Below are 65,075 nucleotides of genomic sequence, written 5' to 3' on the forward strand. Positions count from 1 at the left end.
TACGATTCTTGCGAGGAATTGTTTGGTCCTCTGCCATTAAGTATTTAATTAATGGCACTTGTCTCGCTCAAGATGAACAAATTTTTAGACACTCGTTGTTGATCGAAATCGATCGGCATGAAAAGCTCACGGGCAGCGGCGAAGCTTCCTAAGCGTGTTATCTCACAAGAATGATATAAAGCTTAAGTGTGGCGAGATGAGTTTAAACACAATTCACTCGCTTTAAACTCGAGGTTCGAATCATGAGATGCAGATACAGTTATTTTATTATAAAAATAATATATATCACGTAATTCGAATTACATTATTTTCGTAATTTAAATCACAGCTGTATAAGTTCAAATCATAGCTATATACTTTGCGCTGTTTGGCTTTTTTTATAAAAATTTTCAGTTCGTTTCCATAGTATTATATGTGTGCCGAAAAAAAACAGTCACGCAATCATTTGCCAGCGGAGGATCAAGAAAATATTTTCACTCGTTTCTCAATCGTTCAATTTAATTTATACAGAAGGAAGTCCAAGTTATCGCATGTAAATCATCAGAATCGTCGAGAATCGCTTCTACGAAAGAGGTGGGGTTCGAGGCATTGAGCATCGAGAGGTGGCAATGTATTGTAACTGGGAATGACTCGAATATGAGTTGGCTAGCTCGAGCAAAATGTTTATCCGACTTACGTAAATAAATGCCCGTCGAGTTATCGTCTCGACGAGCTGTGTTCATCCAGTGGCCGATCCTGTGTGTCGTGGCTCGACGAGTCCCTTGCTCGTCGAGTGGCTGAAATTGTTAATGCGAGGGGTCGTTGCGTAGCAAATAAATGATGACTCGCGTTGATTAATAAAAATTAGAAAAAAGAATAGATATTTAATGATAGTATGTTTTACACCTGTTGTGTATACGATTTTTCTTCATACATAGGCATAAAAGTCGACATTTTCGATCACGTAGCTGGAGGGAAATTTTAATTTTGGTCAAGGTATTAAGAAAAAAAATTTAATATTCACTTCAAAATTGGCAACTTCCATAAAATAGATTAGTTACTATCACATGAAAAAAGAGATGAGTTCAGCTGGCACACAAAGCTGAAAGTTTGAATTTGCCATGAATGATATCTTTTTGCACGTCCGAATACAATAGTTGGGAAATTCGTTGACGTGAACTGTATTGATTTTGCTGAAATTTTTTTATATCGTTGTACAAATTGACAGGAAGTTATATATAAAATTTAAATCCTCTATGTATTTTGAAAACAAAATTATAGCTAGTGACGGATTGGAAAAAGTGCCGCTTCCCAGTAAACTTTCGCATTTTTCGTTCACGCAATTTGAAGAGTTTCAATTTGACATTATGGATTAATGAAGGAACTGTGAAAAAAATAAAACAATTATGAGAGCTTTTACTACCTTTGAATAAATGTGGGAAACCATTATTTGGTTCAAGTTAAATTATTAAATGATTTTCACTTTGGTGTTTTCGATAAAAACTTTTTTTATTATTGATCACGTCTCTCCTAACATGAACAATCACTTCAATTTCAAATAGCGTGTTAGGTTTATTAAAAGTCAAGCATGCAAACCATTTACTCATAATTTTGTTGAGTTTGGCAATGAAGCACCGTCACGATCAAAGGCGTAATGATAGTTAATACCATGGGCTTGAAGTATCCTAATTATTTCAGCACAATTTTTATTGACATTTTAGAAAACATATGTATGAGTTCTTATAGCCTAAATGTATTTACAATTGTCAATCATTATCACTTATCGCCTTTGTCAAAAACATAGTCTTTGCGAATATCGTGTACTGTTGTTTGGTGTTTGAGTAGATTCGATTTATATCCGAATTTTTTCTCGCATTTGTCGCATGGGTAATCTTTGCGCCCCTCGTGTATTGTCCTATGATGTACGAGCAAATTATATTTCAGCGTAAATTTCTTCTTGCAATTGCCGCACTCATAATCTTTACGACCTTCGTGAACAGTGCTTTGGTGTATGAGCAGATTCGATTTCTGTACGAATTTTTTCTCGCATTTCTCGCATGCGTAATCTTTGCGACCCTCATGGACAGCCTTTTGGTGCTTCAACAAATCTGATTTACTCGCACATTTTCTCTCACAATTTTCGCATGCGTAATCCTTACGACAATCGTGAACTCTCTTTTGATGTAGCAACGATTCTGATTTAGTTCCAAATTTCTTTTCACACCTATCACATGCGAAATCTTTGCGACCTTCGTGAATGACCTTAATGTGTTTAAGCAAATTCCATTTTTCTGTAAATTTCATCTCGCACCTGTCACATGCAAACTTTTTAAGACCTTCATGAATTGCCCGTTGGTGGTAGAGCAAATGTGCTTTCTGTCCAAATATTTTTTCACATTTGTCACATGCGAAATCTTTTCGAACTTCGTGTATTGCCCTTTGGTGTTGGAGCAAATGTGGTTTCTGTCCAAATACTTTCTCGCACTTATCACATGCGTAGTCTTTGCGACCTTCATGTTTTGTTTTTTGATGCTTCAACAAATCTGATTTAGTTCCAAATTTTTTCTCGCATCTATCACACGTGAAATCTCTGCGACCTTCATGAATGACCTTTTTGGCTCTCTTAAGGGCTTTGCCCAAGTGCTAAACCAGCCGGGTCCGAGTTTTTCATAACCACCCGAGAGTCGGTAACTTGTCGACTTTTGTCGACAAGGCTAAGTAGCTGGTTACTGCTAATTGTCGGCTCTTGGGTTGCCAGCCCAAGAGTCCGCATTGTCGTTGGCCCAATGAATAGTAACAGAAACTTCTGTGGATCAAGTGATCCACCGCTGGCGGACCCTCGGGTCAATCGGATCGCCAGCCCAGCGGCAGCAAATACGCGAGATGATGCCGAAGCACCAGAGGCAGAAAGGGCAGCAGTAAATTTCACCTGTACTGTCTGCAGCAGAGTTTTTACCACGCAGCGTGGACTTAGTGTACATTTCCGACAACACCCGAATGAAGCCAATGCGCGGATTGAGATATCGAGTAGAGGAAAACATTGGAAAGAAGATGAGATGCAATTACTTGCGAAGGAGGAGGCGCGGGCGGCGATTGATGGAGTTCACTTCATCAATAAGCACCTCTGCCGACGCTTTAATGTTGATCTTGTGAGGGTCCAAGGCCTTCGAAGGAAAGACACCTATAAGCAGATGGTACGTGACTACAAAGCCGTGCTGCAGGCCTCAAGTGACGCAAATGACAATACCTTAGCGTCCTCCTCATCTTCTAGCGTAGAGGTCATCGTTACGCCACGGAACATCGATTCCAATAATAATGAAGTGGACGGCAGTTCGTCCGGCTGCGATTCTTTCAGGCAACGCTCGATCTTCGAAGCGATTGGTGCCTTGATTCGCAGATCGGCGAACATTACCACGCACAAGGCTGATGTAATTAGGGGCATCGCCGAAGCCGTCCTAAGGGAAGACCAAATTTCATCTGTCGATGTCTGTGTATGGCTCGACCAGGTCTTCCCTTCNTTTTCTTCATACCTTAGCATGGAAAATTCTCGATCGCGCAGAGGGAGGAAAATTTTACTTTCAGTCAAGGTATATAAAAATTTAATATTTATTTCATAATTGTTAAGTTCCATTCATTAGAATAGTTACTATCACGAGAAAAATAGATGATTTAAGTTGACGCGCTAAAAGTTTGAATTTACCAAGAATAATATCCTTAAACATCCGAATAAAATACTGAGGATATTTTTCTCTTTACTGATTTGTCTTAAATTTATTTATATCGTTACACAGTTGACAAAAAATTATCATGCATATGAAATTTCAATCCTCTATATGTGTTAGAATCAAAATTATAGCTAGTGACGGATTAGAAAAAGTACCACCTCCCACGCAAACTTTCGCCTTTTCAATTTGACATTATAGATTAATGAAGGAACTGTGAAGAAAATAAAACAATTATGAGAGCTTTTACTACCTTTGAAGAAATGTGGGAAACCATTATTTGGTTCAAATTAAATTATTAAATGATTTTCACTTTGGTGTTTTCGATAAAAACTTTTTTTATTATTGATCACGTCTCTCTTAACATAAACAATAACTTCAATTTCAGGTAACGTGTTAGGTTCATCAACAACCAGTTTGCAAACAATTTATGCATAATTTTGTTGAGTTTAGCAATGAAGCACCGTCACGAGAGTGAACGAAGATGTAATGATAATTAATTGAATCAGCTTTGGGTAATTCATATCATTTCAGCACAATTTTTATTGCAATTTGAGAAAAACTTATGTATGAGTGTCTTGAAAGTATTTAGAATGGTCAATCATCATCACTTTTCGCATTTGTCTCAAGCAAAATCTTTGCGAATATCGTGTACTGTCCTTTGGTGTCTGAGCAAATTTGATATCTGTCCGAATTTTTTCTCGCATTCCTCGCATGCGTAATCTTTGCGACCCTCATGAACTGTGTTTTGGTTGACTTCAACTCCAACCTCCTTACGGTGCGTAACGCATTTCTCTATCTATAAAAAAAAAAAAAATGCTTCGACAAATCTGATTTATTCCCATATTTCCTTCCACAATTGTGGCATGCAAAATCTTTTCTACCTTCGTGAACTTTTTCATGATGTAAGATCAAGTCCGATTTTTGTCCAAATGTCTTCCCGCATTTTTCGCATCTATAATCTCTGCGACCCTCATGGACTGTCATTAGGTGCTTCAATAAATCTGATTTACTCCCACATTTCCTCTCACAATTTTCGCATGAGTAATCCTTGCGACGATCGTGAACTCTCTTTTGGTGCAGCAACAATTCTGATTTAGTTCCAAATTTCTTTTCACACTTATCGCATGCGTAGTCTTTGCGACCCTCGTGGACTGTATTTTGGTGTCTAATCAAAGACGATTTCGTACCGAATTTTTGCTCGCCATTGTCGCAAGCGTAATTTTTGCTACCACCGTGTACTGTCCGTTGATGGCGTAGTAAAGTATGCGTGTATCCAAATACTTTCTCACACTTGTCGCATGCGTAGTCTTTGCGACCTTCATGTACTGTTTTCTGATGCTTCAACAAATCTGATTTAGCCCAAATTTCTTCTCGCACTTTTCGCATGCGAAATCTTTACGGCCATCGTGTACTGTCTGTTGGTGTTTGGACAAGGCTGATTTTTGTCCAAATGTCTTCTTGCATTTCTCGCATACGTAATCTTTCTGACCGTCGTGTACTAAATTTTGATGTTTTCTTAAATTGCTTCGAATGCCAAATTTCTTTTGGCACGTGTCACATGCGAAATCTTTGCGACCTTCGTGAACTGAGCTATGATGGTAAAGCAAATGTTGTTTTTGTCCAAATACTTTTCGCACTTATCGCATGCGTAGTCTTTGCAACCCTCGTGTACAATCTTTTGGTGCCTGATCGAATCGAATTTTCTTCCGAATTTCTTCTCACACTTATCACATTCGTAATATTTTCGACCCCCTTTGAAGAAGAAAAAAAATTTAATATTCACTTCAAAATTGGCAACTTCCATAAAATAGATTAGTTACTATCACATGAAAAAAGAGATGAGTTCAGCTGGCACACAAAGCTGAAAGTTTGAATTTGCCATGAATGATATCTTTTTGCACGTCCGAATACAATAGTTGGGAAATTCGTTGACGTGAACTGTATTGATTTTGCTGAAATTTTTTTATATCGCTATACAAATTGACAGGAAGTTATATATGAAATTTAAGTCCTCTATGTATTTTGGAAACAAAATTATAGCTAGTGACAGATTAGAAAGTGCCGCTTTCCTGGTAAACTTTCGCATTTTTCGTTCACGCAATTTAAAGAGTTTCAATTCGAAATTATAAATTGATGAAGGAAATCTGAAAAAGATAAAATTATGAGAGCTTTTACTACCTTTGAAGAAATGTGAGAAACCATTATTTGGTTCAAATTAAATTATTAAATGACTTTCACTTTGGTGTTTTCGATAAAAACTTTTTTTATTATTGATCACGTCTCTCCTTACGTGAACAATCACTTCAATTTCAGATAACGTGTTAGGTTTATCAAAAATCCAGTATGCAAACAATTTACGTATAATTTTGTTGAGTCTAGCAATGAAGCACCGTCATGGAAGTGAACAAAGATTCGATATATCTCTAATGATAGTTAATACCATGGGCTTGGGGTATCCTAATCATCTCAGCACAATTTTTATTGACATTTTAGATAAAATATGTGTGAGTGTTTGTAGTCTAAACGTATTTACAATTGTCAATCATCATCACTTTTCGCATTTGTCTCAAGCAAAATCTTTGCGAATATCGTGTACTGTCCTTTGATGTTGGAGCAAATTTGATTTCTGTCCGAATTTTTTCTCGCATTTCTTGCAACCGTAATCTTTGCGACCCTCGTGTACTGTCCTATGATGTACGAGTAAATAAGATTTGAGTGCAAATTTCTTCTTGCAATTGCTGCATTCATAATCTTTACGACCTTCGTGAACATTGCTTTGGTGTTTGAGCAAATTCGGTTTCTCTCCGAATATCTTTTCGCATTTGTCGCATCTGTAATCTTTGCGACCCTCATGGACTGTCTTTTGATGCTTCAACAAATCCGATTTATATCCAAATTTTCTCTCGCACTTGTCGCATCCATAATCTTTCCGACCTTCGTGTACCATCTGTAGGTGGCAGAGCAAATAGTGTTTTTGTCCAAATTTTTTCTCACACTTATCGCATGCGTAGTCTTTGCGACCCTCGTGGACTGTATTTTGGTGTCTAATCAATGACGATTTTATACCGAATTTCTGCTCGCAATTGTCGCAAGCGTAATCTTTGCTACCATCGTGAACTATCCGTTTATGGCGTAGTAAAGTATGTGTGTGTCCAAATTTCTTCTCACACTTGTTGCATGCAAAATTTTTAAGACCTTCATGTATTATTTTCTGATGCTTCAACAAATCTGATTTAGTTCCAAATTTCTTCGCGCATATATCGCACGTGAAATCCTTGCGGCGCTCGTGAACTGTCTTTATGTGTACGGTCAAACTTTTTTTTTCTGTAAATTTCTTCTCGCACCTGTTACAACCAAAATCTTTGCGACCTTCATGAACTGTCCTTTGGTGTGAAAGCAAATGTGAATTTAGCCCAAATTTCTTCTCGCACTTGTTGCAGGCGTAGTCTTTGCGACCCCCTATGACTGTTTTTTTATCAAAGAGCAAATGTGATCTTTTTCTACATTTCTGCTTACTGTTGTCGCATGCGAAATCTTTGCGACCTTCGTGTACTGTCTTTATGTGCCCGAGCAAACTGTGTTTGCTTCCAAATTTCTTTGCGCACTTTTCACATAAATAATCCCTGAAAACTTCATGGAATATTTTTTTGTGCTTAAGCAAAGTCAATTTGTTTTCAAATTTCTTCTCGCACTTGTTGCACGTGAAATTTTTGTGATCCTTATGTAATAATTTTTGGTGCGTTACCAGACTCGATTTCTTTACAAATTTCTTCTCGCAATGATCGCATTCATAATCTTTGCGGCTTTTGTGTTGTGATATTTGGTGTCTAGTCAAATGACTTCGGAACTCATATGTCTTTTCACACTTATCACAAGCGAAATTTTTTTGTTCATTGTGAATTGTGTCTCGGTGTCTTATCATGCTCGATTCCAGTGTAAATTCGATCTGACAAATGTCACAGATGTGTTGTTTGACGTTTGAATCAACATCATCGCCTTCACTTAAATTAATTTCCGAGATAACTTCTTTTGATTTTATATCACTTTTATCCATTGTAGTGTCCTAATAAAATGATAAATCCTTATATTGAATACTACCAAAATTGAATGAGTAAAATCTATCTCTGGTATTATGGCTTGCTTCGTTGTGAAAGACAATATTCAAACCAATTCATTTTCAGTGTTAACAAGATCCGTGTTAGATTCCAAAATCGTTAATGATTGTATTGTTTACAATTAAACTACCGATGTAACTGTTTATACATTGTTCTTAAATCATTTGAGGGAATTTAACACGTCAACTTGATTACGATTCCTGCGAGAAATTTCTTGGTTATCTACAATTGAGTACTTCCCAAAAACTTTCCGACAGACAACACCGAGTAAATGTATCTTTATACTCATGTATAAAGATATAGTATATTTTTCACTGGTTTTTCAAGTCAAGGTACGAAGATAAAAAAATTTAATATTCATTCTAAAATTGGCAACCTTCACAAAATAGATTAGTTACTATCACTTAAAAAAATAGATGAGTTCAGTTGGCACACAAAGCTGAAAGTTTGAATCTGCCAAGAATGATATCCTTACACGTCCGAATGAAATAGTTAGGATATTTTTCGACGTTCGCTCTACCGATTGGGCTAAAATTTTTTGATCTCGTTACACAAGTTCACAGGAGATTATCATGTATATGAAATTTCAATCCTCTATGTATGATAGAATCAAAATTATAGCTAGTGATCGATTAGAAAAAGTGCCACCTTCCACGCAAACTTTCCCATTTTCAATTTGACATTATGGATTAATGAAGGAAATCTGAAAAATATAAAATTATGAGAACTTTTACTACCTTTGAAGAAATGTGGGAAAGCATTATTTGGTTCAAATTAACTTATTAAAGATCTTCACTTTGGGGTTTTCGATAAAAACTTTTTTTATTATTGATCACGTCTCTCCTAACATAAACAATCACTTTAGAAGAAGATGTAATGATAGTTTATACCATGAGCTTCAAGTATCCTAATTATTTTAGCACAATTTTTATTGACATTTTAGAAAACATATGTATGAGTTCTTATAGCTTAAACGTATTTACAATTGTCAATCATTATCACTTATCGCATTTGTCTCAAGTAAAATCTTTGCGAATATCATGTACTGTCCTTTGATGTTTGAGCAAATTTGATTTCTGTCCGAATTTTTTCTCGCATTTATTGCATGCGTAATCTTTGCGACCCTCATGGACTGCCTTTTGGTGCTTCAATAAATCTGATTTACTCGCACATTTCCTCTCACAATTTTCGCATGGGTAATCCTTGCGACGATCGTGAACTCTCTTTTGGTGCATCAACGATTCTGATCTAGTTCCAAATTTCTTTTTACACCTGTCACATGCGAAATCTTTGCGACTTTCATGAGTGACCTTTGTGTGTACAAGCCAACTTCTCTTGTCTGTAAATTTCTGCTCGCATTTATCGCATGCAAACTTTTTAAGACCTTCATGAAGTGCCCTTTGGTGGTAAAGCAAATGTGATTTTTGTCCAAATACTTTTTCGCACTTGTCGCATGCATAATCCTTCCGACCTTCGTGTATTGTCCTTTGGTGTTGGAGCAAACGATGTTTTCGTCCAAATACTTTTTCGCACTTGTCGCATGCATAGTCTTTGCGACCTTCATGTACTGATTTTTGATGCTTCAACAAATCTGATTTGGTTCCAAATTTCTTCTCGCATATATAGCACGTGAAATCCTTGCGGCGCTCGTGAACTGTCTTTATGTGTACGGTCAAACTTTTTTTTTCTGTAAATTTTTTTTCACACCTGTCACATACAAAATCTTTGCGACCTTCGTGAACTGCCCTTTGGTGTTGGAACAAATGTTGTTTTCGTCCATATACTTTTTCGCACTTGTCGCATATGTAGTCTTTGCGACCCTCGTGTACAGTCTTTTGGTGCACGATCAAATTAAATTTTTTACCGAATTCCTTCTCACACTTATCACATGCGTAATCTTTCCGGCCCTCTTGGACTGTTTTTGGATGAAAGAGCAAACGCGATTTGTTTCTAAATTTCTCCTTACTGTTGTCGCTTGCGAAATCTTTGCGACCATCGTGTACTGTCTTTATGTGGCTGCGCAAACTCTGTTTATTTCCAAATCTCTTCGCACATTGTTCACATAAATAATCCCTGAAAACTTCATGGAATATTTTGTTGTGCTTTAGTAATATCGATTTATTTTCAAATTTCTTCTCGCACTTGTTGCAGATGAAATTTTTGCGATCTTTGTGCACGAGTATTTGATGTCGACTTAAATGACTTCGAAACTCAAATGTCTTCTCGCACTTGTCACAAGCGAAACTTTTTTGTTTATTGTGCATTGTGTTTGATTGTGTCATTATGCTTGGTTCTAGTGTAAATGGCTTCTGGCAAGTATCAGAAATGTCCTCTTTGTCGTATGAAAAAACAATGTCGTATTCATTTCAATTAACTTGAGAAACAAGTTCTTCGATTTTCTTTTCACTCTTTTTCATTTTGGTGCTCAAATTAAACGTTTGATCTTTCTATTTAGTGCTACCGAAATCGAATGAGTAAAATTTATTTTCTAGTATTATGGTTTACTTTGTCGGGAAAGACAACGTCCAAACTAATTTATTTTCATGGTAAACATGTTTCGTGTTCAATGTCAAAATCGTTAATAATTGTATTGTTTGCAGTTAATTCATCGATTTCACAGTTTATACCTTGTTCTTACATTTGAGACGATTTAAATTTTCAACTTGGCTACGATTCCTGTGAGGAATTGTTTGGCCATCTACAACTAAGTATTTCTCAAAAACTTTCCGACAGACAACATCGAAAAAATATGACATTTTACATCAACTCTCCCAGTGCTGCGCGGCGCGGCAGAATTAAGTCAAATCACTAAATTTGTAAGTAGCTGTAAAAGTACTAAAATGCACCTAGAGAAAAAAACGAACCCATGATTTCGATGGTAAATTGCCTCAGCTTTCTGATGGCTAGGTCAGATTTTCCGAAATTTTCCATTTTTCCGAGAAAAATCGCTGGGAAAACTTTAACGTCGATTATCTCAAAAATTTCACTTTTAAGATTATTATAAATAGTCTAGATCGAAAGATCAGGAAATGTTCCATCGATTTAGCGGGATATAGCGAGAGAAAGACGAAAACACGTGGTTTTTTTGCGTACACGCGCCCATGCTCATGTCTCTCCTAACAGAGATGATTAGATCGTCCGCACAGGTATCAAAATCTTTCTTTAACGTGTGTTCTGTCGATGAAACATCACCACGATAATGAACGAAGGTGTAATGATCGTTGATAGCACGAAATTGAGATAATTTACAATTATTACGGCATAATGTTTATTAAAATTATAGAAAAATATACGTATGAGTATCTACTCATATTTTCAATTGTCAATCACTATTACTTCTCGCATTTGTCTCAAGAAAAATCTTTGCGAATATCGTGTAATGTTGTTTGGTGTCTGAGTAGATTCCATTTATGTCCGAATTTTTTCTTGCATTTATCGCATGCAAAATCTTTTCGATCTTCGTGAACTGTCCTTTGGTGGTAAAGCAAATTTGATTTTTTTCCGAACTTTTTCTCGCATTTCTCGCATTCGTAATCCTTGCGACCTTCATGTATTGTCCTATGATGTTCGAGCAAAGTAGATTTGAATGTAAATTTCTTCTCGCATTTGCCGCATTCAAAATCTTTACGACCTTCGTGAACGGTCCTTTGGTGTATGAGCATATTCGATTCTTGTCCGAATTTCTTTTCGCATTTCTGGCATGCGTAATCTTTGCGACCTTCATGGACTGTATTTTGATGGATGAGCAAATTCGATTTGAATCCAAATTTCTTCTTGCACTTGTCGCAAGCGTAATCTTTGCGACCCTCATGGACTGTTCTGTGGTGTCTGTTCAAATCAGATTTTATTCCATATTTCTTCTCGCACTTGTCGCAAGAGTAATCTTTGCGACCATCATGGACTGTTCTTTGGTGTCTGTTCAAATCGGATTTTATTCCAAATTTCTTCTCGCACCTGTCACATGCGTAATCTTTGAAACCTTCGTGTATTGTTTTTTGATGCCTTATCAAATGCCATTTTTTTCCGAATTTCTTCTCACACTTATCACATTCGTAATCTTTTCGACGATCGACCCTTTCGACTTTTATTTGGTCAAAGAGCAAGAGTGATTTTTTTCTATATTTCTCCTCACCGTTGTCGCTTTCGAAATCTTTGCGACCCTCGTGTACAGTCTTTTGGTGCCCGATCAATTGAAATTTTCTTCCGAATTTCTTCTCACACTTATCACATGCGTAATCTTTCCGACCTTCTTTAACTGTTTTTTGAAGAAAAAGCAAACGCGATTTGTTTCTCAATTTCTCCTTACTTTTGTCACATGCGAAATCTTTGCCTCCATCGTGTACTGTCTTTATGTGCCCGAGCAAACTCTGTTTATTTCCAAACCTCTTCGCACATTTTTCACATAAATAATCTCTGAAAACTTCATGGAATATTTTGTTGTGCTTGAATAAAGTCGATTTGTTTTCAAATTTCTTCTCGCACTTGTTGCACGTGAAATTTTTGTGATCCTTATGTAATAATTTTCGGTGCGTTACCAGACTCGATTTCTTTACAAATTTCTTCTCGCACTGGTCACATGCAAAATCTTTGCGGCGCCTGTGCTCTGATATTAGGTGTCTACTCAAATGACTTCGGAACTCAAAATTCTTTTCACACTTATCACAAGCGAAATTTTTTTGTTCATTGTGAATTGTGTCTTGGTGTCTTATCATGCTCGATTCCAGTGTAAATTCGATCTGACAAATGTCACAGATGTGTTGTTTGTCGTTTGAATCAACATCGTCGCCTCCACTTAAGTTATTTTTCGAGGTAACTTCTTCTGTTTTCATACCAATTTTATCCATTTTAGTGTCCTAATAAAATGATAAGTCCTTCTATTTAATGCTACCAAAATTTAACGAGTAAAATTTATCTTCTAGTATTATGGCTTGCTTCGTTGGGAAAGACAAAATTCATACTAATTTATTTTCAGTGTATACATGATTAGTGTTCAGTGCCAAGATCGTTTATGATTGTATTATACTTAATTAAGTTACCGATTTTTCTGTTTATACATTGTTGTTACAACATTTAAGACAATTTTAAATGTTAACTTTAATTATTACGATTCGAGGAATTTTTTGGCCTTTCACAATTAAGTATTTCCCAAAAACTTTCCGACAAATCACATCGTGTTTAAGCAAAAAACATCGAGTGAATAAATCCTTACACACATGTTAAAAGAAAAAATATAATATGAATTAACAGCTTGTAATAATGGTTGATCGCCCAAGGTTCAGGTGATACCCGATCATATCAGCACAATTTTTATTGAAATTTTAGAAAAGCACATGTAAAATATTTATACATATTTACAATTGTCAATCATCACTTTTTCTCGCAATCGTCTCATCAAAATTTATTTAATCTTCGTGGACTCTTTCTTGGTGTCTTAGCAGTTGAATTTTTTGCCCGAATTTTTTTTCGCATTTATCGCATTTGAAATCTTTACAACCTTCGTGGACTGTCCGTAGGTGAACGAGCAAATTTCTTGGAACTCCAAATTTCTTTTCACACTTGTCACATGCATAATCTCTTCGACCCTCGTGTGTTACTTTCTGGTGGGTCAACAAATAGAATTTATTTCCGAATTTTTTTTCACACTTGTCGCATGCGTAATCCTTGTGACCTTCGTGTATTGTTCTTTGGTGTAAAAGCAAGTTAAATTTTTGGGTAAATTTCTTAGCACATTTTTCGCATGCGTGATCTCTGCGACCTTCGTGAACTGTAGTTTGGTGTCTAATCAAAGACGATTTTGTACCAAATTTCTGCTCGCAATTGTCGCATGCGTAATCTTTGCGACCCTGATGAACTGTGTTTTGGTGCTTCAACAAATCTGATTTATTCCCCCATTTCCTTCCACAATTGTCGCATGCAAAAATTTTTCTACCTTCGTGTACTATTCTTTGGTGCTTCAACAAATTTGATATAATTCCAAATTTTATTTCGCACTTGTCACATGCGTAATCTTTTCGACCAGCGTGTACTACCTTTTGATGTTTGATCAAAGATCCTCGTTCACGGAATTTTTTTTCGCAATGGTCGCATGCAAAGTCTCGGCAATCTTCATGAACGGCCCGTTGGTGATAGAGTAAATGCGCTTTTTGTCCAAATACTTTTTCGCACTTGCCGCATGCATAGTCTTTCCGACCTTCGTGTACTATCTTTTGGTGTTTGGTTAAAAAATATTGTTGTGTAAATTTCTGCTCGCACTTGTCACATGCGTAGTCTTTGCGACCTTCATGTACTGTTTTCTGATGCTTCGACAAATTTGAATTAGTTCCAAATTTCTTCTCGCATCTATCGCACGTGAAATCCTTGCGGCGCTCGTGAACTGTCTTCATGTGTACGGTCAAACTTTTCTTTTCTGTAAATTTTTTCTCGCACCTTTCACATGCAAAATCTTTGTGACCTTCATGAACTCTCCTTTGGTGTAAAAGCATGTGAGATTTTTGGGTAAATTCCTGACCACATTTTACGCAAAGGTAATCTTTGCGACCATCGTGTATTACTTCTTGGTGCCTGATCAAATTCAATTTTCTTCCAAATTTCATCTCACACTTATCAAATGTGTAATCTTTCCGACCCGCTTGGACTGTTTTTTGGTGAAAGAGCAAATCCGATTTTTTTTTCAATTTTGCTTTACTGTTGTGCGCAAAATCTTTGCCATTTTCGTGGACTCCTTTTACATGTGTAAGTAAACTATGTTTACTTGCAAATCTCTTGGCACATTTTTCACATAAATAATCCCTGAAAACTTCGTGGAATATTTTTTTGTGATTTATTAAATTCGATTTGTTTTCAAATTTTCTTTCGCACTTGTTGCACTTAAAATCCTCACGATCTTTATGTACTAATTTTTGGTGCGTAATCATACTTGATTTTTTAACAAATTTTTTCACGCACTGGTCACATGCAAAATCTTCGCGGCGCCTGTGCTCTGATATTTGGTGTCTACTCAAATGACTTCGGAACTCAAAATTCTTTTCACACTTATCACAAGCGAAATTTTTTTGTTCATTGTGAATTGTGTCTCGGTGTCTTATCATGCTCGATTCCAGTGTAAATTCGATCTGACAAATGTCACAGATGTGTTGTTTGTCGTTTGAATCAACATCGTCGCCTCCACTTAAGTTATTTTTCGAGGTAACTTCTTCTGATTTCATATCAATTTCATCCATTTTAGTGGCCTAATAAAACGATAAATCCTTTTATTTAATGCTACCAAAATTTAACGAGTAAAAATTATCTTCTAGTATTATGGCTTGCTTAGTTGGGAAAGACAAAATTCATACTAATTTATTTTCAGTGTATACATGATTAGTTTTCGGTACCAAGATCGTTTATGATTGTATTGTACTCAATTAAGTTACCGATTTTTCTGTTTATACATTGTTGTTACAACATTTAAGACAATTTTAAATGTCAACTTTATTACGATTCCTGCTAGGAATTTTTTGGCCTTCTAAAATTGAGTACTTACGAAAAAATTCCCTACAAACAAGTTTATAAAATAAACATCCAGTAAATAGATTGTCATGCACATGTACAAGAAAAATTTTAATGTAGTTGTAAATGAATCGATATTTTGAAGAATGTTTTGTAACCCCTTCATGTATATTAGGATTGCTACACGATGAGCGAAAAATTAAAATTCATTTTAGGGTAATATTGGTTTTCTGGAAAATTCTGAGATAAATAACTACGGAATTTGATAAAGGATGGAAAAATACAGCTTTTTCATATTATTATACGCGACTGAAAATAGAAAAATTAGTTTTTTTTTATTTAGTGCTGTAGAATTGCTCGCATGATCAAAAAAGTTTTATAAAATATTAATACGACCGTTTTTTGTTGAATAGATATTAATGAGTCAGTTAATTGGCCAATATTTATTATTTATTATTCCAAAAATATGAGTTTAAACCAAAATTCTTTGAAAAAAGATGAAAAATTTTTTTAAAAAACTAGTTTGTTCAAGCTTATAACCCAGACTCCCGCCTCTTGCTCCAATGAAATAATGCTCAGTAATGGAAATGAAAAAACACAATGACAAAGTTACAATATCTTCATGATCAATCGCTCGTTGTATTTCAAAAAAATATTATCCACCCCTCCCTACATCTTCGCACTCAACTTTCACACCATCGAGTCCTGAATATACATGATTGTTTTTTCGTTCATCTTATTTATAAAATATACAAGATAATGTACAAGCACTTGTGGCACTCGTCGAATTCCTCGATCTTGGCCTCGTACAGAGTCATCATCGTCGTCTCACCGTCGCCGTCGCTACCAGAGCTGGCACTTTTTTTTCGGATTCATCGACGAGCCCACGGGACAGCTGAAGGCCCGACTGAAGTGCTCGGAATTGCGCAGCGCCTGCTGCAGCCTCACGTGGCCGGGACAGTGGCTGTCTTGTAGCATCCAGAGCAGTGCGTAGCTGGTATAGGACTCGCACCACATCTGCCGCAAAAAAAAACCAAGTTTACTTTCGTCGATCTTTGTTTTTTTTTTTATGAATGGTTTATAATAATGGTAATTATTTACGTGCGCGTAACTCATGAAGAGCAACTGCTCGTGAGTGAAATTGCTGAAGCCGGGTAGGAGCGGCTCGTCGCCGTGCTTGGACTTCCACAACTGATAGGCCTTGTAGGCCTCTCGCAGGCCACCGTTGTCGGCTATGTTTTCACCAAGCGTGAGTTCACCGTCGATGTATTCGTCGACCTGAGTCGAAAAAAATTGGTTAAAAATCATCAAACTTTAACGAAATTTCAAAAGAAAATTTTAAAAAGCTGCAAAAATCTGAGAAAACAATCCCAGGAAAAAAAATAGGTTCCTAAAGCTTTATTTGTGGCAATTATCTGGTACCGTGTTCTACCCAAAATATGCCATACCTTATATTTTTTTGTAATAAAAAACGCATATGCCTTCCTCCAATAAGAATACCAATCAATATTCTAAATATTCTTCTTTGCAAAATACTACAAGATCGGTATTTGATTCCATGACTGTGCTGACTCAATTAACATTAAATCTTGTTTACACATTGATAAAAAATTATTTTGAAAAGTACGCCTTATTTTAAGAGTATGCCCTATATTTTTTTGAGACTCGAAAATTCGAGCACAAATTATTTTTCGTATTCGGCATATTTTCAGGTACCTTCGCCTGTGTATTCAATTTTTTTCTAAGATTTTTGCAGCTTTATTTTTTGTTAATTATTTTCTGAATATATTTGAATATCATATGCAATGTATTTTATTTTCTTTTTAAACATTCACCCGCCTTTTACTCAAATAATTCGAAAAATTTTTTTATTAATTCGTAATCTCTGTCACCTCGGGTAGGTAGTACTTGTCGTACTGCTCGACGAAGCAGGCCGCCCTGTCCGTGTATCGGGCGATCGTCTCGTTGCTCCACCACTGCTTGAGATTGCCGGAGCTGTCGAAACGCCGGCCCGAATTGTCGAAGCCGTGCGTCAGCTCGTGACCCAGTATACTGCCGATAGCTCCATAATTCAGGGCTCTTTGCGAGCAGAGCAGTTGAGAAAAGAAAGAAAAAAACAGAAGCAAAAGAAAAACACGAGTCAAGAACGATTTCTGTCGAATTTCAGTCGCTATATGTACATGATTTTTCAGCGCAACGAAATATGCAACGTGCGCAACACTTACTCGAGGCCCAGTCCGTAAAAGGGAAACTGCAGGATTCCGGAGGGAATTGCTATACGGCACGCAGGTAGAAAAACGTTTTGCGTTCGTTGTTGTCGTTGTTGTTTTTTTTTCGCACGCGACACACACACGCGCGCGTACACCAGAGTATATACCCAGCACCAGAAGTAGTAGTGGTAACGGCAAGCCAGATAACGTAGCCGGTTTGTGTTAAATGCGTTAGCGTGAGCATGCGTGAGATTATTTCAAAGTTAGTTTTGTTTTTTTTCTCTTCCATTGTGTTTATTAAACATTCGGTTGAGAAGTTTTTTTTTCTCAATTGCAACGCGTTTATGATATAATGTGTTTAGCGTACCTATTTGATTCTCTTGAAACGTGTGCACGGCATTGACGTCGGTCGGGTCCAGGGGCCAGCTATTGAATTACAGTTGTTTTTTTTTTGTTATTTTATGGTATTGTTAAATGTAAGGTAAAAGGTATTGAAAATACTACCCAGCTTCGTCGTCGTCGTCGTCGTCATCGGTGCCGTTTTCCGCCAAATCCATCAATCCGTTTATGTTCCTGACGCGTATTATCTGCAGCATATTGTTGAAATAGGCATCCTCCGTAATATTGATCTGAGGGCAGGGTTATTAAGAATTCAATAAAAAAAATTCACAAATCACGAATCCAATTTATACCTAAATATAATTAATTTTAATTCACGAAAGAATTTAATTTTTGAATTGAATAACGAAACAAATTGATTAATGGATTAAAATTGACTTGAATCTTTCATGATTTGAATCAAATTTTATATCTGTAATTTCTTTCAATTGTTCGTGCTCCAGGCAGTAAAAGTAACTTAGAGATTTTTCCAAAATATTTCTAGATATATTTAAAAATATGAAATTTGATTCAGATCATAAAAGATTAAAGATCAAGTTTAATTGACAAATCAATACGATTTATAAATTAAAATAAATTAATTCAAAAATCAAAATGATTCGCGAATTAAAATGAATTCAAGTCATTCGTCATGGAATCGGAATCAGAGAAAAAACATAATTACCCCGTCGTAATACTCGTCCAGCCGTCCATCCTCGAAGAGCCAATCGGGAAAGCCGATGAGCGACTTCATCCTGCGATTTTTCTCGAGGGTCGCCACCTTCGTGGGCCCGTCCATCCACTCGATGTCCTCCACGACGAAGTCTATGAAGGCCCGCTTGATGTTGTCGAGCATCTCGGCGACTCTGTCGCGCGAGCCGTCCCGCGCGAAGGCGGGCTCTACGACGAGCCAGGCCACGGCCATGCCCATCAGCTCGTTGACCGTGTCCGTGCAGTAGACCGACCAGCCTCGATGGTCCTGGCCCAGGCCCGTCACGTCGTTCACGTAGAGGTTCCAGATCTTGCGCAGCTCCTCGGACGTGTGGGGCACGCAGTAGTCGACGACCAGCCACCAGACTGCCGTCTCTGTATTGGGACGTTCAAAGTTAAACATTTTTTTTTTTTTTTTGATAAAAAAAACTGTCTCGATTACCCAAGATCTGCTCGTCCGTCGACGACAGCACGAGCGCGATCTCTTGGAGAAACTCGAGATCTCCGACGTAGACTTTCTGCTGGGCCGGATCGAAGTCGATCTCCAGCCCTTGGAGCAGCTCCTCGACGAAGGGTCGCCACAGTGGCCTCGGCACGATCGACTCGTTGACGGATCTCACGTACTCGTCGGTCTTCCGCTGGAGCTCGTCCAGCAGCATGTAGTCCTCGTCATCGACCTCCTCTGGCTCCTCACTGAAGTCGCTCGAAGACGACGACGAGTTCGTGTATTTAGTGTACAGCTATGGATCAGTAAAATAATGTCTGTAATTTATTGCAGAGAATCGAAGTCCCAATAAAAATTTCAAATAAGTTCTCGAGAAAGTTTTTAACACGAATTTACATAAGATCTTAGGTAAAATTTTACGTACTATTATCTACATGAGTTCTTATATCAGAATTGATTCATTTTTGAAACCCTAAATATGTAACTCAGGTGAAAATAGTATATCAAATCTCATATGAACGCATATCAGATCTTACATTTGATCTTGAATTAAGTCGTATTTTAGAACTTACATACGATAATCGGCATCGGAACTGACATAAAATCTTTACATCATATCCTCCATTAGATCGTTATCGATTATCATATGTAAGATCTAAGATCTAATGTGCGTTTATCAAAACTTTTGTAAGAACTCATGTGTAAAATAAAGGATGTAAAAAAAGATTATGTTTTGTAGCAGAGATTTATATCGTTTCTTAAAGCTAGCATTATGAGCTAAAAAAAATAATTTTTTTGTCGAGGTTTTTGGTCAAGATCTTACATAAGATTTAAAGTAAGATCTGATGTGAGTTATTATTTAAGTTCTTACTGCATATTTAGGCCTTTTGTGTTGAACCAACTTTTATTCAAGAACTCACGTAAGTCGTATTAGATGTATAAGAACTAATTGTACTTTCGATAATCATTCGTAAGATCTTATATAAGATCTATAACATTTACTGTCAATAATTTTCATACAAACTTATTCGACATTTTTATTGAATCGTCAAAATCAATTCGACTAACTTTGTAAAATACACCGCTGAGATTGAAGACCCGATCCACGAGATCGGTAATCTCGGCCTCGGGCACGATGTCGAATTCGTGGCGGGTCTTGCAGGTGGCCGACTCGCTCGTCCCGTTGCTGATGATCTGCTTGAGCACCTCGGCCATGTACAGCTTCTCCGACGCGGAGAAGGCCTCGTTGCCGCTCTTGCCTCGGGCTCGAGTCTTGTCGTCCTCGGCCTTTTCGCCTTGGTCGACCTGCTGCTCGTCGTCGTCGCTGATCAAGAAGTGGCGGCGCGCCCGCTCGCGCACCTGCCTCAGCCTCTTCTCCAGGATCTTGTCGCTCGGGAAGGGCGTGTCGCGATCCGGCAAATCGAACGCCAGTAACTTCTGCCGGTTGTCGCGCGGATCCGCGTAGACCTGCAGGCCGAAGAACGCGTCGGACCAGAGCATCTTCTTGACCCGTGCCATCTGCTTGACGAAGTCGTCATTGTCGTCGTCGTCTCCGTCACTTTTTTGCCTCGGCTTGATCGCGGCAGGCACCCGTGGTAGCTTCAGCTCGGCCAACAAATCGAAGAGAGGCTCGAGGCCGAGTTTGTACTGGGCCTGGACGTCGAGGCAGCTGGCGAACAGCAGCTGGGCCTCGTGCACGGGCCAGGGCACGTCCGACTTGAGCTCGGTGAAGTTCTGCACCATGAGGTCGAGTATGCGCCGCGACAGACGCACGCTTCGCTCCTTGAACCAGCTGTGCTCCTGGCTGAGATCGAGCGAGGGATGCACCTCCGGCCATCTACCGCACACGTATCTACGATTCGGAACGCGTAATGTAAATAATCGAAAGATCGAGTGATGTTCGTCGTTGTTTCTTACTTGTAAAAATCGTCGCACGGATTTACGGACGGGTCCATGGTCTCCTTCAAACTCGAAGCTGCATGTAAACGCGCAAAAATTGAAACTTTGAGAGATGCGCTTTTAGCGATCACACTTGAGTGTGTGCGTTCGAGGCACATTACATTACATTGTATTATTGTACATTGTATTATTTTAAAATTAAAAATGAAAAGAATGTTTTTTTTTCAAATTTGACCGTGCGAACTAGTTTATCTTTTTAAAAACTTTTAAAATATAAGTAATTATTGAATCTGAGTCATGCATATTTCAATATTTACAAAATAAGCAAAGTTTTAAGCTTTCGCTGCTAAAAATATTTACATTAAAATTAATAAGATTGAAATCAAATTTAAATACATTTTGATAAATAGTTCAACAAATAACTTTGTGCGCCTTTGATTAATTTTTATGTACTTATCTTTAACTTTCTACACTTAAAATGTAAAAAAAACATCAAATCAAATGGATTTGTTAGTTATGTTACGCCATGCGAGATCATTTTTCTCATCACTACTATGGGTTACAATAGTCGAGACTCGACTATGTGCAATAATCGTTATGAGAATTCAAAAGTAACTTAACGAGTTGTGGCCCATTCTCGTGATTCTGCTCATGCAGATAGTCAGCAGTTAGTCATAGATTTAAAGTAATAATCTGTTTCACGGGTGTGACGTAAGTTTTAATTGTTGTCAAACGTTGCGACACATTGGCAACTCTGAATTATGCCAAAAAGTGAACTTGCAGGTAGAATTAAAAAATATACATTGTTAAGCCAGAAAGGACAAAAATCTTGTCTTATACAATTATTTTGACGTTGCCACTTGCAGATTTACCGATAGAGGCGCACTCGCCATCTGGCGGTGAAGGCTGGCATTAATTTTGATTGAATTTTGATTTATTTTTGGAGCAATCGTAGCAAAAAATGCATCAGTATTAAAAAAAACACGTGTTTTTAATTGAAACGATAAAATTGGAATTCTGAATTAAATTATCTTCGTTCATATTTACATTAAAAATAATATATATGACTTAAGGAGGCTCAACACCAATCATAACAATAGTACAGCGAGGCATCTGTCTGTCTCTTTCTCGCATTAGGCAGACAATAGCTTGCACTATTCGAAATCAATGATTTTGTTTAATTACTCATTAGTTAGTTCGTTAAGGGGTAATTTTTAACATACCAATCTAAAGCTTGGAACTTTCTCTTTCGGAAAATATTTTTTATTAAGATGGTTGATCTTTTAAATTAGTTATAAACAATAAAAGACCGCGCCCCATAAGAGCCCGTGTTAAAATCGCCAATTTTAAACTTGTTTATCTCAAAAGTTAGATCGTCAACCACATGTTTTTTTTTTTTTGAATCTCATTTTGAAGATCTAACAAATCGATTGATATAAGTTTTATCTTGTTGGATGATCTTTTGTATTATGTGTAGAGCCTCCTTATCTTCAACGACGGTTTCGTGTAAAAGAACCTCAAGTAAAACTCAATATCCGTCGATTTTAACTCAAGGTATTTCGATGAAAATGCAAGTTTTGAATTATTAGCGATGTAGTTCGAGTATGCGTGAACACCTAATTAATAGATATTTCCGAAGAACGAAGCGTGCATAATATACGATACGTATATATGGCACAAATTGCACAGCTCGAGAGAGCTATAAGCTCGGCGCACTCACCTATTCGCATGCATTCCTCATTGTCGCACAAATCCATAGGCTTGCTAAACTTGGCATCTATAGAGAAAACGAATCCAGAACACGGTTGTGTCATTATAATATATACGTGTATCGTACGCACGTGCGCACCTTTTTATAGCACCTTATTTTACTTTATTTTTTGCTCTCTATATACTCACACATGGCGCCGAGCGTCAGGCAGGCAATCGTCAGCGCGCCGATCAGAAACGCGATGAAGAGCAGCGACAATTTTCTGCGATGCTTCTTGAAGCTGCGTGAATAATTGTTCGATCGATAATAATTGATAATACGATCGCAGGGGATTATTGTGTATATGTACTCACAAGGATTTTTTCGATTTCACGTCGACCAGCTTCCTCTTGCTCGCGCTGTCGTTGACGTTGACGGCCAGCGCCGATTGTGAATCTTTACCCCAAAAAAAAAAGAAAGAAAAAAGAAAATATGAAAAAATATAGATATTAATCGATAAACGTTTTGGCACGGATCTAACGCGTTCCACATTTCATAACGCACACTTATAACATATATAGGTGCTCTAGAGCACACACGCGCGTGTGGAGGTCGTCTATAGGTAACCGTGAATTCTGAAAAAATGAGCCGCGCTCGCGCGCGCGAGTTTAAATAATTGATCGCGCGACCATATAGTATACGCGGCGAGTATACTCGAGAACGGGTAAACAAGTGTCTAAATTTAAATATACAGAGACAACATCGACGATCGATCCGTATAAAAAGTAAAAATTATCCCAAAGACTCACCCCCGTTTCTGTAACTGGCGTCGTCTCCGGCTGCAGCTTCCGCAGCTGCGGCGGCCGTAGCGGACCGATCTTCATCGTCATCCTCGTCATCCTCGTCGTCGTCCTCGTCTTCGGGGCTATTATTATTGTCGTTATTATTGTTGTTAACGTAACGATCGCGAGTCGCTGCAACGACGGCGGCCGCAGCGGTGGTCGGACGATCGACGACGACGCTCGTTACGTTGCTCATGCTATGGCTTACTCTGCACAGGATGGCCCAGTGACTGACTGATCGAACTGACCGCAGAAGGCGACCGGGAGAGCGAAGCGGTAGTACAGCGAGGGGTTGTGTGTATTGTTACGTACGTATGTACGTATGTATGTGTGTATGTACACGCGACGTCGGACTTTTTCTCTCTCTCTGTCTGTCTGTCTCTACACACACGTACGCTTACTCGCTCGCTCGTGTCCGAACGACCGTTGCAATGGTAGTGGATGTTTCATCGTGTGTGACGACACACACACACAGCAGTGGTAGTAGTAAGGGCGCATCGATCAAAAGATTAAATCTGCCTCGTTATGTGACTCGCGGCGGGTTAAGCTTTTAATACAGCTTTAGGCACACACGTGTCCGCCGCGGCTTATGACACACTCCACGTTATATCTCTCCGTTTCATCGCTTTTCCTATTTTCTTCCTATTCTTTTTCTTCTTCTTCTTTTTTCTTTATCACAGGTGCAACGACCCATACGCGCGAAAAAAAATTTTCTTTCCGCTACGGCGCAAGGATCGAGAGCTTTTACTACTTGTCGTGCAATTCCACCCACGCGGTGGTCAATATTTTTCTATTTGTCAAATACGCGGATCGCAAATAGCGTATACACATAACTGAAACCGCTGCAGCTCGACACACACTGCGGCTCTTTTTCTTTTTATCGTGCGCTCGAGGTCGTCTATGCAAATATTTCGACAAAAGAAACTTAATGTATATAATACGTAACCCAGACCTACTCGGATTTCACTCTGAATTATTAAACCTCTTCGCCTTCTATTACGCGACAAATATACGATACGTTCATTAAAGGCATTAAACGTTCATGGATTTAATGTGAATCGCCGGCGCGATTATTGTTTACCTACTTGTAATAGACCCACTCGCGTGAAAATTTTAAATGTTTACTTGCGCGCGGATCGCTTCGGTATAGAGAGAAAAATACTTACTCGCGATCGTTCGCGTGACGCTTACGGTATCCGAGGAGAAAAAGAGGCCGAACTTTTTCTTCCGCCCCTCGAGCGCGGCGAGCTTTTTCGAGGAATTTCGAATTGTATAGCGGCGGGGGTCGCGAATAGAATTCAACTGCATTGGAATACATTACGAGCACGTGTGTGCAGTGTATAGCAATTTGGACGCTCGAACGTTGTATCGACATTTGCGCGACGACGCGTATACACGTGTGGGGAATCGCGAAGAAAGTTCAAATTTTTCGATCGTCGATAACGTACTTAAAAAAATAAAGCATTTTACAATCATCTCGCACGAATACTTTTTATTTGCACGCGCGCTACAAACTCGAACGATCCGATGGTCATTAAACCATAAAAAAAGAAGGCGCAGCTTTTATTAACAATTAAGGTCGTTCAACCGGGCCGCAATGTGTATTAACGTTATACACACGAAGACAATCGCTCGCGATCACGAAGCCGATGTTTCATAAAAAAAAAATAAAATAAAATAAAGGCAAATACAACGAGAGAAAGAGTAAAAAAGGATGAGCAGCGGCACGGAAATGCGTTTGCGTGCATTCGGGTCGTGGTGTGCATATAGGTGTGTACTTGTCGCGTGCGTCGCCAAGGCAACTTTTATTATTATTATCTCGAAATTGATTCGCTACTGGTAGTCGCGCGCGCGCGACCTTTCGATGCAAAATTATTCCCGAGCTGACGTATTTTGGATCGTATAAACACGAGCGTAATTCGATCGAAGTGCCACAGGACACATTTCGTTTTTATAAGGGTGGAGAGGAACTTTTCGATCAGTCATGGTTTATAATTGAAAAAATTGGACAAGTACTTAGTGTATCACAAGTCGACTTTTTTTTATTGAGTAAAGGTATACACGTTGATTGTTCGTTTTCATATAGTTAAAGTAATTTATACAGGTACAAAGGACAGTTGATCGATTATTTTTGCTTTTTTTTTTCATACACAAATCGACGAGAGCAGTAGTAGCGTCGCGCGCGCGCGCGCCAAAATTCATTCATTTTTTGTTTTGTTTTTTTTTTTTTCAATAGTATACAGTTAAAAATACAGTCAAGTATTTTTCGTAATTATCAACTATAACGAAGAGAGCAGCTTCATTCCCAGCCGTGTCCGTGATGCACGGGCTTGACCTCGATCTCGGGCTCGTGGTACTTCTCGTAGCCGATGAGATGGGGATGCGGGATGTGCGGATGATCGTAGTGTATCTTGGTGGACTCGCTGTGCACCTTGAGATGGAGCGGCTTGGGGTGCAGCGGCGGGATCGGATGTGGCTGGGCCACGTGGATCTCCTGGTGGTGATGCTCGGGCTCGTGATGCTGCGTATAAAAAAACGAAAATTCGATTTAACATTTTTTTTCGACAGATTTTTCGAGGGGGGGGGAGGCATCACTAGCACACTCCATTCGCTATGGCGATATCTGAGCCACTTGTATCGTATACACTCGTCTCATGTGTGTTTGCGATTTTTTTGTCGTGTAATGTTATATCGTATGGAGCGCGCGTCATTTTAGGATATGATTCTTTTTTTTTTTTGGTTTCGTCTTCTACGAACGAAGATACATTACGTGAGCGGATTGCCAAGGATTCCAGGGATTCCAGGCTTGCTTCTTCTGCCAGGGATCGATCCATCCGGCGCTCTTCTGCCAGGGATCGATCTGCCAGCCCTTGCTCTTCCACGGATTGCTCCAGCCGCTCTGACTCCAAGGGTTCTGTTGTCCATGTGTGTAGTTTTTTTTCGTTTCGTTCGTTTGTTTTTTGTTTTTGATTGACACGAGAGATTTTCAACAATTCAATGCGTGATTAAATAAATAATAAATTCATATTTTTTTCGTCGGCTGCAACAATGATTGTTCCGAAACGGAGGATGGCGACTAAGATACAAAGAAGTCGTGTGTGTTGTCCCGCGTGATTTCTGAATATAGTTTCAATGGATCGTTTTTTTCCAACAAAAATAATTGTTTCTTTGCACCCAATCGGACTCTCCCGTTACATCGCCAACGAATCTCTTCTAATGAAAAAAAAAAATAACAACTAAATCGTGAATTTTGATTTATACGGATTTATTTTTTTAGTCCAGGAGAAGAAGATTAATATCGAGCGAGAGTCTAACGCTGATTCTCGTGCAATCGGGTAAAGGGTGTTAATCGATCGTTTCTGCGTCTTCTTCCAGAAACTATGAATTAATGGCGCTTCTTCAATGATGTTTGCGCTTTGTGAAGAGTATCATTACGTATAGGTATTACGTGTAATTAAATCCACAATCACCCCGCATTCGTACACACGTCGCACACATGCGAGGCATGTGACACTCGTAAATCGTCAAAGGTCTAGATGGAAGTTAAAGGTAAAAGAGCTGCAGTAATTATGTAGCGACAGTTAGTGAAAAGTTAGAAGAGTCTCTTTGTTGTTTTCATTCATTTATAAGGGATATTATGCGCAATTACCTCGTAGCCTGGATAGGCACTGACTGCGGCCACCACGGCGAAGAGGACGATCTGTAAATTGAGGCAAAAATAATAAAAAACAAATATCTTTTTAAATAGCTCGTGTGCCTTTGAGAAAGACTTGGTTAATTTTTCATGAGATTTAACTAGTCCCTTTTACGTTTAGTACAGAGAGAGATCGATTTTACACAAATCAATTTTTTTCAATATCAATTTTATATACCAACGTTGAATCGATCGAAACTCTATAAACAAGCCAAACGCCGAGAAAACGACTATGAACTTTTTAAAACTTTTACATGCTACCATAAACGTGAAACGAATAAGAGGTCGAATTTTGAACTCATATAAAAATTAATAAAAGCTTCCATATATTATAACTATTATAATTTTTTTTTTAATTCAAAAATAGCTGAAATTTCTAGTAAAATAAAATATTAAAAAAATTGTATAACTTGTTTAAACTTTTACGAAATCTTTCAAACACTTTTGTACACTTTTACCCATATTTCGTTCAAAACTCAAAACAAATTGAAATTTTTAGCCAAAATTTAATAAAATTATTTTAATAAACTTTAAAAAAACTTTTTAACCGAAATAAAAGGTTGGTTTTAGACACAACAATTTCTTCGCAATTCACTCAATTTTTTTTGTTTCTTTTAACCCATAGAAAATAACGATCACTCACGAATTTCTCCTCGTGAAAAAAAAAATTTACTTACAACCAGCTTCATGTCGGATGAAGATTAATAGAGACAGAGACGAGGGGGGCAAAAAATTCACTAGTGCGTACGCGTGTGCGCGACTCAACCTCTGGTCCGTTCCTTACCTAGCTTATATACCCGCGTTTGGGTCTCAAAACCGATGTCCCCCCCTTCCTCCCGCTGCTTCTCGGTCTACGCAGAGAAGTGTACCAGCGGAAGACCTAGATAAAAAAAAATGACAGTCAGGGCGGGGGCCCACCAGGCCAGACTCGCATACACGTATAATATACACGTATAAAGTTGAGCCAGCGATCGCTTCTATGTAATTTATTGTACACATTCGCGCGCGTAGACATACATACAGCGCGTAAATGTGTACATTTGTCGAGCCCCTTTCACTAATCCGCGCGCGTATTATATCCACGCGCCGAAATGCAACAACTTGTGCACACCGTTCACTTGTTGCAACGCCGCCGCCGTCGAGCCCCCCGTATACAAAATATTCCATATATAAAATAATTATATACGATAGCGGCGGCGGCGGCAACCGGCTAATATGTAATAGACGTCCTGCAGCCAGCAGCAGCAGTATTGGGCAAACTCGATCGATTATATCATTTTGCTCGATTATATATTATATATTTTATGTATGGATACATCGACTCGATGAAAAAGGGCGGCACTTGCTACCTTAAAAAAAAGAAAAAATACCCGTCGACACCTTGGCCGAATTAGATCGAGACCATATTTAGTGCGCTGCGAATTATGATCTGTCGAGATTCCGGGATCGAAGTAAAATATTGGTCAATCCAACGTTGTATACGTTATTATGTTTGTCGTCGTCGTCGTCGTCGTAGCGGATGAATTCGAGATAAAATCGTTTTCGATCAACTCTACGCTATTTCACATCTCCTCTAATTGCCTGCGCGAGCGAGATATTAAGAAATCGCGGACTTTTCGAGGACGAATCGTCCTCCGAAGAATTCGTGCAAATTCAATTTTTTTGATGTAGAGAAAAAAGAGACGATCTCGTTCACAATTTTCAGTTCAAGGCTCGCAAGAGCGAGAGGCTGGCTTAGACGCACACGCGCATAATATATAAAATTGCATAATACACGAGAAGTACGCGATGCGCCGCTAAAAGGTGTCTGAGGAAACGCTTTCGAGGCTCGATCTTGAAAAATTCCCTCTCGCGCGCGTCTGTCTATTGTCTCATTATTCTTTTCGGTCGTTATCTTTTTTCTTTCTTTTTTTTTTTTTGCGCAATGTGGCGGAGAGCAGCTCTTTAGTCCAGCCTCTGCAGCATTCGAACGCTTTAAAAAAAAAGAAGGCAACGCACACGGACGATCGCGTCGGGAGCAAAGTAGCATTAGAAGCAGCGAATTTGTTTCGCAGAAGTCATAAAACTGCGAACGCAGCCGCGACTGATCATTGTGAAAGCTTAATACGCGCGTACATATAGATAGATACATAGTATATAGTATAAACACGCGAAACGAGCAGCATGTGTTGTTGCCGTTGTTGATTTTTTTTTTTTCATTTCACGCGCTAATACCGATTTGTCAATAATGCAATCTAACTGTACACACAGAACGACATCTAATTACGCGATCGTAAAAAGTCCCCACACTTTTCAGCATTGGCAAAATTCGACATGGTAATTACGACAACAATAATATAATGTATAATAAGCGATGAAAAGGCGGTTTTAAAATTTTGATTAATTCGTTTTCGGCACGCGTACGCACACCCGAGCTACAACCGAGTCTTACGTCACATTTACCATTAATAATAATTTGTGTGTATGCATTGCGCCGCACGCCGCCGAGTGTGCAGTAATAATAATTCGTTCCGATCTTTCGTCCGGGGCATTACCGTAATGCGCGTTCTGTCTCCTTTTTGCGAAGCTTTCTCGCGCGGGCGCGCGCGTGCAAAGATTATACGCGCGCTCGCGGTGCGAGTGCAATATTTAAATGTACGCTGTTGTGAAAAATTTGATGAAAAATCAGAAATTAAATTCTATCGACGTTGAAAATCAAGGTATTTTTTCACGTTAACTGTGAAATAAATATATGAAGACTAATGTTTTAAAACTGGACTTTTATTTGAATTGATTGTATAAGAAATCTATGAAAATTCAATCATAATTAATGCCAGTCTCTACCGCTAGATTGCGAGTGTCTAAATCTGCAAGTGGTAAAGTCAAAGTAATCGTTTATAAGTTGAATCACAGTTTTGAAAGAATACAATCGGTAATTTTTTATTTAGTAATTTTAAAAATATCAAGCGAATTTTGAACGACCCACAAATGTCAATTCAATCGTTTCAAAAAATTTGGATCACTTTTCAACCATATTTTAGTACGCTAATATCACTTTAAGACTCCACCGTTAGATGGCGAGTACCGATGTTTCTGTGAATCTGCAAGTGGCAAAGTGAAACTAATTATATAAGTTTTGAGAGAAAAAAATTCAGTATAAAGTGTAATTTCAGTTTTACATTATGAATTTATTATTAAAACTTTCCTCATCCACTAGATGGCGAGTATCTTTATTCGCAAATCTGCAAGCGGCAAAGTCCAAGTAATTGTATAAGTAAAGCACGGTTTCAGTACAATCCAACAATTTCTCTTGGATATTATAAGTTTGTTTGAAATTCGCCCGATTTCGACGCGTGCATCGATTAAAAATCTCGCTCATGTCGTGCGTATACTACACGTTATACCGAGAAGAATTACCGAGCGCGTTTGCAAGAGGCGTCGTGACGCGCTCGACTTACTGTCTGGCATTAGATGACGACTGCAAAAAAAAAGGACAAAACAAAACAAAAAAAACCGATGATAACGTTTCCTCAAAACTAGTATCGCGTTCACGATCTATTCGATTGTATCCACACGCGGACGGCATCGCATCGCATTTCGAGCTCGTGTGTTTGCTATTGAAACTACATATTTTGCTAGGCGCATTTCTATAGATCCGAATAAAGCAACGCTTCTCGCGATCATCAAAAATGCAGGGCCGCCCGCCTTTGATCGGGCATCGTGCGTCGTTATTTTCTATATTGTTATTGTTATTGGTGTCGCAAGCATCGATCTGCGTCCGGGCGGCGGACTTGGCCTCCTACGTCGTCGATACGCAAATCGTGCCCGATGCCCTGGACGAGGCCCCCAAGGAGCTACTGTCGGTAAGGGCTTCGTTTCAACTGATTTTGTATAATTTTTTTTTTTTTTTCCTATTTATGAATATTTTATCATCGTCGCACCCACCACAGGTGAGCTACGGCGGTAAGCAGGTGCAAGTGGGCGAGGAATGGACACCGACCGCCTGCAAAGACCCGCCGACGATCGACATGCACTACGATCCGGCCAAGTTTTACACGCTGATAATGACCGGTACATTAATAATATATAAAAGTCATGAAGCTTATACCTCAAAAATAAAATAAATAAAAAAAATAGAAAATACTAAAAATTCAATTTTTTTTTCTTTTTTCGCCAAGACATCGACGCGCCGAAACGCTCCAAGCCGACCTATCGCGAGTTTCTCGCCTGGTGCGTGGTGAACATACCCGGGGATCACTTCGCCGCGGGCCAGGTCTTGGCCGAGTACTCGGGCATCGGGCCGCCCAAGGACAGCGGCGAGCATCGTGTATTATTCACGCTGTACGAGCAGCAAGGCAGCCACGAGTACGACGAGAAGTTTATAGACAGCAGGCAGCTCGGCTGGCGATTGTGGTTCTCGCAGCGGAATTTCAGTAACAGGCACGGCATGGCCAACGATGGGCAGCCCGTGGCCGCCGCGGTACTAGTCGCCAATTACGACCAGTACTCGGACAAGCTCGCCGACGAGTTCAAGAAGAGATTGAAGATGTGAGATCTTCTCTTTGGGAATTTCGACGATTATTGTGCCGATTGATAAATAAAATAAATAATAAATAAAAACTTTTACGTATATAGTCGATTTTTGATGTAAAGGGAGAAGAAAAAAAATGTTAGCCAAGTTTCAACAGGAATTGAGAGAGACGCGTGAGTATCACCTGCTACATGCACAACGTTACAGATTTTTTTAACTTTTAATTACGCCGAGAGCCGAGAAAGTAGGCCGCGACTCTCGAGAGATAGATAGATAGATAGATATATACGCTGGAGCCACTCTGCGATCATCGACGATTTTCCTCCTTCTCCTCCTCCTGCCTGGATAGACGACTATTATTATCCCGAAGCGCGTAATATCCTTGGACTAGCGCGCGCGTGTAATACCGCTTGCTGTACACGCGATAATCCTGCCGTGCCTGCGGCGCGCGCGAGCTTTTCAATTCGTAATCGTACGAGCGGAGTACAAATTAATTAAAGAAAAAATAGAAGAAGAAGGAGAAAAAATTAGTTAAAGGGGCCGGAAGCTGACGATGCGCGAGAACGCATTATACACACTTTGTTTTTCTTTTTTTTTTCACTCGCGCGCGTGTGTGTGTGAATTGAAGATGCGGAAAAATTTACAAACAATTATGAATCGAATTTTCTTCGGTATTTCGCAAGCGATGAGAGAAAAGAAATAAATAAACGAATAAATAAATACAAACATTGGGAAAAATTTAGACACAGCTATCAATTATGACTTTTCATCGCGTCGCGCGTACAAAAAGTTGATTCATCCTTGCGGCTTTGCTCCAGTTCTCCTTTTTTAAAAGTGACCTCACACACGCGTTGAATTTCAAACGAATATGAATCCCCGAAGGATAAATATTTCGCGCGTTACACGTGTATAATGTTATACGGTGCGCGCGTGTACAACAATTTATAATGTAATAACAACGACGCGACCGCTTGTGCGTGTCGAGTACAATTAATTTCGCGATGAACCGACGTTAATTAATTACATCGCGTCGTCTTTCTCTTTTTATGCAAAAAAAAAAAAAACAACAAAAGACTTTCGATTTCTATAATCTAATCGCGGTAAACCATTTCTCGATTTTACGTAATGCATAAAAAGCAACAAAAAAAAAATAGGAAGAAAGAGAGAGAGAGGGAGGAAAAAAAAATTTTATGCATTTATCAACGCCCCGGTATAGATCATAAATTGCATAAAACGAAAGTGAACTAGTTCTCATGTGCCTACTGCCTGCCTATTATATAGGCGCGGATGCGTAACTTTTTGCGCAATAATATCTCTCTCTATGCACACCCGTGCGGTATATACGAATCTCCTCTCGGTTTTTCTGTATATATACCGATTATCAACGCGTTCGCCTCTAAAGATCGTTAACCCAGGATATCGATTTTATTGTGCATATATAATGTGCATATCCCATAAGGCGCGGAGCGAAATATTATCATTATCGTTATATTCACTTTTAGGCGCGATCGGCGCGCGTGGAAACTTTCACCTATTCACGAATATATTATATTATGCATGCATATAATATTTATAAAGTGCCGAGAGCTATTATTATGTGGATCGACGGGGTATTATGATGCGTGTCTGGTAAATCGATTATCTCACCTTCGCTTTCGGGCAATTGCGTAATCGTCGTCGTCGTCGTCGTCGTTCGCTGGAATCTAAGCGATTTTCCTCGCGCATCGAATTCTCGCGATCGATCCCTCCGCATCATCGTAACGAACGCAAAAAAATAATTGTTTATCAAATCCCGTCGCTGCGTCGCTGCGCGTCGCCGATCACACGCACACACACATATAGCTGTTAAATAATTGACACCGTATACGACAAGGTCGCGCGCAGCAGCGAGCTTCTTTCTAATGTATTTTTCAACGCAGCGATATTGTGGTTTTGGACACAGAGAGAGAAAGAGAGACGGTTATTTTTTTTTTTTTTAACATAATAAAAAGAATATAAAAGCAAAATAAGAAAGAAGCGACGAGCGACACCTTGGCAACACACCTCGACTATAATGCATACACACGCACGCGTGCGGTCAAATATCATTGTTACATTAATAAAATGATGCGCAATAAAGGACTCGTTGATATTATATTGTTATGCGATTCGCGAAGAAAATTCGCGAGCTCGCGGCTAGTCTGAGTCGCGTCTGTTTGCGCCTGTTGATAAGCGACAAGTTGCGGGCGCTGAAAAAGATGCAAAAATTCATGAGTATCGTTTCGGAGGCAGTGAAGGCCTCGGCGGCGGAGAAGAGGCGCCGGGGCAGGACCACGGCTACGAAGGGCGGCATACTCGTCGTCGCGGGCATCGTGTTCGGCTGGGTGCTCTGGCCGATGATGCTGAATTTCGCGATACACAGGGTGAGTTTTCGTCGCTTGCGTATATTTTTGGATATACATATATATATGGACGTGATTTTTTTCACGCACGATGTGTGTTCCGTGTGCTCACACGCAGCAAGTGGCTCTGAGGCCCGGCAGCAAGGTGCGCAAGATCTGGCAGAAATTCCCGTTTCCGCTTGACTTCAAGATCTATCTGTGGAACGTGACGAATCCGGACGAGGTGACCAAGGGCGAGAAGCCGGTGCTCAACCAGATCGGGCCTTACTTCTTCGAGTGAGTCGATGAATCGATGCCATAAAATTAATCGGTCATTGGAATGGGGGATATGTATCGTTTTTGACATTTTGTCACCGCATAATGCTCCACGTTTATTTTATTACATTTCATCGCCCCCAGCGCAGGAAGGTATCGCTACCAATTCTGCAGCGTAAAGGATACTTACTCTCGCGCAGAGGCAAAACGGTAGCTAATTCGAGCGCGGCACCAAAACAGTACCTTGTTCAAACGCATGAATTTCAACATTCAATTTTCAACATTTAATTCAAAGTTATTCAAAGACGATCACTTCTACTTTCCTCTCAGAACATACAAAGTTCTCCATAAGTGGCAAATTGAGTCGAAATCACGGTGAGATTGATTTGTTTGCTCGCATTACAAATGCATGAAAATCATTACAGCAGCTCATATGTTCTTTTATTTTATTATTTATTTATTTATTTTTTTTTTTGCTCAAATACAAAACAAAATTTTATCATCTACGGCTGCTTTGCCAGCCTAAATTCAGCGAGTCAAAACTTTCTTGCCACTGCGTTTGAATGAGGTACTGTTTTGCTTCTACGCTCGAATTAGCTACCTTTTTGCCTCTGCGCGCGAGTAAGTATCCTTTATGCTGCAGACTTGCGAAAAAGGTTCAATATGAACTATTAAGTCGGAGCCGTGCTGGGACTTATATAATTATTTTAAATTTGCCACTTGCAGATTCACAAAAATAAAAGTACTCGCCATCTATCGATGGAAGCTTAAAGTAGTATTGTCGGATTTAAAGTAGTAGAAAACTGATCTAAATTGTTTGAAACCACTTATACTGTAGCACTAGTGGTAAAACTTGTTTTTTTTTGTTTCAAATTTTGTTTTTGTTCTTTTGTTTTCCGTCATTTTTTAATTTTTCATTTTATCAGTGAACTAAATTTAAGGGCTTAAGATGATTTGAAATAGAAAAAAATATTTTGTTTTTTTTTAAATTTAAAAATTCTACAATTTTAATTTTTCACTGAGATATAAAGCTAGATATCCATGTGCTTTTTTCATACACTTTACGAGTGACATTTTTTCTTATTTTCTAAAAGCACCCCTACCCGTCGTGTAATCTGCACAAACACTTTTACAAATACCACTACAATTTCCATCATGAGCATATACTCATTGAAAGACACTCATTGGTTTACCTCACCCGAGATAGTGGCTGGGAATCATCATGTTTTAAAAACACGATTTGTCAGAAAACAAAAGCTTTTCTTCAATTCAATCGATTAAAAAAAAAAAAAAAATAACTCTTCGCTCCGACGTCGCAGAGAGTGGCAGGAAAAAGTCGACATCGTCGATCGCAAGGAGGACGACACGGTCGAGTACAGTCTCAAGAACAAGTGGATCTTCGTGCCGGGCAAGAGCGACGGCCTCGACGGCCAGGAGGAGCTCGTTATGCCGCACATCTTCATGCTGGCCCTGATAATGGCGGGTGTGCGCGAGCGGCCCAAGGCCATGCCCATCATCAACAAGGCCGTGAACAGCGTCTTTCGCAATCCGACCTCGCTCTTCGTCCGGGTCAAGGCCATGGACATGATGTTCAACGGGCTGCCGATCGACTGCAACGTGACGGATTTCGCGGGGAGCGCCGTGTGCTCGCTGCTGCGCGAGAAGGCCGAGGGCACCCTGCAGATCGACGGCCCGGATCAGTATCGCTTCTCGCTGCTCGGCGCCAAGAACGACACGCCCTCGCTGGCGCGCACCCGCGTACTGAGGGGCGTGAAGAAGCTCAAGCAGATCGGCACCGTGGTGGAGCACGACGGCAAGGGCAATATCTCGAAGTGGGACGACGAGTTCTGCGACACGTTCAACGGCACCGACGGCACCGTGTTCCATCCGAAGCTGTACGAGGACGAGGACATCGTGGCGTTCTCGCCCGACCTGTGTCGCAGCATCAGCTCCAAGTATCGCAGCAAGTCCAAGGCCAAGGGCATCAGCACGAATCATTACGAGGCGTCGCTGGGCGACCCGAGCACGATACCCGAGCAGAGGTGCTACTGCGAGGCCGAGGACAAGTGCCTGACCGCGGGCATGATGGATCTGTACAAGTGCGTGGGCGTGCCGCTGATCGCCACCCTGCCGCACTTTTATCTCACGGACAAGCAGTACCTGACCATGGTCGACGGACTGAAGCCGAATCCGGTATGCACGCGCTTGTTCTATACTGTTATATACACTGAGAAAAAAAAAATTCATTGATTCAATGAAATCAAATTTAATATTTTATTTACTATTAATTGAATCAAACGATTGATTGAAGCAATGAAATTTTGGTAAAAACGATTAAATATTTTGTTGGATGAAATAAAAATTCATTATTTCAATGAAATTATTTCATAGATTGTATTTAAATAAATATTTCATTGCATCGTATTAGATCGAGAGATGAATAATAAGACTTGTGAATTATAATTAATTTTTTTTTTTGTAATAAACCGTTCCTGCTGCTCAATATGATAGATATTCTAATTTTGTTTTATAACTCTAACACTACAAATTAATTTGTAAACAAATTTAAAAATTACTGAGCAGTAACATAATTTTTCTCATTGTTTCAATTTATGCCCACTTCACTATGTACAATAGGAAATTTTACAGAAAATATACTAATTTTAATTTTGAAAGTTTTTCAGTGTAATCATGTGTATTTTGATTGAGATGAAATTAACTGCGAGAAATTATAATCTACAGTACATCAATTACTTATTTATCTAATTTAATATAAGGTCGATGTTAAGTTAAGATTCGTATGAGTCAGGCTTTTTGGTCATCTTTGTTATTGCGCGAGATCGAGATCCATCTGTATTTCGACTGTCACCTTTATAAGAGTTTACTAGCTAGATTTTTGAGCATGGAGGGTCACAGTTCTATAGGCGTTCATCGCGTCTATATGTTATGAAGTAGTCTTTTAGAAAATTGCAAAAGTGAATAATTATCAATTGATAAACGTAAAATTAAAAAAAAAATTTTTTTTAATAAATAACTTAAAAATGGAAATAATAACCACGAAGATTCATTTCTCTGACTCTCGCTGTCGTTCGTTTTTTTTTCTTTTTGCAGGATCAGCACAAGATATTTATCGACTTCGAGCCGTTCACCGGCTCGCCCATCAGCGCCCGCAAGCGAGTCCAGCTGAACATGATGATCTTCCCCATCGACAAGGTGAAGATCATCAAGACGTTTCCGCGGGCACTGCTGCCGCTGGTCTGGATCGAGGAGGGCATCGTGCTGCCCAACTGGATGATCAGGCAGCTGAAGCTCAGCCACTTCGCCATCGGTTTCATGGGGTAAGTTGGTAATTTACCTCGACGAAACATAAAAAAAATATAAATTGCTCGATTTCTTCGAAAATCCTGGAGCAGATTCGTCAAGTGGATGATGATACTGACGGGTCTGGTCATGTGCGGCTTCGCCGCCTACCTCATGACCGCAGCCGACGGGGCGAACAAGGCCACTGTCAAGTCGGCCAATATCGAGAACGAGAAGATGTCCCACAGTCCCAATGGCAAGAGCAACGGCATCAAGACCATATCGGCTCAGTTGCCCGTGTCCGTCGATTGAGCACGAACGAGGAGCAGATTAATTTTCTTATATACAGCTAATTTAAATGTTTTAATTCAATCGTTTCTGAACTTTTCTTCATTCGAGTCTATGTGTTACCGATAAAAATTGTAACGTTTTATTTATATACAGATCTTGAAAACTTAAAACTTTTTAAAAATTTATCGAAACAATTTGTCAAGTTTTTTTTTAACACCCTACTAAATGTACGTTTTTACTTTGATATTTAGGGTGTGGAGAGTAACGAAAAAACGGCTACTGATGATTCATTGGCTAAATTTTAAACGTATCATCGATTTGACAAGGCTATTCTTCGAAAATAAAGTTATTCAAAAATTACAAAAAAAAACGTAAGAAGTTAATGGTCTAATATATTTTTTAAATTTCATCCATATGTAAATCGACTAAAGAAGCAAGTCTTTGATCCTAATGAAAAGGGAAATCCATCGTTGAAAAAAAAATCAAAGCAAAATCCACTATGTTCTTTATGACCAATTCACAAAGCTTTGCTCTACAGTGTCAACTATTGCCACCTAATTTTTTAATACGAGCAGTGGAGGATTGAAAAATTTATGAAAATCGTTCACTACTGTATGAACTGTACTGTGTATGATGAATTAAGAGTCACGTACCATTACGTGAAAATTATTAAAAATCCTATGGCCAATTAAGGGCTTTTTATATAGACTCAGTCGATAACAAATGCGTAATTATTTTGTACCCATTTTTTTATTCTCTAGGCAACCATTAAACTTGACATTTCAGACATCATTTTTATATAAATTCTAAAAAAAAACTTGTTCTTAAATTACATCTATACATAAATTTCTACATATATTTACAATTGTCAAGAAAAAATTCAGCGCTTGTCACAATATTTCACTGATGAAATGCACGCTTATCCTCTTACGAAATGTTGTAATCATGTAACTGCAATGAATTTGGGGTATGTTCATAAAAACAGTACAATATTCATAAAAACTTCCAATTTCTTTACGACTCTATATTGCGAGACATATGACCGTCTTTTGATTAAAAAGTAATCATCGAAATGTATGGGCTCTTTTTTGGTGTTTTTTCAAATTGCCTCGATATCCAAATTTCATTTCACACTTGTCACATGCATAATCGCTGCAACCTTCGTGAACTGTCTTTTGGTGTAAGAGCAGATTCTTTTTTTCCGTAAATTTCTTTTCGCACTTGACGCACACGTAATCTTTGCGACCCTCATGGACTGTCCTTCGGTGGGTCAGCAAATTCGACTTGTATCCAAATTTCTTCTCGCATATGTCGCATGCATGATCTCTGCGACCTTCGTGTACTACCTTTTTGTGAAAAAGCAAATTAAATTTTTGTGTAAATTTCTGACCACATTGGTCGCATACGTGACTTTTGACACCTGCATGAACCGTATTTTGGTGTACAACCAAGTTACATTTTTGTCCGAATTTCTTCTCACACTTATCACACGAGAAATCTTTCCGACCTTCGTGGATGGTCTTTTGGTGGAAAAGCAAATGGGATTTTTGTCCAAATTTCTTCTCACACTTATCACATGAGTAATCTTTGCGACCCTCATGAACTGTCCTTTGGTGAAAGTGCAAATTCCATATTTGTATAAATCTCTTCTCACACTTGTCGCATTTGTAATCTTTGCGACCTTCGTGAACTGCATTTTGGTGCCGAAGCAAATCTACTTTCCTTACGAATTTATTTTCGCAATAATCGCATGCGAAGTCTTTGTGAATTTCGTGTACTGTCTTATGGTGCAGCAACAAATATGATTTTTTTCCAAATTTTTTCTCGCACTTATCACATTTAAAGTCTTTATGACCTTCGTGAACGACTTTTTGGTGGTAGAGCAAACTACTTTTATGTCCAAATTTCTTTTCACACTTGTCGCATGGATAATCTTTGTGAACTTCATGAACTATTTTTATGTGTTCGAGGAAACTCGATTTTTTGCTAAATACCTTCCCGCATTTATCACATAAATTATCTTCTAAGACTTTGCAGTCGAAATCTTTCAGACCTTCGTGTTCTGTGTTCTGGTGGAAGAGCAAATGCGATTTTTTAACAAATACTTTCCTGCACTCGTCACATTCAAGATCTTTGGAACCTTCATGGACTCCCTTTACATGTGTGAGTAAACTGTGCTTAGTTGCAAATCTTTTGGCACACTTTTCGCATAAATAATCTTTAAAAACTTCATGGAATATTTTTTTGTGTTTCATTAAATTCGATTTATTTTCAAATTTTCTCTTGCACTTGTTGCATGAGTAATCTTTGCGGCTTTTGTGTTCTAATATTTGGTGTCTGCTCAAATGACTTCGAAACTCAAATTTATTTTCGCAATTGTCACATGCAAAATTTTTATGATTAATGTCAATTTGGTCTCGTTGTGCCTTCATGCTTGATTCTGGTGCTAATGCCTTCTAATAAATATTACAAATATATTGTTTGTCGTACGAAACATAAGTGTTTCGATCATCTAAATTATCTTCAGACGCAACCTCTCCAGATTTCTTCTTACTTTTTTCAATTTTGGTATCCAAATTAAACGTTGGATTCTTCTATTCAAAGTCACAAAATATGAATAAGTAAAATGTATCTTTTAGTATTTTGGTTTGTTTCATATGTGAAAGACAACAATCAAACTGATTTGTTTTTGCTACAAACTTGAACAGTGTGTTGATGGATTATATAAAAGCTGCTTTTGATCATATTATTTACAATTGAGTTACCGATTTATTCGTTATACATTGTCACTACAATATTCGAACCAGTTATAAGTGGGAAATAGAAAAACAAACTGAGGAATCAAAGGAGAAAACTTGACTTTTGACCTAAAACGTATCATTGTAAAGAAGAAAAGTTTTAGAGGTAATGTATTTGAAAAATTTATGGAATTTCATCATTTACCCGTAGGTACCTTGTCTATTGTACGCATAAGTTGGTCGCTTGAAATTTTCAATTACGATAAAAAAATATTGATTGATCGAGATCAGGTTTGAAAGAGGAATTTAATCTAACGATAATTGTAAAAGTTGGCAGCGAGACGTACTTGTAATTGTGAAGCACCTCCAACGTGGCATTGACCAAAAATATAGTGACAGTTAATGGAAGAAAGTACCAATAAGACGAACGTGTATATCGGCATCATTTTTATTCAAATTTTAAAATAATTTGTTATTAATTAACACCTATATAGGTTCTTATATGTAGTTATAATTATCGAAAAAATCAGCGCTTGTCATAATTTCAGTGATAAAATGCACACTTTTTCTTACAAACTATTCTAAAAGTACATTCTTATGGACAGTAAATTATTTATAAAAATTTAAATAAAGTCTTTGCTACCTGCATGAACTATCATTTGGTGCCTAAACAAATCCGACTTTTGACCGAATTTCTTGTCGCAATTATCGCATGCGTAATCTTTGCGACCTTCGTGGACCATTTTTTGGTGTACGAGCAGAGTGGATTTTTGTCCAAATTGTTTCTCGCATTTATCGCATGTAAAGTCTCTGCGACCTTCGTGAACTGTTTTATGATGTAAGATCAAGTACGATTTAGTTCCATATTTTTTCTCGCACTTGTCGCAGGCAAAATCTTTGCGACCGTCATGAATTACCTTTGTGTGTACAAGCAAACTCCTATTTTCTGTAAATTTCTTTTCGCACTTGTCGCATGCAAAATATTTTCGACCTTCGTGAACTGTCTTTTGGTGAACGATCAAATTAAATTCAAGTGTAAATTTCTCCTCGCACTTTTCACATGCGAAATCTTTGCGATCCTCGTGGATTGTCTTTAGATGAGTGAGCAAATTCCTTTTTTCTGTAAATTTTTTCTCGCATCTGTTGCATGCGTAATCTTTCCGACCTTCGTGTACTGTCTGTTGGTGCTTGGACAAGGCTGATTTTTGTCCAAATGCCTTCTCGCATTTCTCGCATACGTAGTCTTTCTTACCTTCATGTACTAATTTTTGATGTATTTTTAAATTGTGTCGAACACCAAATTTCTTTTCGCACCTGTCACATGCGAAATCTTTGCGACCTTCATGGATGGTATTTATGTGCACGAGTAAACTATTTTTCTCTGTAAATTTCTTCTCGCACCTGACGCATGCAAAGTCTCTGCGACCTTCGTGGAACGTCCTTTGATGGTAGTGCAAGTGGCTTAGAACCCCAAATTTCTTTTCGCATTTGTCGCATGCATGATCTCTGCGACCTTCATGTACTACATTTTGGTGCCTGATTACATCAGCTTTTCTTCCAAATTTCTTCTCGCACTTGTCGCATGCGAAATCTTTACGGCCATCGTGTACTGTCTTTTGGTGCTTGGACAAGCCTGATTTTTGTCCAAATTTCTTTGTACATTTCTCGCATACGTAATCTTTCTGACCTTCATGTACTACTTTTTGATGTTTTCTCAAATTGCTTCGAACGCCAAATTTCTTTTCGCACCTATCACATGCGAAATCTTTGCGATCTTCATGGATGGTATTTATGTGTATGAGCAAACTCCTTTTTTCTGTAAATTTCTTCTCGCATTTGTCGCAGGCAAAATCTTTGCGACCTTCATGTATCGCCTTTTGGTGCAAAAGCAAGTGAGAGTTTTGGGTAAATTTATTATCACACTTGTCGCATGCAAAATCTTTCCGACCTTCGTGAACTGTCTTTTGGTGAACAATCAAATTACATTTAAGTGTAAATTTCTTCTCGCACCTATCACATGCAAACTCTTTGTGACCGTCGTGTATTATCTTTTGATGCCTGATCAAATCGAATTTTCTTCCGAATTTTTTCTCACAATTTTCACATGCGTGATCTTGGCGACCCTCGTGGAGTGTTGTCGTGTGCAAAAGCAAACTCGATTTATTATCAATTTTTTTTCTGCAATAGTCATCTTTGAAGACTCTTAAGACACAATCTTTTTTTTCAAAAAGCAAATTCGACTTTTTTCTAATTTTCTCCTTACTGTTGTCGCTTGCGAAATTGGTGCGACCATCGTGTACTGTCTTTATGTGTTTGAGTAAACTATGTTTATTTCCGAATCTCTTTGCACATTTTTCACACAAGTAATTTTTGAAAACTTCGTGAAATATTTGGTTGTGCTTGAGTAAAGTTGATTTATTTTCAAATTTTTTCTCGCAATTGTTGCATGTGAAACTTTTGCCACCTTTGTGTACTAATTTTTGATGCGTAAATAAACTCGATTTTTTAACAAATTTCTTTTCGCACTGGTCGCATGCAAAATCTTTTCGACTTCTGTGCTGTGATATTTGGTGTCCACTCAAATGACTTCGAAACTCAAAATATTTTTCACACTTGTCACAAGCGAAACTCTTTTGTTTATTGTGCATTGTGTCTGATTGTATTATTAAGCTTGATTCTAGTGTAAATGCCTCCTGGCAAATATCAGAAATGTCTTCTTTGTCGTGAGAAACAACAATATCGGTTTCACTTGAATTACCTTGAGAAACAACTTCTTCGATTTTGTTCTCACTTATATCCATTTTGGTACTTAAATTAAACGTCGGATCTTTCTATTTAGTGCTACGGAAATCGAATGAATAACATTTATCTTTAGGTATTTTGAATTGTTTCTTCTTCATGAAAGAAAACATTTAAATAACTTTCCTTTTACTATAAACATGACCAATGTGTCGATGGGCGATGTTGAAATCGTTTATAAGTGTATTATTTACAATTAAGCTACCTATTTGTAGGTTTTACATTGTTATTATATTTTTTGAACAATTCATAAATGGTAAATAGAGAACTGACTAAGGAATCGAATAAGGAAACTTGTCTTTTGACTCAAAATTAATCGTTTGAAATAGAAAAGTTTCAGAAATAAATCGTTTTGAAAGGTTCTGCGAATCCATCATTTAACGGTTAAAAATGTTGCATGAATAATCTTTGTGGCTTTTGTGTTCTAATATTTGGTGTCTGCTCAAATGACTTCGAAACTCAAATTTATTTTCGCAATTGTCACATGCAAAATTTTTATGATTAATGTCAATTTGGTCTCGTTGTGCCTTCATGCTTGATTCTGGTGCTAATGCCTTCTAATAAATATTACAAATATAATTGTTTGTCGTACGAAACATAAGTGTTTCGATCATCTAAATTATCTTCTGACGCAACCTTTCCAGATTTCTTCTTACTTTTTTCAATTTTGGTATCCAAATTAAACGTTAGATTCTTCTATTCAAAGTCACAAAATATGAATAAGTAGAATGTATCTTTTAGTATTTTGGTTTGTTTCATGTGTGAAAGACAACAATGAAACTGATTTGTTTTTGCTATAAACTTGAACAGTGTGTTGAGGGATTTTGTAAAATCCGCTTTTGATCATATTGTTTACAATTAAGCTACCGATTTATTCGTTATACATTGTCACTACAATATTCGAGCCAGTTATAAGTGGGAAATAGAAAAAAAACCGAGGAATCAAATTTTATAATAATTTGTTATTAACACCTATATAGGTTCTTATATGTAGTTATAATTATCGAAAAAATCAGCGCTTGTCATAATTTCAGTGATAAAATGTACGAATTTTCTTACGAACTATTGTAAGTATATAACTGCGATAATTTTTAACTACATTCTTATGGACAGTAAATTATTTATAAAAATTTAAATAAAGTCTTTGCTACCTTCATGAACTATCATTTGGTGCTTGAACAAATACGACTTTTGACCGAATTTCTTGTCGCAATTATCGCATGCGTAATCTTTACGACCTTCGTGGACCATCTTTTGGTGTACGAGCAGAGTTGATTTTTGTCCAAATTTTTTCTCGCATTTATCGCAAGCAAAATCTTTGCGACCCTCGTGGACTGTCCTTCGGTGGGCGAGCACGTTCGATTTGTGTCCAAATTTTTTCTCGCATTTGTCGCACGGATAATTTTTCTGACCTTCATGGATTGTCTTTTGGTGAAAACGCAAATGTTGTTTTTGTCCAAATTTCTGCCCACATTTGTCGCATGAGTGATTTTTGCAACCTTCATGAACTGTGTTTTGGTGTGTGACCAAGTTCCCTTTTTGTGTAAATTTCTTCTCACACTTGTCACATTTGTAATTTTTGCAACCTTCATGAACTGTGTTTTGGTGTGTGGCCAAGTTCCCTTTTTGTGTAAATTTCTTCTCACACTTGTCACATTTGTAATCTTTGCGACCTTCATGGATTGTCCTTTGATGCTTCAACAAATCTGATTTAGTTCCAAATTTTTTCTCGCATCTATCGCACTTGAAATCCTTGCGGTGCTCGTGAACTGTCTTTATGTGTACAAACAAAATATTTTTTTCCGTAAATTTCATCTCGCACCTGTCACAAGCAAAAGCATTGTGACTTTCATGAACTGCCCTTTGGTGTAAAAGCAAATACGATTTTTGTCCAAATATTCCTTCACATTTGTTGCATGCGAAATCATTGCGGCTTTCGTGTACTGTATTTTGGTGCCCAATCAAATCCAATTTCTTTCCAAATTTCATATTACACTTTTTGCATTCGAAATCTGGCTGACCTTCATGGACTATTTTTTGGTGTACGAGCAAACTTACTTTCTGTCCAAATTTCTTCTCGCATTTGTTGCATACGAAATCTTTCCGACGTTCATGGACTGTTTTTATGTGTACCAGCAAACTCGATCTTTTGCCAAATACCTTCCCACAATTATTACATAAGTTATCTTTCAAAATACTGAAGGAAAAATCGTTTCGACCTTCGTGTACTTTCTTCAAGTGGAAAAGCAAATGCGATTTTTTTCTCAACTTCTCCTCGCAATTGTCGCTTGCTAAATCTTTGGTACCGTGATGTACTCCCTTCATGTGTGTGAGTAAACTCTGCTTACTTGCAAATCTTTTGGCGCACTTTTCACATAAGTAATCTCTAAAAACTTCGTGGAATATTTTTTTGTGCTTGAGTAAAGTTGACTTATTTTCAAATTTCTTCTCACACTTGTTGCATGTAAAACTTTTAGGATCTTTGTGTTCTAATTTTTGATGCGTTACCAGACTCGATTTCTTTACAAATTTCTTTTCGCACCTGTCACATGCAAAATCATTGCGATCTTTGTGCACGAGTATTTGATGTCTACTCAAATGACTTCGAAACTCAAATGTCTTTTCGCACTTACCACATGCGAACTTTTTCTGTTCATCGTGAATTGTGTCTTGTTGTGCTATTATGTTTGAATCTACTGTAAATGCCTCTCGGCCAATATCAGAGTCAATAATGTCGAGTTCACTTAAATGATCTTTTGAGATAGCTTTTTCGGTTTGATTCTCACTATCATTCATTTTGTTGCCTATGAAATTGATTGAGTAATATTTATCTCTGGTATTATGACTTGTTTCACTGGGAAAGACAATATTCAAACTAAATTATTTTCACAGTAATCATGATCAGTGTGTCGAGGGACGATAATAAAATCGTTTCCGATTATATTGTTTACAATCAAGTTACCGACTAATCAAATCATATAGGGTCATTACAATTTTCAAACAGTTTAAAAGCGGCAAGTGTTTTAAAATTTTCTACAAATTCATCTTTTATCGGTTGATACTTAAAATGTCTATTGTTCGCCACTTGAACTTTTTAATTGCGATAAAAATATTTTAAAAATCAGGGTGAAGAGAGAAATCCAATCTTTCGAAATGTGAAACACCTACGAGCAGCGAGACTTTTGTATCACAATTTAAGTCATGACTAGCCACGTAATGCACTGCGGTGGTATGGCGCGACGACGGATTTCCGTCTGCATCGACGTCGGGTTCGTCCTCGTAAACGGTGTCGACGAAAAAGTTGACGAGTTAACCACCGATGGGATGGGATTTGTACATACTCCACATCCTAAAGCTATTTTATAAATAGTTCTCGTAATGAAAATCTGGATCGGGCTAGATTAGATGTTCAGTTTTCTGTTTCTTTCTATATATTTTTTATCGTACAAGCTTCTTGAGAGCTCAGATCAGATTCGGGGCCGTGTGGGGTTTACCCCACGGTCCCGATAATAAACAAATTAAATAATCAAATTAAATAATCACTCTTTAATATATTTTTTCTAAAAATTTGGACAAATTCCACCAAAAAAGCTTTCTTGTAAAAGTTATTAACGGTTCCGAAAATTCTAATAAAATTTGAGGACATATCTGATATCGGATCTGAAACGGTAGACAAGTTTTTTCATAATTGCACTGAAAACAAATTTTTTGTCTGTTCGACTTCCGTTACCAATTAAAAAACTCTGTGCAAATCTGCACGAAGAGCTTGCAGCAATTAAGTAGTTAAAATAAGCCCGGTAAGTAGTAATTAGCAGTGGTTCAAAAGTAAAACACAAGAGTAAAGAAATTGTAATGATACTTAATTTAAATACAAATAAAATACAACAAAATCATATTGCTAAAAATTTTAAAGAAATTTTAGAAAAACTATTGCTTGAATATCTACATAATTAAGTTTTTAGATATTTACAATTGTCAAGAAAAAAAAGTAGCACTTGTCATTATACCGCTGATGAAGTGTGCACTAATCTCTTAGAAACTAATCTAAGCTTGCGACTACATTATTTACTAATTATTCGTATAAAAAAATTATCCGTAAAATTTTGTGTTTACTCAGCCGTGAGATTAGATGTAATTTCGCTTATTTACGAATATGAGAAAAAGGCGTTTCATATCTCTTAACCATCATTTATTGTTTTTTTGGTGATGGAGCAAACAAGTTTGAATTATCAATCTCCTTTGTCGCGTGCAGAATTTTTACGACCTTCGTGAACTCTGAGTTGGTGCGCAATCAAACTCACTTTTTGTCCAAATTTCATCTCGCACTTGTCACATGCATGATCTCTTCGACCTTCATGGACTGTTTTTTGGTGAACGAGCAAATGACATTTTTGTCCAAATTTCTTCTCGCACTTGTCGCATGCGTAATCCTTGCGACCTTCATGGATTGTCCTTTGGTGTAAAAGCAAAGTCGATATTTGTCCAAATACTTTCTGGCACTTATCACATGCGTAGTCTTTGCGACCTTCATGTTTTGTTTTTTGGTGTAAAAGCAAGTAAGGTTTTTGGGTAAATGTCTGATCACACTTTTCGCAAACGTAATCTTTGCGTCCATCGTGTACTGTCTTTTGGTGCCTGATCAAATCGTATTTGCGTCCAAATTTCTTTTCACACCTATCGCATGTGTAATTTTTCTGACCTTCATGTACCATTTTTTGATGTTTTCTCAAATTGCCTCGAACGCCAAATTTCTTTTCGCACCTGTCACATGCGAAATCTTTTCTACCTTCATGGATAGTATTTATGTGTACGAGCAAACTCTTTTTTTCTGTAAATTTCTTCTCGCACCTGTCACATGAAAAATCTTTGCAACCTTCATGAACTGTCTTTTGGTGTAAAAGCAAATGTGGTTTTTGTCCAAATTTCTTCTCGCACTTGTCGCATGCGAAATCTTTCCGGCCTTCGTGTACTGTCTGTTGGTGCTTGGACAAGGCTGATTTTAGTCCAAATGCCTTCTCGCATTTCTCGCATACGTAATCTTTCTTACCGTCGTGTACTAATTTTTTATGTATTCTTAAATAGCTTTGAACGCCAAATTTCTTTTCGCACCTGTCACATGCGAAATCTTTGCGACCTTCATGGATGGTATTTATGTGCACGAGCAAACTCTTTTTTACTGTAAATTTCTTCTCGCATTGGTCGCAGGCAAAATCTTTGCGACCTTCATGTATCGCCTTTTTGTGCAAAAGCAAGTGAGAGTTTTGAGTAAATTTATCATCACACTTGTCACATGCGAAATCTTTTCGACCTTCGTGAACTGTCTTTTGGTGAACAATCAAATTACATTTAAGTGTAAATTTCTTCTCGCACCTGTTACATGCAAAATCTTCGTGACCCTCGTGGACCATTCTTATATGCACAAGTAAATGCGATTTTTTTCCAAATCTTTCCTCGCAATAGATGCATACCAAACCTTTCTGACTTTCGTGTATTGCATTTTGATGTTTGAACAAATTAATTTTTAATTCTAATTTTTCTGGGCCCTTATCACGGGAAAAATCTTTTTGATCATCATGAACTGTTTTTTGGTGTATGAACAAATTCGATTTATTTTCAAATTTCTTCCCGCAATCCTTACATAAATAATCTTGAAAGGCAAAATATTTATGACTTTCATGTACTCTCTTCAAGTGGAAAAGCAAATGGGTTTTTTTTCTAAACTTCTGCTCGCACTTGTCGCATGCGAAATCTTTGCGACCTTCGTGTACTGTCTTTATGTGCATGAGCAAACTCTGTTTATTTCCGAATCTCTTTGCACATTTTTCACACAAGTAATTTTTGAAAACTTCGTGAAATATTTGGTTGTGCTTGAGTAAAGTTGATTTATTTTCAAATTTTTTCTCGCAATTGTTGCATGTGAAACTTTCGCCACCTTTGTGTGCTAATTTTTTATGCGTAAATAAACTCGATTTTTTAACAAATTTTTTTTCGCACTTGTCGCATGCAAAATCTTTTCGACTTCTGTGCTCTGATACTTGGTGTCTACTCAAATGGCTTCGGAACTCAAATGTCTTCTGGCACTTGTCACAAGCGAAACTCTTTTGTTTATTGTGCATTATGTCTGATTGTGTTATTATGCTTGATTCTAGTGTAAATGCCTCCTGGCAAATATCAGAAATGTCCTCTTTGTCGTTTGAAACAACAACGTCGTGTTCGCTTGAATTACCTTGTACGGCAGCTTCTTCGATTTCGTTCTCACTTTTGTCCATTTTGGTACTTAAATTAAACATCGGATCTTTCTATTTAGTGCTACGGAAATCGAATGAGTAAAATTTATCTTTTAGTGTTATGACTTGTTTCTTCCGGAAAGACAACATTCAAACTAATTTGATTTTACTATAAATATGATCAGTGTGTCGATCGGCGATGTCGAAGTCGTTCTTAATTAGATTGATTACAATTAACCTACCGATTTATCTATTTTACATTGTTAAAACGTTTATAAGTGGAGAATATAGAAAAACTGACTGAGAAATCGAAAGAGGAAACTTGACTTTTTACCTAAAATTTACCATTTTGAAAGAGAAATATCTTAGTAATGCTGGTTTTTAAAAGTTTCTGCGAATCCATCATTTATATGTTGATAACACGTTTATTGTTTGCCTCATTTGATACTCGCGGTTAGACATACGCGTGAATAAGAAGCGCTTTCGAGCATCGAGACATTAACTATCAATACAATTGACTACATGATGTAAAATATTTAAATAAGGTTTATAATTTATTTTTTCCGTACTTAAATTACAAACAGTTATCAGTCAGTGAAAAACAAAGTAAGATAAATGTTAAATTGTAATAAAAACTATGTCAAACGAAATAATTATGTCAACAATGATAACTTCATTCACAATAAAAAAATTCTCTAAAAATAACACCATCGATAAGAAAGAGTTTGTGCTTCAGGGTCAAATGTAGCGGCAGATTTTCTTATCGCAAACATGAAAATTTGTCACGGAGGGGACACTCATGGAGGGGATAAATCGCACTTTTATCAAATTTCACGACGACAACAAAGTTGAACATTTTTTTTCCGATAACCCACAAAATTTTTTTGTAGAAACGTTCGTTTTTACGCCACCAGATTCAAGAATAAAAAGTGCTAGCTCAAAAACTCGTTGATCACGGAGGGGCCACTTTATTTTACTAGTACGATTTTCGTGTGAAACTATTATTATAGTGAAGCTGCAATTAGGATTTGAATATTCTACGGGTAAAAATCGAGTACTTTAGTTTTGAAAGATGACCCTCGTGTAAGTAGAGAAGTCAAAATTACTGTCTAGCACGTTTACTAGCACTATATTCGGAATGATGTAAAATTTCACATAATTTAAGGACACATTTGTTAGTTATGTACAATTGTTTTGAAACTATTTAAGATGGCGAGTGATGCAAAAAAACTTTCTTTAGGATGTATAGAACAGGGCCCATGTACCACAATATTGTTAGATATCTGTAAAAATGTGTTTAATGAGTGAAAACAATCGATTCTGAGTTCAGGATAGGTCACGGAGGGGACATTTTGTAAGTTTATCCGGCTGGCAAATCAATGTCGTCTTTTTTGATGGAAATTTTATAGTTGCGGAAGGTAGAATTCAGTAAAATTGAAGGTTCTACCGTCTTAGTTTCCATTTTTTTAAAGTTTTCTAATAACTACAATAACAAGACATGTCATATCACGCTTTTGAACTAATGCACCATATACCAAATTGAAGGTCTTGCAAAGACTTACAACTTTTGTTCGAAACTTTTTTTCATACAATGTACGGGTTTCAATCTGTAGTCGAAAAACCGATTTTCTTAATTTCAAATGGCGTAATTGTTTAAATTTCAATCGAGGCATTTGCTGTTACTTCATTCTTATCATCGAATCCCGGTGAGAAACGCCAGTTGCGAATTTTTTCAGGTTCAAAACTTATTGGACTGGACGAGACCGCGCGCTCTTTCTCTCTTCACCACTCGAGAAAATCGAATGTGTGTGTATGTATGTGTGGGACCGTTTATGTGTATGTGCGCACGTATATGAGTAATTTCGGAATTGAGTGTCCAATTTTTTGGCTAAGAATGGAAAAAAATTACAAAATATCCTATCCTATAAGAGCGGTGAGGTTTTTAGCGTAAGCAGTTTATAAGCGCTGTGTGAAGTGTTATAGTAAGTTAAGAAAGTAGGATATTAACTTATTGATGGTTAAAGACTAATTTTGATATCAACACTTTAGAACCGATCATTTTTATTATAAAATATCATTTACATTAAAAAAATTATAAATTCATATCTAGATTACAATTTTATCCTTTAATATTTAAAAGATTTGATATATTCCATTGACAAATTTTTTTTCGTTCATTCGGGGGACAGCGACTAGAATTATAAAGTATTCTTGCGTTAAATCAGGGTTTCAATTGAAGGTATTAGTGTTATTCATATCTTATTCAGTGAATTTTTAATATCTTTTTTTGATAAGACTCCGACTTTTTCATCTCATAGTAAAATAAATCCAACATACAATAAATAATTGCGAACTTCTACAATTGTTACTGGTCATAAATTCGAATTAGACATTCTTGCTAATACTATCTGGTCCAAAGAGTTTTGGACTCAGAGTTTCTGATACGACTGATAAATCAGACTTTCACCAATGGCACATCTCGCGTTGGTAGACGAATCTGACGATCGTTCTCGGGTAAAGTTAATGATCATCGATCTGATCAATTATGTTTTGTGTCGGTTCAACTCGGTACTTAGCTGCATTATCATGTCTAAAAATTGAATTTAACTTAAGGATAAAAAATATTATTAAAAATTTGAAATTATTTACTTACATAAATTGAATGGAAGTGTCTCTTACATAAGATAACTCGTCACTGTCAATATAATCAGCTATTGCTCTCAGATAAGATCTAATTATTTTCAAGAATTCATTTTTTCTGAAAAACTTATCGCAACGAAAAAAAGATTTAGCTGATTTAGCTACATCCATTGGTTGGTTCTGATTTACTGGTAAATTACATAGTTTGTTATATTCTTTGATAGCTTTGTTTATATCACAACGATATATCGTGATATAGTTTTCGTTATTTTCGTTTGCGTGTAATAATACCTCGACACACACAACCAGCAATACCCCAACATTCAACCGATATAAATGTATTGTCTTTATATAGTCAGGTGTCAAATCAAGAAGTGTGCGTTTGAATGTGCTGAATTCTATGGGTCTAGGCCAGCTATTTGCACGTTTTTTCATGCCCTTACGAATAATATTACTAAGATTTTCATCATCTAAATTTTCTTTTTCAACTTCCTCAAAAATTAAATATTCTTGCAAATTAATGATAACCTCTGCATTACATTTAGCATTAAGATATTCTCGAGTTATAAGAAGTGGCTTTGTTTTTTTTATTATTTTTATAGAGTTAGGTAAAATAGATTTATGGTTTACTGATTTCAACACGCTCAATTCAGGAGCAGACGTGAGTAGATTATCTTCGATGGTACCCTTACGATCTACTGATAGTTGAGCAATGACGTTAGCTGCTTTTTCTTTACTTAAAATTATAAATTATTTTTGAGTAAGAAATTATATAAGTCACTTTTAAAAAATGTACTCACATTACTTCAATAGATTTTGTTCGTATAAATTGCAGTTCGTTAGAGTCTATCTCAAGACCTCTCAAGTAATTTCGTATTGTTTTTAAAAATTCACTTCTTCGTATAAAAATTAGGCAATCAAAAAATTCTCTAGCTGCAACAACTATGTTATCGTTTTGTTCCTTTTGTTCTCGGAAACCACGCAATTTATTATATATCTTTTTCGCCTTCGCGTGGCTACAATGATATATTTTTCTAAGTTCTCTGTCTTCTACCCCAGGAAACAAAATATATTCAACGCATCCCACGAGCAGTACGGCGGTATTTATGCGATATAAATTTACAACTTTTAAATAATCCATAGTAAAAGTAAGAATCGTATATTTAAGTGTGTCTAAGTATATTGACGGAGGTGGTTGGTTTACATATCTTTTCATCCCATCACGTATTATAGTCTTCAAAACATTTTTATCCTCTAATTGTTCTTCTTCAATTTCGTTATCATTTAAATAATTTACCAGATTAATGAGAACGTCAGCACTCGATCTTGTAAGAAAATATTCTCGATTTATTGAAATTGGCCCCATTTTTTCCGTGTGACGAATGCTCCGATACCGATGAAATAATATAGTCAAAACTATTTGATGTTTGATAAATATTATAAATATTTTACTAAGAATCAACAACAATCACGGCATCATTAACACTAACAATTATACAAATGTAAAATAAGATTCACGTCAACATCGAGTTTTCGCGCTCTTACACATATGGATATAAATATAACAGTCCAAGTATACAAATACAGGATCATACTTTCAAAATGTCACATAGTTATTTAACACGCTCTCAATTCAATGTTTCAGTTTAGAAAATCGAAATTTCGCCTTATTTCTAGCTTTCTTGATTAGTGTCGAGAGTTATCTACCTGCTTTACCAATCTTTATACAAACTTTTACACGGATACCCAAGATTTCGATCGGGATACATAGCATACGGATTTTAACAGCATCGATAATGAGTTGCATGTTTTAAGATACGCATATTAGACCGGGCCGCGCTTTTGCATCAATATTTTTAGGGTGTTCGTTATTTCCCAAACATTGAAAATCCTTGCTTCAGACATTGATATCACTTCTTAGTGATATAAAAACATGTTTAGTAGGGTTTATTACCCATAGGTACAAGTTTAAAACGTGCCTTAAGGATACATTCCCATTGAAAATGAAAAAAAAATCGATACATTTTTTTTATGTTAAAACGTTCTTCAACATCATAAAAATATCCTGTTAAAATTTTAGAACGAAATTCATAAAGGAAAAAAAATTGTAATATTTCTTGGCTCGTATTCTTTTAAAATTGGATCGAGCGATGTCAACCAAGCCACGGCCGATTCATAGAAGTTCACACTACCACTTTCAGTTTTTCATTTCGAATTATCGAAGTAAATTTATATGGTATCTAGACTCTAACTGCAAAATTTCCTTTCTAATTATGATATTGTGCGAATTATCCAGGTAAATAAACATTGATTTTACATCGAAAACGCTAAAAACATAGCTTGAATTTGAATTATCGGGAATTTCGAATCATTGAAGTTCAAATTATCGAAGTTTCGCTGTATCGACTATTTGTTTTTCAGAGACACCAATTTTAATATTGAAACATTCATCAGTTTTCAAGGAATTTTCATGTACTCCGTCAACGAACAGATTATTGAATGATCCACATCTGGTAATATTTTTTCCTTTTTTATTTCATAATGGAAGAAAAAATTTACTTCTCTTCATACCTTTGACATTAATTATATATTTTTGTCTATGGGTAAAAACGCGAATAATGCCCCAGTGCCACGCGTGGGCAGGGAAAACGGCCAAATTGCTTAGTTTTCCACTCGCTAAAGGCTTAAATAAAATTTAAAAAAATAAACCAACGTTTTCGAAAGGTTTTTACCTCAGCTTTCTTCTATTGAGGTCGAAAGTGCAAAAATATGCCTCCATAACTTCAAAAAATGGACTTGAAGATAAAACACGTTGTAACTTCCAGAGTTCAACTCCAGTTAAGTTTCTGAGTAGCTAGATCGAAAGATTTCACGATTTTACACAACAAATGACTCTAAAAAAGGGACTTTTTTGATTTTCTCCAGCGATGAAGAAGGAAATAGCGCCCGACCGCACTTTTCCAGCACCGCGGCCTGTTTTTTCTCTACACTTTCCGTTTATTTATCTATCACGCGTTTTACTTGTGCCACAAATATAAACAAATACATGTTTCTTGGGTATTTTTTTCTCATCTTCCTAATGGTGCAATTATTTTTTTGAAAAATTGATTTGTTTTGCGAATAAAACCAAAATAATGAAACTATTAATCAAAAAAGTTAATTTATCTGTTCAAAAAAGCCAATTTTATAAATAGTACATTACGTCACTCGTGCGCGAAGTGGGTGATTCTCGCACGAGTCTCAGTTTGACCCCCGAGCGCAGGTGACAATGAGACGAGGGCGAGAATCACCACGCGCACGAGTGACGTATACTATTTTTTATCACGAGTTGCGGGAAGTTTTTATTTCCCACACGCTCAGCCGTGCGAGAAGTATGTAATTTCGAGAAGTATCGTTATTACAGTACTGCTCGGAATTTCACCATCGGAAAGATGAGGCAAAAATACACAAAAACCATGCATTTGTTTATTTTTATGGCGAAAGTATAACGTGCGATAGATACAGAAACGTAAAGTGTATTGAAAAAACAGGCCACGTCGCTCGAAAACAGCTGACCGGGAGCTTTCCCCTCTTCACCGCTTGAGAAAATTGAAAAAGTCTCTTTTTCGATGTAAAATCAGAGTCATTGTATTTGTAAAATCGCAAGATCTTTCGATCTAGCTACTCACCCTTATAAAAATTTCCAATAGGATCCCGCGAAATTCCTATTGGAATCCTATAGGACTCCTGCAGGAATTTCGCGAGATCCTATAGGAAATTTTTATAAGGGCAGAAAGTCAATTAGAGTTAAACTGAGGAAGTTACAACTTCCAGATCTTCAAGTCCATTATTATTATATTTTTGTTTATTACAGATTGAAAATATACAAAATTGTAAAATATACAAAAATATACAAAGAAAAATTTCAGCTCCGATGCATAAAAATATTTTTACCTTAAGAAAATAGGCTATAAGTGGACAATTAGAAATTCTAATAAATTGAAAGGTACATTTATTTAATGCAATGTCTTTAAATAAACGGATTCATGATCACTATGATACTCAAAGGTTAAATAACTCTGTTGAAGGTATTTTTATTTTTGAAAGTGTTATTTTTATTATCCATTTTTAAATTTTCTTACTTTTTAATCAAAAGAGCATTAAATTTATCAATTGATCGTAATAGATTTTGAAAAATTTCTTCAACATTAACTCAATTGACATTTTTTTATTTCAGAAATCAACTTGTACATTTGGTTTAAGAAAGGCGAGAGAAAAATTTTTCATGAAAAAATCAAAGAGTTCTACCAAAAGATGCCTGCACTACTACATGGACAAATTGTTCAACAAGTTGTCAATCAATCTTTCTAGTGAGCCTTCAGGCACTTACGATGTAATTCTTCAAAATAAGGAGTCGCTATTTTCATTTAATGTTGTTTGCAATTTTTAAGCTATGTGGAAATATTCACCTGCTTCTTACGGTAATTTTTAATTATTTCCTTATGACAAAATTAAAGTGTATTATAATTTCATTATTGTAAATGGTTGATTATCAGTTATGTCGAATTTCAAATAAATTTTTTTTTTTTGCAAATATGAAAAACTTGTTGTTACCAATATCAGAAAGGTACCAAAGAAATAATAAAAATTTAATAATGGAAAGAAATTATTGTGCAGAAAAAGAATTTTTGGGCCATTCGACTTCACTGAGAATCTGACAAATATATCAATGAAATGTATTGAAGAGAAGAGCTAGGTGTGTTGGCATGTAGGATGAGTTGGCAAAATGGAATATTTCTCCTTATCAATGGCTTGAACCAAAATGGAGCTATTACACACAATGTCTGAATATTATGGTGTTAAGACTACTGATACTATTATCTCTATAAAAGTCATTAATGGGGGTAACATGTCATTCTACGAACTTACTTCACATGTCAACACACCTTGTTCTTCCTTACACTTAATGTGTTAGCCAATGCTTTAAGATAGTATTGTTTATAAAGCTTCTTGAGTACGCTCCCAAAGTGCTTTACCAAGAATGTAAGAAAAATATTGTTTGTATCAAATACTAAATTATTTATCATAATGTAGCAGATTTGATAAATTTACAAAAGCTTTTAAAACTTTTTTGAAAAAGCTCGGCTTGATCGAGTCATTGTCAAATTGTTGTTATCTTTTCACTAAAATCAGATACCATAAAATCAGATAGCAAGTATCGTCTACATTGCATACAAATGCCCCTAATTATGAAATGATAGATTCTGACTTTTTACGGCAACTTTTTATACTTTTGTGGTTAGTGTGTACATTGCATAGAAATGCTCTTTGGTGAATATTTAATATCGATTTTTACATTTCAAGTTAGCAGGATCTAAAGGATATGTAGGTTATATTTTCTTCTTAACATTTTTTTCAAGTCGTTTAATTTATTTTTTGCTACATCTACAATTAAATAATATTACAATGGAGTATTTTTGGAAAATAGTTCTCTGTTATGTGTCTATGGAACAATGAATATAATACAAGACCTATAAAGAACTGGAAATAAATTTATCGTTATTGCGAGGCTTGGCCTGCAGCCGCCAAGCAGATATTGCACAAATCTTGGTTGTTCATTGCAGCTTCTCCAGGACCATCTCGCAGCACTCGATCGGCAAACGTTTGTGAATCAACTCGTAGAACGGATCCAGTGCCCAGCTTCGAAAAAATCCTTTCTATAGTTTTTCGCACAGATGAAAAATACAATTCTTTTCATTCTTTTCCGAAGTCTCCATTATTTTATTATACTGACCCGTGAACACAAAGTAGTCCGTATACGTGAGTAGCTCTTCCTCCTCTTCGGGTCGTAAGTGGATCAGATAGTAGAGCGACAGTCTCGGAACGATCATCATCTCTTTGGCTTCGTTTGTGAACTTCTGATTATCACGAAGAGATTCTTCAAGATTCGACGACTTTTCGAACAAATCGTGTTTAGCAAAGAGTGTGAACTAATATTGAAACTTGGATTTAATTTTAGGTAAACTGCCATGTTTCGAATAATCATAAAAATCGTTCTTTTTCATTTACTGTAAGTATGGAAATTTTGAAAATTTTTATAAAAGTATCGTCTGCACGGCAATCGAGCTCGAGACTATTGGCCTCGAGTCTGTGACATGTAGCGCCCATGGTGTCAGGCAAATGAACTGTGAGCGGTCAATGCTAGTCAAAGTTTCCCTACAGATAATAAGCTTTTTGCCTATAGAGTAAATCGCAGAAATGCTTGTTTTATCAATGTAATGTTGTATTATCAATGATTGTTTATTTATCAGTTGTTTATGGTGTTGGGCCTTCGTAAATACATGCAATCGTACACATTTGTAGACCTCCCCCAGTTCATGATACCGCCACCGCGCACTTGGCGCTTTAGTCGAGACTTGACTTTTGAGGCCAATACTTTCACATCTATCTACTTCGGCCATGTGTTCTTTACGCTTTCATCCAATGCATTAGTACAGTTTACGACGCCGTAGCGTGTACAGCTATTAGGTAGATCACGCACCATCCATTGCAACGAGTGATTTTTGGGTAAAGAGGATTCATCCTAAATTTTTTTGAATATCATAAACGATCGTGTGTGTGTTTTGTGCAAGTGTTTCAACGATGTATCACTACAGCGATATCGAACAATTGAAGAGCTTACGCGACAGCGGCTTCAATTGGGAGTCGGGAAAAGAGCGCTTGGCTTTTTTCAGTAAGCTCAATACTTTGATATTCAATTGGAAAGACCCGCTCCCGGATGTCCGAGAGATCTTTCGTCCCAGAGAGATCGACGAGCTCATCATCGAGTCCATGAAATGCGTGAGGAAACCCGGACTCATCCGATGGCCGTTTATCTCGGTGGTCAAATTCTTGATCAAAACCGGCTACGAGGACGAACCGGAGCTCGATGAAGACGGCGAGGTAATTTTGCTGCGGACCACACCGCTGCATTACGCGGCGAGCGACGTCCTCCTGTTCAGCTTCGCGATCGGCCATCTGTTTCGAATCTATCCCAGATTCGACGCGAACTACGCGAGCGAGTCGGGCTTGACTCACTTGCACGTGGCGTGCATGTTCAAGAGCTGCGAGCGATTCGTCAAGGAATTTCTCGACAACGGCCAAGATTCCAATCTTCCGTGTCGGGGAAAGGGCGAAACGCCTCTGCACTTGGTGGCGCAGTGGGGCGAGAAGGAAATCATTCACTTCCTGCTGATGAGAGGCGCCGATCCACAGTTGACCAACGCCGAGGGAGAGACGGCTTTGCACGACCTGTGCAAGAGAAGCCGCGACGATCTGGTAGAGATGTTCTTGAAAGTCAACAAACAATTCAGCAAGTCGATCAATATCGACGCCGTGGACGATTGGGGTCGGATACCTCTGCTGGTGGCTCTGAACCGTAGCGACAAGAAGTCGGCCTTGCTGCTGCTGAAGAAAGGCGCCAAGTCGAATGCGGCCGACGAGATGGGATTTACAGCACTGCACCTGATGTGCCGGAGAAATTACGACATCAAATCGATCGAGGAGATTCTCGACGCCATGGCCGGCGACTGTCCGGTCAACGCCCGGGACTTGAAAGGACGAACTGCTTTGCATTACGCATTGTACCACGCCGACAAGGACGTGATCGAGCTGTTGCTGAGACGAGGCGTGGATCCCAACACGCCCGACAACGAGGGAATCACCGCCATGCACTGCATCAGCCGGAGACGACTACCCGCCGACGACTTGGCCAAGACGCTGCTCAGAGTCTGCGGCGAAATCGATCGTGTGGTGCAGATCGGCTTCAGGGACAAGGGGTGCCGTACACCGCTCGAATGGGCCGTGGCGAATCATCAGCCGCATCTGGTCGAGAGACTCCTGCAGCGTAGCAAGAAGGTGGAACGAAAAAGAAAAAATGAGATCCCAACAAGCAAAAATTTTTAGTAAACTCTACCGACATTTCACTGCCGTTGACGCTGCCATACAACAGCATGATATGCAATCACACAGAACTAAAATGTCACACGACGATCAGCTGCTAATATTGAGATTTATTGTCTTTGTTTCGCCAAGTCCCGACCTTATTGTTCGTGTGTTGGATCACTTAAGACATCAACACAAGTTTAAAACGCATACGGCCTATGTACTTAAGAATGTTATACATAACCTACCCAAACAACCGAAAATCGCAAATCGATTGACTGACGATGAAAAGCACTACTACCGAAACAATGGTTTCTTATGATATTTCAATGTAAAAGCCGACTTATATATGTAACAATTTATATACCATCATAATTGTTCCACGAATATTTGACAAATACCGTTTAGCATATAAGAACTACTAAAATAATAAGTATGAACTTTGTAAAAAATTTCATATCGTAGAAGTTGTTACTTAATAAAATTACTTAATTCGAACTGTATAAAGGTGTACATTTTTAATTGCTAAACTTGACCTTCGTATATCGTGAGGCGGGCATTTCTGCGATCATATTTAAGTCCATCAATAGATACATATCATTGCCGCATATTGTGTAAAATTAGGTTGCATCTCAAACCAACAAGGACTTTATGTTTTCAAGGGGATCGTCATTGCTGTTACGATTCGACATGTTCGACCAAGTTCGGGCGGGAAAGAAGAAGGGGAAACGTGTCCGTCTCTGTACAGCAGATGGCGGGCGGGCGGGCAGGCGGGCGTGATCATAGCGGACGGAGGGGGAACAGCTGGTTCACTAAGACACATATGGCACGCGGACGCACGGTGGGGGAACACAGCCCGCGCGACGCGCTCGCGCTCAAATACGAGCCGCTCAGTGCGGCGAACATCAGTCTGTAGCGAACCTTCAAGGAAGCAGCAACAATCAGCGACCAACACCAGCTTGATTGCAACGCCAGCGCGATAGACTATAAGTTCCATCTCCCTTCGCCGATAAGCCTCTACTTGATTATTTGGACTTGTTCGTTTCACCTTGCTTTACATCAGTGCAACGCCAGCGCAAAAGACAATAAGTTCTATTTCCCGTTGCCGTTAAGTCTAATCGAATTCGCTAATTCCACGGGACAATTCCTTAAGTTGCAACTTCACCATGACCGAGTCCAAGTCGGGATCTGGGGAAAACATTAAAATTTCGTCCTAATTAAAATTATTGTAGGATCAGTTTTAAAAAGTTTATACTTACAGCGATGAAGTTGTTTAAGTATTGGATGATCTGAATTGCTTTAATATGAATGTGGTGCAACGGATAATCTGCTTTACGACCCAAGACGGTTTGATTCAATTTTTCCCTGCTGAGGGGTTGTAACTTGACGATGTCGTTATACTTATACTTTAGTCGGTCAAGTCTCATTGCTTCATCATTGCCAGAAAATCTCATGAAGAGTCTCCATAATGCCCTTCGCGTGAGTTCCATTATATATTGTTTTTTGTTTTTGAATTCAACTTGATCCGTGTCGCGAATCGGCAAACTTGCGGTTATCTAAAGCATACAAACAAGGCGTGACTTATCTGAGTATCGAAATGTATTATGTAGGCGCAACTTACCGTTTCGTCGAAATACATTCTTGGTTTTAGGACGAAATGGTCGCCAACATTGTCGTCATTATTGTTCTCCGTTATTTCATAATCTATCAAGTTCAGTGCGATTGCGTTTAACACGAGTCGAGAAATCCAACGCTTGGGTAACGTTATTAAGCATCCATAGTAGTCGCTCTGACACAAATTATGGGGTACGTTGTACAATCCGTAAGCTCCCAGATGTGTTACGGCTTCGTTTAGCGTTGGATAGCGGTTCAAGTTCGAGTGGGCTTTTACAAAGTCGTGTATCTTTTCGTATACAAATGGTAAGTCGATATTTCTTGCATCGCTGTTCTTTTCGCAATTGTCACAATGATCACGGCAGAACATGGTTTGCATCTCTTCGGAAAATGAGCGATTGAGTATGTCGTGACGACACAAATCCGTACATTCCATTGCAATGACTAACTCGAAGAAATCGGAAGTCGCATTTTCTCTTATTGCATCGATAGTTTCTTGCGTAGCTCCCTCCTTCTTTTTGTTCGCGATGGTTTTAATAAGGTTAACCTTGAAGCTGTTGTAGATGGCGAAGTTGTATACTTGAATCCATTAGGTCCCGACCTGCTCGACCTATCATTTGCGTCAAAGCCGCAATTGAATCCGGTAACTCATAAATAATAATGCATCTTATGTGTTGATGATCGATGCCCAGACCGAACGCACTCGTTGCGACAACTACTTTGACTCGATCTTGCAACCACCCCATTAAGATGGGTTTTCTCATACTAGTCGATGTTGACCCAGTATAACTGACATTATTGATGCCATTACACAATAACGCGAGACTTAATTGTTCTGCTGTTGTAGCACGATACGTATAAACGATTGAAGTTGAATTTCGGTATAAATCGGACTTCAACAGGGTCGCTACGTAGGCTACTTCGTGCTTTCGTAAGGTTGAGGCTTCTGGTAAAAAGACGTCAGTCTTGGCATATTTTCCAAACACAATTTTACTATTATCCACCGTCACATGTAAATTGTTCCTGTAACCATGCGTGCCGAAAATCTCGATGTTGGAAATGAAATCAAATTGACGTTCGATCCATCTTATATGTTTCTTAGTCAGAGTGGCCGAGTACCAGCTTACATTTATCTTGCCCTTGAGTGAACGCAAGAATGTGATCAGATCGGGATAAGCGTCGCGAAAAGTCGTGCCCCAAGTGGGAAGGCAATGCGCTTCGTCGAAAATGATTTTTCGCAATTGTTTCGATTGAATTAAATTGGACAGTCTTAACTTGACAACATTATTTTGGGTGATGGCTTCCGGTGTTGTAATTATGATCTTGATCTGCAGACGGGTACAAGCATCACAGTCTTCTAAGAAGTCTCTGGTGTCGTTATTTCGCTTAGGTCCCAACCTGATGTGTTCGATATTGCAATGATTCAATTTTCTTTGAAAGTCGTCCAGTAAAGATATAGTCGGTAGAACAATCATTATCGTACCGCTTCGCATCAACGCGCTCAAAATCATAATTACCGACTTTCCCCAACCCGTCGGTCGATTGACGATATTACTTGTGTCGCATGCCTCTATCAATGTAAATTCGATTTGTTCTTCGGTAGGATCGAATTTGAAGATGGTCTTGCACGTTGACATCACTTTCTCGCAATTGATTTCATAGAAACGATTTTCCATCCAGGGCGAGTTCGAACTCAATTTTCTGTTCGTCTTTAGGACACTGACGACAATGATATACGGTTGTTAATGTTTGCGAGTGAATGGTTAAATATGGTTTATCTGTCTTATGCTTAAATCCAAACAAGCACCTTGTCGTTGAAAGATTGTAATATTTATTACCGTAATAGTCGTGAACGGCCCGGTAGATTCTAACAACTTTTATATCGGGCAGCGTCCTCCTGATTTTGTTTAAAGCAAGTCGCAACCTCTTTGCTTCTCCTTCCGATAGCGTTTTAATTATTTCGATCCCGAAACCTCGAGAGTTAAGGATCGCGCCCCCTGGAGTTGGTCTTCTATAAAAGGGTTCCAATGTCTTGCGTATTACTATTTCGTTGATTCCGTGATAAATGAACGTAACGTTGTTAGACTGGGGAATGGTAACTAGGGTGAATCGTAGAATGTCCGTGATGTTGCAACTAGCCCACTTAAATTCCAAAGGTCTCGTACTAAGTCGCTTCCTCGATCCGTAAAGTCGGAACTGTTGCGATGCTTTGTAGACCTCGAAGTCTATAATAAGACTGTTGGGTAATAGCAGTCGCAAGGGCGTCTGAGCCTCCTCCCAGTGTTCTAGTGCGAGGCTACCTAGAATGAAAGTTATTACAATCTCTTCAAAAATATATTAAAGTTGTGACTTACAAATTTTATTCTCGACTTCTTCCAATGTCCAATCGTCTTCTTCCGTTTTAAATATTTTGTTTCTTAAATATTTTGTGATTGACCCAACCAACAAATAAAGAGGGTGTTCCGGATCAGCTGCGATTATCTGCAAATAATCTTTGAAGCTGCGCATGAACCACTGCAATGGTCGTCCGTCAGGATCGGCAAAGATATATTCGGTTTCGTTGTCAAACAAACGAACGATAATGTGCTGAGAGAATTTTAAGTCGTTACTTGCGTCCAAAATACAAGATTTCAATGATAGGTTGCGATATTGTTCGTGTGAGTTAAGAAAATCTTGAAGTAATTCCAGAACAATTGCGCTGACGTTATTTGTTCCGATTTGATGTTTCGTCTTGTCAAACTCGATGTCCAAATAGATGCAGGTACGATTAAAAATCAATTCGTACATATAACGTTCGCGCCAGGTTTCGTACTTTTCACAAAAGTCCTGGACCTTGATAGCGTAAAACTTGCGGCGATGTTCGTTATCGTATTCAAAGGCGAAAGAAAGAGTCTCGACGTCCCCAAGTGGTAGATCTGCCTTCTGAATGAGTGCTTCCAATTTAGTCAAGTGCCAGGTCTTTAAGAAGTCGTCCATTTTCGGAGTTCTGCCGTCGACTGATACCGTTTGCCCCGAGACCGCCCTATTTATACTAAATTTTTTCCCCCCCACTTCACTCGTTACCATGGTAACGCAAAGTAGGGGTAACGAGCAACCGATGGAGTGGGCGAACCGTTCGTAGTGGGGAGCGTTCGGTGGGGATGGGCAGTGGAAACGATCACGGAAGCCACGCCCCCCCCTTTTTTTTTTCTTTTTTTTTTTTTTTTTTTTTTTTTTTTTTTTTAAGTCCGTACGCATTGCAA

General features: G+C 37.9%; 7 protein-coding genes across 10 annotated transcripts; 4 read left to right on the forward strand and 3 right to left on the reverse strand.

Moving 5' to 3' along the window:
- Positions 1–15,926: 15,926 nt before the first annotated feature.
- On the reverse strand, positions 15,927–24,467 carry LOC106651741 (neprilysin-1-like). The gene is made up of 14 exons (XM_014370390.2): positions 23,450–24,467; positions 23,015–23,096; positions 22,850–22,941; positions 22,671–22,727; positions 20,969–21,026; positions 20,120–20,903; positions 19,049–19,346; positions 18,581–18,981; positions 18,022–18,146; positions 17,885–17,943; positions 17,533–17,581; positions 17,200–17,386; positions 16,409–16,585; positions 15,927–16,324 (listed from the first exon to the last, which is right to left on the reverse strand). Exons 1-14 carry the CDS (start codon positions 23,676–23,678, stop codon positions 16,151–16,153), a joined length of 2,772 nt encoding a protein of 923 aa, XP_014225876.1. The 5' UTR covers positions 23,679–24,467; the 3' UTR covers positions 15,927–16,150.
- A 1,314-nt stretch (positions 24,468–25,781) lies between these two features.
- Positions 25,782–28,077, reverse strand: LOC106651718 (histidine-rich glycoprotein-like). The gene is made up of 3 exons (XM_014370363.2): positions 27,854–28,077; positions 27,132–27,182; positions 25,782–26,003 (listed from the first exon to the last, which is right to left on the reverse strand). Exons 1-3 carry the CDS (start codon positions 27,863–27,865, stop codon positions 25,782–25,784), a joined length of 285 nt encoding a protein of 94 aa, XP_014225849.1. The 5' UTR covers positions 27,866–28,077.
- Positions 28,078–30,718: 2,641 nt separating this feature from the next.
- LOC106651745 (protein D1-like) lies at positions 30,719–31,779 on the forward strand. The gene is made up of 3 exons (XM_014370396.1): positions 30,719–31,018; positions 31,106–31,226; positions 31,334–31,779. Exons 1-3 carry the CDS (start codon positions 30,845–30,847, stop codon positions 31,705–31,707), a joined length of 669 nt encoding a protein of 222 aa, XP_014225882.1. The 5' UTR covers positions 30,719–30,844; the 3' UTR covers positions 31,708–31,779.
- On the forward strand, positions 31,776–38,048 carry LOC106651744 (sensory neuron membrane protein 1-like). 2 transcript variants are annotated; one of them, XM_014370395.2, is made up of 6 exons: positions 31,776–31,859; positions 33,958–34,088; positions 34,186–34,343; positions 35,642–36,515; positions 37,434–37,660; positions 37,736–38,048. In XM_014370395.2, exons 1-6 carry the CDS (start codon positions 31,823–31,825, stop codon positions 37,932–37,934), a joined length of 1,626 nt encoding a protein of 541 aa, XP_014225881.1. In that variant the 5' UTR covers positions 31,776–31,822; the 3' UTR covers positions 37,935–38,048. The 2 variants fall into 2 exon arrangements, with proteins under 2 accessions (XP_014225881.1, XP_023315904.1); XM_023460136.1 differs by lacking the exon at positions 31,776–31,859 and having other exon boundaries at positions 33,769–34,088.
- Positions 38,049–51,838: 13,790 nt separating this feature from the next.
- LOC106651737 lies at positions 51,839–53,784 on the reverse strand. 3 transcript variants are annotated; one of them, XM_023460121.1, is made up of 3 exons: positions 53,118–53,784; positions 52,357–53,053; positions 51,839–52,267 (listed from the first exon to the last, which is right to left on the reverse strand). In XM_023460121.1, exons 1-3 carry the CDS (start codon positions 53,681–53,683, stop codon positions 52,262–52,264), a joined length of 1,269 nt encoding a protein of 422 aa, XP_023315889.1. In that variant the 5' UTR covers positions 53,684–53,784; the 3' UTR covers positions 51,839–52,261. The 3 variants fall into 3 exon arrangements, with proteins under 3 accessions (XP_023315889.1, XP_014225873.2, XP_014225872.2); XM_014370387.2 differs by having other exon boundaries at positions 51,839–52,284; XM_014370386.2 differs by having other exon boundaries at positions 52,331–53,053.
- A 683-nt stretch (positions 53,785–54,467) lies between these two features.
- LOC111693925 lies at positions 54,468–56,746 on the forward strand. Its single transcript, XM_023460129.1, has 3 exons — positions 54,468–54,540; positions 54,739–54,830; positions 56,534–56,746. Exons 1-3 carry the CDS (start codon positions 54,468–54,470, stop codon positions 56,744–56,746), a joined length of 378 nt encoding a protein of 125 aa, XP_023315897.1.
- Positions 56,747–58,938: 2,192 nt separating this feature from the next.
- LOC106651717 (ankyrin-1-like) lies at positions 58,939–60,240 on the forward strand. The gene has a single exon (XM_014370362.2). The coding sequence runs from the start codon at positions 58,939–58,941 to the stop codon at positions 60,238–60,240; it is 1,302 nt and encodes a 433-aa protein (XP_014225848.2).
- Positions 60,241–65,075: the final 4,835 nt, after the last annotated feature.

The sequence above is a fragment of the Trichogramma pretiosum genome, unplaced genomic scaffold (genome assembly GCF_000599845.2).
Source record: "Trichogramma pretiosum strain Unisexual culture from Peru unplaced genomic scaffold, Tpre_2.0 scaffold89, whole genome shotgun sequence".
In the NCBI taxonomy this organism is placed as follows: domain Eukaryota; kingdom Metazoa; phylum Arthropoda; class Insecta; order Hymenoptera; family Trichogrammatidae; genus Trichogramma; species Trichogramma pretiosum.

Coding starts and splice junctions, on each gene's coding strand:
- LOC106651741 (XM_014370390.2), bottom strand. CDS start 23,678: ATGAGCAACGTAACGAGCGTCGTCGTCGATCGTCCGACCACCGCTGCG. Junction 18,982..19,048: donor GACGGACGAGCAGATCTTGG/GTAATCGAGACA, acceptor GTCCCAATACAG/AGACGGCAGTCTGGTGGCTG. Junction 18,147..18,580: donor TGGACGAGTATTACGACGGG/GTAATTATGTTT, acceptor CCCTGCCCTCAG/ATCAATATTACGGAGGATGC.
- LOC106651718 (XM_014370363.2), bottom strand. Junction 26,004..27,131: donor GTGCCTATCCAGGCTACGAG/GTAATTGCGCAT, acceptor TTTTATACGCAG/CATCACGAGCCCGAGCATCA.
- LOC106651745 (XM_014370396.1), top strand. CDS start 30,845: ATGCAGGGCCGCCCGCCTTTGATCGGGCATCGTGCGTCGTTATTTTCT. Junction 31,019..31,105: donor CCCCCAAGGAGCTACTGTCG/GTAAGGGCTTCG, acceptor CACCCACCACAG/GTGAGCTACGGCGGTAAGCA. Junction 31,227..31,333: donor TTACACGCTGATAATGACCG/GTACATTAATAA, acceptor TTTTTCGCCAAG/ACATCGACGCGCCGAAACGC.
- LOC106651744 (XM_023460136.1), top strand. CDS start 33,828: ATGCGATTCGCGAAGAAAATTCGCGAGCTCGCGGCTAGTCTGAGTCGC. Junction 34,344..35,641: donor ATCGGGCCTTACTTCTTCGA/GTGAGTCGATGA, acceptor CCGACGTCGCAG/AGAGTGGCAGGAAAAAGTCG. Junction 36,516..37,433: donor ACGGACTGAAGCCGAATCCG/GTATGCACGCGC, acceptor TTCTTTTTGCAG/GATCAGCACAAGATATTTAT.
- LOC106651737 (XM_014370386.2), bottom strand. CDS start 53,683: ATGGGGCCAATTTCAATAAATCGAGAATATTTTCTTACAAGATCGAGT. Junction 53,054..53,117: donor ACAAAATCTATTGAAGTAAT/GTGAGTACATTT, acceptor TATAATTTTAAG/TAAAGAAAAAGCAGCTAACG. Junction 52,268..52,330: donor GACACTTCCATTCAATTTAT/GTAAGTAAATAA, acceptor TTCAATTTTTAG/ACATGATAATGCAGCTAAGT.
- LOC111693925 (XM_023460129.1), top strand. CDS start 54,468: ATGTCAACCAAGCCACGGCCGATTCATAGAAGTTCACACTACCACTTT. Junction 54,541..54,738: donor TTTCATTTCGAATTATCGAA/GTAAATTTATAT, acceptor TTTGTTTTTCAG/AGACACCAATTTTAATATTG. Junction 54,831..56,533: donor TATTGAATGATCCACATCTG/GTAATATTTTTT, acceptor TTTTTATTTCAG/AAATCAACTTGTACATTTGG.
- LOC106651717 (XM_014370362.2), top strand. CDS start 58,939: ATGTATCACTACAGCGATATCGAACAATTGAAGAGCTTACGCGACAGC.